Here is a 72,089-nt window from a genome sequence, read left to right as displayed (position 1 = left end):
GTTCAGAATGTCATAAGTAATTGTAAATTGCCAAACACAGTGGCCAGTTGTGTTTAATTATTTACATTACCTTGTATATTCTAAACTTTTACTGATGTTAACTCGATTGTATCTTGAATTCAATTTACTGAATCCTTTTAATTTATCCATCTCGATAACTTTCAAGATATCCATTCTTGAATCATGTAATCCCTTACTTCATGATCTTGACGGATTCCTTCCGTTTATTAATGATACCTTCAAACTTTCGAAGTTCAGATATTCTTATGTCTTAGTTTTTCATCTTTCTATTAGATGTTGATTGAGTAACAAAGTTTCTTGTATTTCGAGAACTTCCAAAATTTAACTACCTCTTTTCCAAGTGTAAAGACAGTACATGTATGCTAATATATTTCCTTATATACATTAGGTATTTAAATACCCATTTTCTATTACAAAACTTCTCGTTTTAATCACGAGTTTACAAACAGTTACAAGAGTTGACTATTTATTCCTTATTCTCTTGTTTGCATTTATACTTGGTTATCAGATGCTCCTTATGTTTCCTCCTTTCTAGTGTTGTTGTTGCAGATCTTTTTATTGCTTATTGTGTTTTTGAACATCCACTTTTAAAATGTCATTTTTCTCCACATTTGAAACATGCAACTGCTTTCTTTCTACAGTCTTCTTCAGAATGACCGTTTTTGTTACAAAAAGTACAGGTGATTATGGTTTTGTTCTTGTTTTGTTTTCGACATTTTCCAAAATGTCGTTTTCCACAGTTTTCACAATCTGGTCTGTTGTATTCAAATGGTTTCTCGTGGTTGATCTTCTTCATTTGTTTGATTGTTGCTTTTTCTTTCTTTCTATTCTTCTCTTTAATCTCCATTTTTCTTTCCATATTGTTGATCAAATACCTGGCCAATTCCATAGCCGAGGAGGTAGTTTGTGGCATATGGGTTCTTACTATATCTCCTATCTCTTTGGGTAATCCTGATATGTATTGAATAACTTTGTCATATTCTGAGTTGCCTAGAAGCGAAGTTGATTGGTAATCTTCAAGGAACTTAGTGTCGTACTCTATGAGATTTGTGATATCCATCTTAGTTTGAATAAGATTGGCTTCTGGTATGGGGCAAAACTGTTGTAATACGAGTTCTTTGAATGTTTCCCATTTCATTTTATACAAGGTTTCTCTGCCCTTTCTTACGATTAGAGTGCTCCACCATTCAAAAGCTTCACCTTTGAATTTCAGAGATGCGTACTGAATCTTTTGAATCTCAGTACATTGACTAATGATGACGATGGACTCTATCTCTTCAAGCCATCATAAAGTTGGTATAACACCTTGGTTTCTATAAAATTATTTTAGTTCAAAGCTTTTTAAATTTTCAAAACTACAACCTTGAGTTACTATAGGTTTCCTGAGCTTATTGTTGAATCGACTATCAGTCTTAAGGTTCTGAATGCTTTTATGATGTGAGGGTTTTTGATAAGGATGTTTTCTAACGGCCTTATTTGAATGCTTAACTTTATGTATCTCTTCTTTCATTGCATCAGTGAGAGGAGTTAATGTGTCCTGAATTATCTCTTGTATTTTGACTAAATATTGTTCATGGGTCTCACGATCAGGTTCTGTCACGTTCTTGTCGTTTCTTTGATTGGAGATTTCATCATTATTTGCTTGGATGTTTAAGTTCGACATTCTTAACTAAATTTTCCTTGAGGTTTATCTGTCTCGTGCTATGCATAATTCATATGTTTTCCTTTTGATTAAGGAAATTGTATATTACTATAGCAAATTTCCGAATATCTTGATGATGATTGATATGGTTCTGTTGAGGTATAATTACTTTGTCCTCTTTTGTATGCTCTTGAAATAACTAGTACATACCTTGTATATAAACAATCCATGAGAATTTCTAATTCTCTTCCTAGGTTTATTTACGTCCCTTTTGTTAAAATATTTCTTTCGCGTTGGCTTGAGGTCACTTATCCTTGGGATTCTATCCACCTGGACTTTTCCTTATGCTAACATTCTCTTCTCCCATACCTTGCTAGGAGAGTTGCTTTAAGAGTTTTATGCTCTTGTTGTATTGCTATACTAATTATATCTATTAAGATTTTTATTGTCTACTTTTTCCAATGAATGATTGGTTTCTTGATCTTGTTTTTCCTTCTTGATGCTTTTACTTGTCTCCTTTTCTTTTATATTTCCTTGTTTTCCATTTCTTTCTTAAGCATTTCTTATGCTAATTTGGTGACATTGATTTCGTAATGATTAGACTTATTTTCAATGTCATACATTCCTTCTAAGGAAATTCTGAATCGTATTCAAACGTTTTTCCTTGAGTGTGTGTGAAGTAAGGATTTTGAAATGCTAAATATATTGTTTGTTCTTGATAATTGTCTCCGTTACTCCTTTTCCCTTTTGACGATATTGGTTTTGATTTACTTGATCCTGCTCCTTGCGTATTCTGATTTGCACTTATCAGAACTAATGTAGTCTTAGTATCGAATGAATCTAAATTTCCTTCCATTGTCATTTGATATGAGTCTTCGTTACTGGACGCATGATTTGGAAGTATAGACATTCCAATTTATTCCTTTCCTTTACTGAATCGATGTCGACTGGTATAACTATTGTGATTGGACATCTGCGTGAGGTTTGATTGAAAGTAGGAATGCGTTCCTATCTTATCCGTAATATTTGAATATTTTATTTAGATATTTTTTTCAGTCAAATATCCACGCCCTACTTGCGGTGCGCACATATAATGTATATATGTGTGAACCCTTGGGTGGGCAAAAGTAAAATTGCACTAATTTTGACGTTATTTTACTAATCACGTGAAAATAACGTTAAAAGTGGCGGAAGGTTAATTAGGCATCATGTGGTGGCGTTGATAGCCGAAAGACAAGGGCACATGCACCAATCAGCCGGTGTCCCGATGATTAAGTGTTATGTGTCTTATGTCCAAGGCTTGATTCAAAACTACTATCGAGCCGGGGGTCTCACCGGAAGCAGCCTCTCTATCCCTATGGGATAGAGGTAAGGCTGTCTACATCTTACCCTCCTCAGACCCTACCATAGCATTGCTATTGGTGGGATATACTGAGTACGATGATGATGATGATATTTCAGTCAAATATCCAATTTATTGTAACTGTGATTGATATTCCTATGAGTACTTATGAATTGCCAGGAAGATACTTCGGTTGACCTTCATATGGCAAATTAAGAATTTATCGATTGTTCTTGACTGATAATGCTTGTGAAATAACTGTTATTACTGTTTGCCATGACTGATGGCTCAGATTCGAGTGCGGTGATTGAATGTCTAACTACTTGACATATATGCCCAAAGTAGTTTATATAAAACATATGCTTTAGTGATATTATCAATCCTTGCTTATCCCTACTCATTTAAATAATTTAAAGCTTAGGTACCAATATATTAATACCTAATTTGTTGAAACCAATGGCTCTATAATTTGATTGATATTTATCTATGATCAAAGCCTAGGTATAATTTATACCTAATTCGCTAAGATCTATGGCTCCGATACCAACTTGCCACACCCCGACTTAGGGCCTAGGCGTGTGACCACAAGTTGGTGCCTGTTTTGTAAATACATCAGCGTTGCGGTTTATTTTAGCGAAAGACTTTGGTTGAATAAAATATTAATTTATTTGAAACCTTCTCGGATAATAAATACCCGATATTTGATTTATAAATCTTGTTTAAATACTGATTTGCAATATTTTAATAATTTAAAACTGAGCCATCATTACCTTGCGAGCATCTAACTCCATGAATGTCTATAATCCCTTGCTACCTGTACTAATCTGTTTCCCTGAAATGTGGGGTAAAATACGTGAGCTATATGCTGGTGAACACGTATGACTCTATAAAACATTTGAATGACATTACAATACAATCATAGTTTTCTATACACTTAGCAGATGCACGGCCACATCTGGGCTTTGTACCACTCCCCTACACACACACAGTTGTTCCCCCGAGCTATATGCGTATAGCCCCTACAAGGAGAACTAGTTATGACCGTTAGCCCGCGGCCACCTGGCCATTGACTGATAGGCTGAACAGTTATGTTTGGATCCAGATACATGTGTACTCGGTCTGAGTTGCTTTTATTGTCTATATTGCATTATAACTTTTTATAGATCATATAATCTCATGTAAACATTGACTGACTCGTTAAGACAAACACACGTTCATCTTATCGAGTATAAATATGTTTTGATTGATTGATTGAAAAGGTTAACGTATTCATGTTATAAAAGGTTTGAACGTATTCACTTGTGATTGTCTGTTCTGAATGATTGGTGATCTCGTTTGAAACCTTGACTGTGAATGATTGATTGATTGATGATTGACCTATTATAAAATAGGTTTATAAAAATATCCAGATCGTTACTTGATCCGGCTACAGACCCTTATTCTAGTTTTGATAGCTTTAAACCTTGATTGATCATTTGTTTGAATAAAATACTGAGACATATAGTCTTTTTATTTATTTACCAAATTATATGATGAGTTTCTTCTTCATGAAAAAACATCTGTAATCTGTTTCTTCTTCTAGAAGAAACATTCATTGACTGCTAGTATTGAATGTAAAATCTTATGTTTCTTAATCATAAAGAAATAATATTTTAATTATATTCCATGAATATAAAATTCAATATTTCTTAATTGTGAAGAAACTATATTCTGACTATATCCTTATGAATGAAAAATCATGTGTTTCTTGACTGTAAAGAAACTATAATCCTTTGTATATTTAAAACTTATAATTATGATCAAGTTTGGGCAATACCCCTGACTATGGTTTAGGCCATATAATAAAATAATGACTTAGGCAGAGCCCCTACCTTACACGGGTATTCGAAGTTCTATTACTAAGGTTGATCGAGCAGCACTTCCACTCTCTATCGCATTCTACGGCTTAAACTGTCAGAACCTTAGAGCTTGGCACGCACTACGATGCTTGGCACGCAAAACGAGGCGACATATGGTGGTCATCGTGTTGTGCACGTACTTCAAGATATATTGTTGGGTTATCTTCGGTGACACGCACTTCGAGGTTTCGTCGGTGTATGGCACGGATTACGAGGTGACGATTGTCGGGTCGGAGCACGGAAACCGAGGTAGTGAGAGAGTAAATCTAGAGAGAGAAAGGATTTAGGTGTGAGAAGTGATGGAGCCGTGACCCCCCCCCCCCCCCTTTTATAGGCTGAGATTGTAACCCGTCGCGATACGCGATGGGTCAAGGTAACCTTGTCGCGTATCGCGGCGCCGCAAAAATTACGCCGCCGTACTAGAAGCTGCCACGTGTCCGCTGACTCATCAAGGTCCATCGCGATACGCGATGACCTGTGTTCTGGGCTCATCGCGTAGCGCGATGAGTCCCTAAACTCAAATTTTCACTTTTAGTCCCTTGTCTTTTGGTAGCTTGTTACTTCTGGGTTTAACTCCCATTGTCCAAAAATACTAAGGCAACTCTCAAGCGGCTCGCGACGATGCGAGCATGCGGAGTGCAAAGTGCGCCATCAAAGCGCTTGCGACCATTGCCCAACACCCGAGCCCGGGCCCGTGCGCGTCGGGTGCTTCGCACCCTCCGCTAGGACTACTGGGTGTATGCTAGGCATAAAAGAATATTACTTTGAAATTTTATCTCTTTATAAAGAGCTTTCAAATCTTTACCACTTTCCATGTGACATGGATTTTAACTTCCTTATTTATACCCATGTGGAATTCTTCCACTTTCTTATATCTTTGAATGTGGGATAGAATTTCCTTATTCCATATCTTTAACATTAGATGACTTTATTTATGAAATATTTTATTTCCTTATTGAATGGTTTTATTTTGTTTATTTAAATTTTCTCATTATTTATTTTAGAGAATAATTTGATCCTTCAACTTTAATAAGTTGTCAAATTTGGACCAAAATTTTGGGGATACTACAGGGGGGTTCGAACCCGCGCCCCAGGCCGGTATACATTTTTGAGAAACATGCGTTGCCATCAGGCCAGCGCTTAGATTTGATAACAACATGAATATGGATATTCATATACACAAGTTCGATTCTTCCCCAATTTCAAACACAAACCCTAGGATTTTAAATTGATTAAATCGTTTAAGGTTTGTTAAAATTTATTTAGGGTTAATGTTTCTGGGCTAAAACCGATCTCAATGCATAGTTTAATTACCTATTATGGTGACGGAATTGACGGGGAACGAAGAACAAGAGGCGCGGCTCTGTTTTGATCTTAAACGGGTATTGACGGCTTTGTTTACTGCAATTAGCTTAGGGGTTTAGGTTGCAATGTAGTGAGGGTGGTGTGTGCAAGTTTAATCGAAATATGTTTACGTATTTATAGTGGTTTAGAGTCGATTTTGGCCGTGGTTCGTTTTTATTGAATTAGCTGTCAATGATTGGTGTTTTCCACAATTAAACTGTCGGTTAAACGTGTTTAAGGTTGTTATATGATTTAGTAAGATAAATTTGCTTTATTTAGCCCGTAAATTATGGTTCAAGAAATGAGGGGGGGGGGGGGTGCTTGACGGTGATGATGGGAAAACAAGAAGATGGATTAAAATAATATTTTAATAATTTTTAGAATGGTCCTTCGGGTTTTGATGGCTAACAAGTTAGGATAGAACATGAAAAAGGGTGATTTTTGCACAAGTTTAATAGTTCTGATATTTTATAAAATAAACGAAACATTTACGAGTGGTGTAATTTAAATAAATGATCAATGACCAACCAAACTAATAAATTATTGATTTTAAATATCAATAATTGTATATGGTATATTTATACTAGTGTAATTACAAGGTTTTTGGTTATATTAGTATAACCACTAATGTGCAATATATATACGTATGTTAAACTTTTACTACTACGGATAACTTGTGTTAAATTAAACTTTAGGAATATGCTCGTATGTATGTCTGAACGTGTTTAAGGAACAATGTGTGCATGTGTTTATGTCTTTGTCTATTGGGCATGTAATATGCATACACACACATATAACTGTGTATATATGTATGTAATATGTATGTTGGCATCTATGTGTATACATTTGTATATGTTGGATTTGAATGTGTATACATGTATGTGTACACCTTGTGTTTCAATTGGTAAAGGTTATGTAAAGTCAAACTTTGACGTAGGAGAGTCAAAATATGTAAATCTTTGATATCATGTCAATTTGGTTAATTTTATACAATAATCGGCTTAGATGTTATGATTACTTTTGTTTAGTAGATTGTAATAAGTAGCGTACATTAACGGTCAACGGGTCAAAGATAGTCAACCCTAAAAAGTCAACATTCGGTTGGTTAAAAGTGTTGGAGAAAATATATGTTAACAGACTGACGGTCCAAATTGTATGTATTTAAAAACACAGGGTTGCAAACTGCAAGGGTAGAATGGTCTTTACGCAAAAAACCAAACTTTGGGATCATGGCGGGGTCTAAATTGCAAAAAACTGCTAACCATAGTGGCCCATACCTACAAAAATAGCACCATATGATTGAAACTTGCGTTTAGGGTTTTATCACAATGACCATATTTACAGTTAACTCTTTTATATTTTATAAGTTATGATAAATTACTTAAAACATATTTAAAAAGAATCATGTAAAATTAAAAACATTACTTTTCATTGGGTTTATACGAATTTTGAGAATAGTTTTAAAAAATAATGGTGTATTTATTATATATAATTTTTTTTAAAGGTGAACTTCATAAAACACACGCAAAAACCACCCAATCTCCAAGACGGAGAAAGGGGGCCGCCAAACTACATCACATCAAATACATATTACACCAAAACTTCCAATCTCTATCTTTGCTTTTGTGACTATTACTAAACTATAAAAAGCTAATCGCCTTCACATCCGCTACAATCTCTACCACCTTGCGTCGTTTATCGTCAAAGATCCTCTCGTTTCTCGCTCTCCAAATCAGCCAACAACAAGTCATAATCACTCCTCTAATAATTTCCTTTCTCAAAGGAGATTATCTTTCCATCCTATGCATCTCCACCACATCTTTTAAGCTAAATGCAAAAAAATTTGGTAAACCACACCACCTTAAAATACCCTCCCAAACCCCCATAGAAAAACCACAACCACTGAACACATGATCCACTGTCTTCTCACTCTCGTCGCAAAAAAAAACACACAAAGTATTACCTATGTCAATATTTCTTCTACTTAACGACGTCCTTGTAGGCAAGCGGTCCAACAAAGCTCTCCACATGAATATATTACATTTATCCGGTAGCTACTTGCACCAATCAAGAACATAATCACCACTTCCCACATTAATTCCGCCAACCAACCTATGTGATTTTTCTCTAACTTAAAAAATTTAATTCTAAATGTTTAAATGACTTAACTTAATGAACAACCACAAGCTTTTGCCCATTAAATGTGCCATAATTAATCTGAATTTAAGTTACTATTAAGTATTAGACTAAATGAACAAATAAACGTGCGTAGTAGTCTATTACTTATAACAATACTAGTGGTCATTGATCCCTAGCTCAACTTATTATGATGAGCTACCTATAGACTTTGTTTCACTTATGACAAAATAAAATAAAATAGAAAGTTTAAGGTTGAGTCATAGGGTTTTTTTTAAATATCGTGGGTTTTCTTTTGAGAATGGTCCCGAATACTTGAAGAATTAAGATGAATGGATGGGCCCGCTCGTTAGTGATCCAAATTAGCCATTATATAAAAAACAAAACTAGCGGACTGCAAAAGACCTAATATAAAGGCAACCTCTATAGGGTCAAGTTATTCTACAAAAGTGAACAAAAATTAGAATGATGAGAAATATATTTAGTAAAAAAAACCCTCCAAAAAAATAAATAAATAAATCATAACTCAAAATTTAATAGAAAAACGAAAAAGTAAAAACACAAAAATGTTTCCACTGTCTTTCTCTTCCTCATAAAAAAACACAATGGTAAGTGAAAAAAGTCGTGTCCTTTTGTTTTATCATTGTGTTTTGTGTTTATTTTATCATTGTGTTTTTCCTTGACAAAAGGTAAGGGAAAAAAAACCGGAGAAGCGAGATTGGTGAAGCTCGAGATACAAGTTAAGGAATTGTCAAGTAGCCTCCTCTCGATTGGTGAAGCTCGACATACAAATATTTGGTTCAAGAGTTTGGCTTTTCTAGCCAAAGACTTTAGCCACCTATCGCCATCCGATCAAGCGATAATGGAGGAAGAAAAGATCGTATTCGGAAGGAATTGGCGAGAAAAAATAAAAACGCTATTTTTATGTAATTTATATTTATGTTTTTAATTTTCTTTTTATTTATGTTTTAATGAAATATTTTAATTTAGTATTTTTGTGTTTAACAAAAAAAAATCAATCAAGCCCCGATCACCTGGACTACTGCATCCTCTGGGGCTTAATCATGTGCCACGTCAGCGTCTACGTGACGTAAATATATTGGATCACTTGGGATGGATCAAGCTCCAATATCCATAGCCCTTTTGGATGATTATGGCCTCAGGCTTCAAACAATAAAGCCCATATGATTTTTTTGTCAGCTGCCACAAGGCCCACAATTCATTTTTAAAGTTTTATTTTTTTATTTTAATTTCTTATTTTTTGTTAAATTTTTTTTAAATGTGTTGATTTTACAATTTTATTATTTGGCTTTAATTTTGGTATCGTAACAAACCTATTCGATACCGACGAATTTATGCCGACTCAGCGTCGTAACGCCTAGGTTTTACCAACTGAATACACGTCGTTTTAAATATGCTATTATTTTGGGTTTTGTGTCAGTACTGTAATCAACCTAACCGGTACCAACCAAATTCGTGTCGCTTTGATAAAAAGTTGTATGTTTGTCAATACTGCTTTGGGTGTTTATTATTATTATTTTTAGTTTTGATATCATTATGAATCTAACCGATGCTAACCGAATTCGTACTGCCGCAACGTGACTAGTTTTGTTACTTAGGTAAATATAATATTTAGGGTATGATTTCGCTGTATTTTCTACGGATGGGAAGTTGGACCAACCAATGATATGCGTCGCTATTCTGATGACGATGTCGATGTGCTAGTCGATGATTTGTTATGTAAAAATTTGGTGGAGTACCAACTTAAGAACCCGAGCAGTTAACGTGAAAAGTATAAGGGTGATTCGATTCTGATCTCATGGGATGATTTGTAAGGGATCAAAAGTAATGATTAAATTAATTATTATCGGTTTATTTGAAAGTTTTTTTTTTTTTTAAAGGTGAGTTTCTTAATCCATGTAGTAGTAACCAAGTTTGAAATGTATTTGAGAGTCAGTACGTTGTTGAATAGATTTAGTTCAAAGGGTGTTAAACCCTACAATGCGTCTAGTTTATTTTTGTAATTCGTTTTCCAGTTGATCAAAGTGTCACATAATGTTTTATACAAGTTATTGTGTTTTTTGGTTCTAGATTCGCTTATCTAGAATTTAACACGTTAATCATTGTCGCTAATGAAGTGAAGTCTTTATTCACACTCCTTCTCACGGACCTTCACCGAGGGTTTGTTGACGGATGTGTCCATTGTTGAGTTCCTCCGCAGGATCAATCATATCTTTATTACCGCAAGACTCCTAAACCGGTCTTTAATTATCTTTTAAGTGTCTTGGATACACACATGATGAATATTTGAATGTAGAGGAGCAAGTTATTATACCACCTATTCATGGTATTATGTAGGTCCGAAAAGAATAGGCATATAAAATATGAAAAGAGACGACAGATATGTTGGCCAAACTTAGGATTTATAAAATATGTTTGTCAAACTTAGAACTAAATATTCGTTCCTTATTTGAAATCAAGCTGGTTTGAGCGAAAATAACCTCTTTTTAGTCAACAAGATTGCAAGTTGAAGGTTGAAGAAACACTAATTGACCCCGGGCAGATTACGGATAATCTGGGAGTTAAGTAATGTTTCCCACGAGGGTTAGGTCTGGCAAAGAAGGATGTTCTTCAGATAACCTGCAAAACAGACACCGTGAGCTCGTCACTGAGAAGGGGGGGGGTTCCTCCTTGTGACCACCCTCCGGCGTGAGAATCAGACTAGATTGCTCTGAATATAAGTGTATATTGAGAGAAACAGCTAGTGAAGGTAAAATACCAGATCCCCCTACCGTTCCAAGGTGTTGGAGTATTTATAGCCGAAGGTATGTTTCCAAGCAGGTACAGCCAGCTGTATAATATTCCTGTTCTACCAACTACGGGCTACGCACGTGCCATGCTGGTTGGTGGGTAGGCAGCGGCTGATAGTGACCAGGCCGGCTGTGTGCTATTCCTTTTCCACCAACTGCAGGCTATGTGCGTGCCACGATAAGGATTGGTGAGTAGGCAGCGGCTAATAGTGACAAACAGTACTAGAGCATGCTCCTCGTACTGTTTGTCGGTGAGCTGTCACCCTGTGGTTAGTTCATGGGCTGCTTTGGTCAGATCTTGTCTATTTTGTCCATACATTGGCAGGTATAGTAGAAAAGATCTTCCAGAAGCATACGGACTAGCTCATTTGGGCGGGAGTATTCCCGCCTTGCTCATTCCTTCAGGTGACACTGAATTATTTAGTGCCTTGTGCGTGTAGCCTTGCTATTAGTGCGGGTAGCCTTCCCTGATGGCTTGTATCCGCAGCTGCGGGGACAGGCGGGGTACTTCACCATTGGAAGGCTTTCCCTGCGTGAACAGCTGGCGTACTGCGCATAAGGTCTTCATCTCTGAGCATGGTGGGTCCTGCGGAACCAGTTGGTCCTTGCGCAAACGTCCCTATTCAAGGTGAGTCTTGCGGGTCCAACTGGGCTCTGCTGTGTTAGGATTAAACGCACACACGAAACCGAACACGACACGAAAGCAATAAACGAACACGAGGATTTAACGTAGTTCGGTCTAAACTGACCTACGTCCACGGGTGGCAACTAGGTATATCTTTATTGAGTGACAAATATTACAAGTACATAATGTTGTTTATATAGAGACTGAACTAGGGTTAGTAAATTATTATGCAAGAAATCTAAACCGGGCCGGGCTTGGGCCCGACCGCCCACACCCGTCTCCTCTTTTGACTTCATATAATAAACCGGGCCAACAAGGCCTACGAACCCAACAATCTCCCACTCGGAGGCCTTGAGTACTCTCGTCTGCACTCCTGATTGTACTTCTGTAATCTGAACATTAAACTTCTTCTAGTTGCCACCGCCTTCTCATCAATTAACATGAAGGCCCGTTGAAGCTCCCTGGAGCTCCAACACGTCAGTCATGGCTGAAACTGCCCCTGACCCGTTCTCTGTCCCTACCGGCTCCCACTGTAACGAACTACCGGATCCTGAGATAACCTGAGAACAAACACTCTCCATATTCAGCAAGTAATTCATTGGAGAGACTTTTACAGCTGGAATACTGGTTTTCTTAATCCACTGTCGACCTGGAACTGTAACTGAAACACGACCTGTGCTCCCACTGTCACGATGTCCCCCAACTGATTTAACCTTCCTAGCTCGTTCATCCTGAATCTTCACTTTGGCTCTGGGTTTGTTACTTGCAAAACGAACCTTCTTCTGCCCACGAGATTCTGTGAACCGGATTTTGTCTTTCACCAAAACTGGATCCACTCCTTTCGGTGACATATCGACCATATACAACGAACCCATTTTCTTGCCACGAGCAACCACGAGATTCCCTTTGACTACTTTCCACTGCCCATTCCCGAACTTAACATCGTGCCCCTGGTCATCCAACTGCCCAACTGAAATCAAACGTTTCTTCAAACTTGGAATAACCCTCACGTCTTTCAAAGTCCAAGAAGTACCGGCTGAAGTTATCAAATCAACGTCTCCCATACCCGTAACCTCTAAAATATCATCATTCGCTAGTCGAACCTTTCCAAAATCCCCAAATTTAAGATTCTTCATCGTTTCACTACAGTGAGTGGCATGAAACGATGCACCAGAATCCATCACCCAAGCATCAACGCTACTCTCAACACTACAAACCAAAGCCTCATCACTACTGACCCGTCATCTGTGTCGTCTTCTGTAACGTTCACCTCTTTCTTACCATTCGGACACTGATTCCTGAAGTGTCCTTTCTCTTTACAACCCCAACATTCAATATCCTTACGAGTCTTAGACTGACTCCTCTTCCTGCTCCCACTGCCTCGCTGTTTTCCCCTACCTCTACCTTCTGTGACTAGCATATTGCCTGATGATTCACCTGAACTTCTGCGTCTTGAATCTTCTCCCAGAATCAGATCTCGAATCCCATCGAAAGTAATATTTGTAGACGAACTACAAACTGCAGTCACTGTTTGCGACCAACTGTCGGGCAAAGAGGATAATAACAAGAGACCTTGAACTTCATCATCAAACTTAATGTCAACTGACACTAAGCGGGACAAGATCGAATTAAGATTATTGATATGAGTTGTAACTGACCCACCCTCTTTCATTCTTGTTGTCACTAGCTCTCGGATAAGATAGACATTATTCGCTGCCGAAGGCTTCTCATACATGTTGGATAGCGCCTCCATCATACCACGTGCTGTGGTTTCTTTCATGATGTTAAACGCCACATCTTCCGACAACGACAATGTAATACAAGCCCTAGCTTTCTTGTCTAACTTCTTCCAATTTGCTTCTGACAACTTTTCTGGTTTTTCATCCTCGAACACTACATCCAAGTCTTTCTGACAAAGTAGTGCCTCAATCTGCATCTTCCACCAACCGAACTTCTGTCCGTCAAACTTCTGTATCGAAACTTTTCCGTCTTCTGCCATAACAATGACTAAAACGAAAAACTGGATAAAAACAGAGACAGACACAACAATGGCACGAGCCTGAACTTAACGACTGTTCTACTGAACTCTGTTAAAAATCAACCTATTTAAACCGCAGCGGAAATACGAACTGTAAATCAGAAACTGAAATTTTAAACTGAGACGATAAAACCTGACAAACGCGGTTGGCAACTGGTTATCCGTTTCTTTAACGCTTCTTCTGACTTGACAACTGTTTTTCAACAAAAATAGAATCTTGATTCAAACTTTCATGTCTCGTACTATGCTTCACCGGAGCTGATCAGAAAAAACGAACCAGCAGCTGCGGAACCCTAATCAGCGGCGGCGGAACTGTAGCGGCGGCGGCGGTACTGTAGCGGCGGCGGCGGTACTGTAGCGGCGGCAGCGGTACTGTAGCAGCGGCGGTGGAACTGTAGCAGCGGAGCAGCGGCGGCGGAACCCTAGCGCAGTAGGGTGGCGGCGGCTGGATGATTTGGCGGTGACTCGGCTGGTTCAACGTGTTCTTCGCGTGATCTGAACCTAAGCTCTAGATACCACTTGTTAGGATTAAACGCACACACGAAACCGAACACGACACGAAAGCAATAAACGAACACGAGGATTTAACGTGGTTCGGTCTAAACTGACCTACGTCCACGGGTGGCAACTAGGTATATCTTTATTGAGTGACAAATATTACAAGTACATAATGTTGTTTATATAGAGACTGAACTAGGGTTAGTAAATTATTATGCAAGAAATCTAAACCAGGCCGGGCTTGGGCCCGACCGCCCACACCCGTCTCCTCTTTTGACTTCATATAATAAACCGGGCCAACAAGGCCTACGAACCCAACATGCTGGGACCTACCTCTTCAGAGGTTTAAAACTTGTTTACAGCAAACAACAAAATCCATACCCTAGCTCGTCTTAACGACCCAAGATAAACAACAAAAACGATAATAATATCTACGGAAGCAGCAAAGCAATGGCTGCAAAAAGGTTCCCATGATTCAAACCGGTATAAAATAACTAACGGAAACTTGTCTCAGGTTCATCGAAAAAAAAACTATTAACTAAAACAAAGAAAACATATAACTAACTGCATTTCTGGCGGTATAGATCACAAAATGGCGCATTGACCTAAATTGATATGGTTATGTACACCACATGCTTAGATGTTTAGTCGGCTCTCAGTTTCAGTATCTCCTTCGCAGTCCTTAACCTGAAATATGGCATATGCTCCTACACGCAACCATAATAATTACAGAAAATTAGTTAATAATGCAATTAATGCAACACGCTTAGTGTTTATAAAGAATATTAAAGAAAAGGAAGATCCGGATTGTCAATCTAACTCACCTGACTGAAGCAGAGACTGAGGCCCCTGCTATAAAAGTCTGCATACTTAATCATGAATACACCACAGTCAAACCTGGCAAAAAAAACATTATTAAAAGAGATCGGTTCAAAGAAAAACAAGTCAAAAGGGATTACACACCCGTTCTCCTGATTAGGAAGGTCTGTAACAAATTCTTGCTGCCAAGCAGAAACATCAATGTCTTCCCCATTCTTATCTTTCGCTTCGTCCACAATGTATTTGGCCTGGATAATATTATTCATAAGTAAACTACATAAAAAAAAAGTAAGCGGTGTGCAATAATAAGTTACTATGATACATACCAATACCCTCATGACTTGCTTATCAATTCCTCCAAGTGAGTCGAGATACTGAAACTTTTTTTCCTTTTTGTTGATAACAGCTAAACACCAATGTATTTCTTTGTGAACAGGGATAAACATCTGGTCATAAGATATGATTAGAATACCGAAGTTGAGCAAAAATAGCATGTTGATTAAGAATGCAGAAATAAGATTTATTTAACATTACTTTGTCACATTCAAGGAGACCGTATCCCAACTTCCTCTGGGTAGTCCATCTTCTTACTGACTTGTAATCATAGCCCGTCCTTCCACCGCCTATCAACTATTTTAGCAACAAAATTTAAAATTAGAATCATAAAGATGACAGATTCATCAATAACGATGGAGCGTAGACTAGGGTATACTTATGTCGGATATTTAGTAGAGAAGATCATTAATTAAGAAGAGAGATGTAAAATAACGGTTTGCTTCGAACACGTGCGTTGAATACCTTACAGAGAGAATATTAAATATTTTGGACCGATTTGTAAACTTTAGAAAGTACATATTGATCTCAATCTTGGTTATCCGTTAATACAATTTTTCTAATAATGGTTCTGAACTGTGCTTGCCTATTTCATTAAGCAACTCCTATTACACAAACACCACAATTGTTTGATACCTCACTTATTGCTTGTGTTTGCAATTATACAAAAATAGTTTCAAAATCAGAATATTAGGTACGCGTGGTCGTGGTTGTCAATAGCGCTTGCTATAGGCGAGCTACGTAGCGTATAGGGCATACATCACTATAGGGTGCTTAGCAGCCAAATAGCAACGAATCTGTCATTTTTTCCTTTTGTTTTCAATTTTTACTTTTTTAGCTATTTGGTGGTGTGAATGTTTATTTATTGATTATAATTGCTACAATCGCTGACCACTTGAATGCAAACATTTGTTAAAATTTCTACTACTTATCGCTAAACATGATATAGCGGGCGCTATCTCATCGCTATTGCTGCGTAGCATATAGATACTTGGGTAGATTTGCTATCAAATTTCCCAAAAAAAGTAAATTATCTTCAAAACGAGAACGATCCAAACTATATGGAATACAAGGATAATATATTGAACAAGGATATGAAAAGGAATGCATTTAACTAACCTTCTTGTAGAAAAACGTATTGAAGAAATGACATTTTAGAAACTTTTTCGGCTCCTTCTTTTCCCTCTCTTTCAGCAGCTCAAGATAAAGATTAATAACCTATAATACAGAAAAAAAATATTAAACAACAAAAGTTCTTGCTTAACAACTTAAGTTGCAGCCAAACATTACACGCAAAATAAACAACTACCTCGTCATTCAACCATGCACCCGGTCTCAAACACCTTAAAACTTCTCCGCTAATTGTAATATTAGATTCCTCATGAGTAACCAAAACCTTCCTTCTACAAATTTCAAGCACAATTTAAACCAAAATTATTACCAAAACACTGAGAATTCACTAACATATATCTAGCGCACGTGTACACATTAAATCATACCGGCTAGAATTAGAGAACGCGTTAGCAACCATTGTCAAATCATCATCGTCAAGTGGTCGAAACGGCTCAATCAACACATCCTGAAAAACAAATCAACTTAATACAACCGCCACACATATAAATAACATAACTTTAAACAATTCAGTATTCACCTCATCTTTCTTGGCAGGAATCAACTGCTCAAACAAAGCCCTCTTCCCCTCGAAGAAACTAATATCAAAACTCAACCTCTTTAACCGCGCATCCGTCTTCTCAACCGAATCACACAACAACCTTTTGTAATAAGGCACACCCGCTTCCGCCCTCTGGCCCACCGATAAACTCTCCAAAGAAGCCGAAACCTGAACCCGACGATTCTCTTCCGCCTTGACATCTAATTCCCGATACTTAGCCCTAATTTCCTGCACCTCCCCTAACTTATTATTAACCTCCTCTTTCTCACTCTCCACCATTTCAACTTCAATTTCCTCAACACCCGAATCCCGAAAACGAAAACCATCAATCTGCATACTATTATCATTATTGTTGTTGTTATCTACATAACCAAGCTCTACAATATCATCATCTTTTTCAAAATTAACAAACTTTACACTACTACTATTATTATTATTATTAATAAGGCGATTGCTACTATTATTGAATCTTTTGCCAGTGAAGCCGCGAACGATTATACATGGGGCTTGGATTTCTCTGGAAACTGGGGCCATCTGGGTTGGATATAAATGGAGGCGTGAAACCCTAGAATTGGAATTGGAATTGGAATTGGAATTGGAATTGGAATTGGGATGAGATGATTTGGGTATGTGGGTGTTGTCGTCATCGTAATCGAAGGTGGATCGGAAGTCTGGGTGGTGGCGTTTGATGGCTAAAGTGCCCATTGCCGATTGAGGAAACAATTGTTTGTTTGTTGGTTCTAGGGTTTCGGCAAAGGCTGCTGCTTGAAATAGAATAGAAGAAAGGTTATGAAGGTGGTTTTAGTATGGTGGGGCTTGACGCAGGTATGTGTTTTTCTTCTTTTGGGTGAGCCTCAGAGGTGAGGTAATCATAATAATATGACTAATTTTAACACTTGTTTTTATATTATAATCATAATACCTTTGTGATTCTCTGCTAATTTGTTATTAATTAAACATCCCTCTTGTAATTTAATCCTTACAAATTGGTTGTGACTCACTTTACTAGTGAGAGGTAGGGGGTTCAAACCTCACTATCGCCAATTTATATGGGAGATATGAGGGATGACCCTGCCTTGCCAAGGTTCGGGTCCTGATCTCACCCGGTTTTACCGGCTCCTCGTTGTCGTGCCATTTGGCGGGCGTGGGGGCGCCGGGTTTTATCCGGTGAATCCCTCAATAGGTGGACCGCTAGGGGCTCTGTCCGTCCGAACTAGTGGCCGGCTCGGGCTACCTTTGACCAATGGGGGCCACGTACGGATTACCCGGCGTTACTTAGTTGGTCGTTCAAAAAAAATTTAAACATTAACAAATAAATAACTTTATATTTATGTCTGTTTTTTTATGGCTAATAAAAAAATTTTATTAAAAAAACCAAACTGAAGGAAAGCAAGAAGCTCGCCTAAGAAACATATTGGAGTACAATTTTTCAATCCAAACAAAACCCCAAAACACTAAAAAAGAGTTACAAAACTTACAATCCAATAACTGGCATAATGGGGTTTAAGCAAAACACGAAATACTAGACTGACGCCGCTGATCCCAACTAATCGAAAGAACCTTCGCTTGATATCTAAAGTCCAACAGTTTGATCTCCTCTACTATTTATATGTGTTTTATACTTTTATATTTGGATCATTACATTAAGTTTTTGAAGTGTTTTTTTAACTGCAATTATTACTTTAATTAAACAAGTTTTGAACTATGACACACTGTAAGATGAATTTTATACACACTTGGTTTATAATGGTCTTTGGTATAATACAATTTCTCTTCTTATTAAGAGTTCATTAAAAAACATATAGTAAATTCTTTCTTTCTTTTTTTTTAATAAACTCTATTTAATCATACATTTTTTATTATGTTTTTGAACGACGAATTTTTTTAAATAATTTCTTATTATTTATGAGACTTGAACTACATACTACTTAAACTCAATGTGTTTTCAAAAGCTTTGTCTTTATTATTTGTTATGTAATATAACTATTTTATTTAGAGCTATAATTTTTTTTGTTGTTGTTTGAAACTAGCTTAAGGGATAATTAAGTTTACTTTAAAATATTCATATAAATCTTAGTAATTCAACTGGATCCGTTGGAGTATTGTTGGATATAGTTTTGAGCATTGCTAGGTTTAAGTTTATTTGACATAATCATCAATGATATGCACCGATAGGTTTGGATCGGTTTTGAAATCGAAACCAAACCAAAAAAACATGGTCCTTCGTTAATGAAGACTATTCAAATTTAGTTTGTTCACAAATTAGTTAAAAAAAATGTGTACATTAATAATGCAGTAATTAATCATAACTTCACTATTGTTAAAAAAATGCGTACATTAATAATGCTTAATTTTTAGTTCATTTATAAAATATGACAAATCCTTTTTACTATACGGGTATCAGTTAGCCTTACTCTTCATCACAAAACCACTTAAAAGTTTAGATAGCCTAAACTAAAAATAGATATGGATTTTAGTGCACTCTTATATTAATATTAAATATTAAAGAAAGTTGAGTACAATTAACAATCTAAGAATCATAGTGAAGAAAAGGTATTCTAATGAAACCAAAATCTATAGCAATACAAGGATGCAATAGTATATCAATATCATGATTCTAGTATCTATTAATTGGTCTGAGAGTTATTACAAAAAACTGCAAGGTTACAATCAACTATCTAAAAATCATCGGTGATGAGATTAGGAATATGATTTCAGTGAAAATCATATGACGATTAAATATAGATAACGCCATTAATTTGTTAAAAAATTGTATGAATATCAAGTAACAGGTAATAAGTGATATTGCTCATGTTTTGAATCACCTAAAATAGAATAGAAGTACACGTGTATTGCTTGGCATAAACATTTAATATTTTAGTTAAAGAGCCATAGTTGAATTTGTACATTGCTATATTCTTGTACTTTGGAGCATCAACCAATAATGTTGGGCCTGCACTAAAAAAGACACAAAATATGGCTAAAGTTGTTATAGGTGAATCTCTAAATCTTGTTTATTAGTCAAGAATTTCAAAACCTAAAAATGAACATAAAAATGTAAAAAATAAAAATGACATATATATGTACGACGCCGTTTAATACCACAAGTCGAGACTGTCAATTGAGAAGTTATAATCTGATCCGTTTTTGCTCCACCCGTGAGCAGACTACTATTCTATTTAACCAAAAGATGCAACATGCTAACAACTAATTTTTAATTGCTTAGAAATATTTACATGCAAAAGTTATGGATACTAAAAACTAACATGCTAAAAATTTTGCTAAACGGGCTGAACAAACAAAACGATAAAGTCAATGTAATTGTAAAAATTTATATTGATTCACATAATAATTTATGGAACAACAATTCAGATCGATGTAGCCTTACATGCTTAGGAAGAGGAAGGAGAAAACCACTACAAGCATCCAAAAAGAAGCTCCAAACTTTGTTTTTGCAGACTGCATGTCTGTCATAAACCAAAGAAGAAATAAATATGTTTGTTTGGGTTTCAGTTTACCTAATAATCAAAACCAAGTAAGCATTAAATCATTTAAAGCACCATTTTTAAAACGGTTTGTTTTGACCCATACCTGTTTGGCCAAAAAATCATTTTTACCCCAATCAAGATGACCATTTTATAAAAACAACCAGTTTTCAGCAGAACCTGTCATGACCCGAACACGGTTTGACCCAAACCATGACCAGTTCGTTGTGGCCCGTTAAATTGCTCGTTTTGCCATGTATAGGATAAGGCATAGCCCAAAAATAATATATAAGCTCGATAAAATCTGCATAATTGAGTTGTAGTATGAACAACTTTTACTTGTTCTTGTTGGATCACAGTTTTGGTAGCATAATATGGCTATTAATTAAGTAACGCCATGCATAATAGAAATAATAATTACACCATTTTTTAGTGTAATTATCTCTAACCAGAATGATACTAATTAAAATGAGGCGGGAACTTTTTTTCATAAAAAATAGTTGTTGGATGGTCTTGAAAAACCAATTTGCATAGATGGAGTTCTTTCTATCACATTAACCTGCAATCACAAGTAACAGTATTTATGAACAACGACCATAATTTAGAACATTGTCTGGTTTCTCCCCATCGACGCCTTAATGATGGAATCCTATGGTAAAACTTAGGGACAGTAAGTTATAGAAACAAACAACATTGCATGTAATTTTGAAATCCAAAATCAAAACCAACAAAAAGTTGCATACCGTCATCGTGTGTGTTGCTTTCCCGATTCCCCCGTTAACTAATATCCATATGCATATACGAATTGCAGTAAAATATGTTGAACTCAAATCTGTAACAAAATAAAACCTGCCAGCGTCAATTTCCACGAATTGGAACACACAAAAGCTATACTTTTCAATTTTCACTGATATTGATCAATTGAAAACGATAAAACAGAAGAGTAGAAGACGACAGTTATTATGGTGGTGGAGTTATTGTCTAATCGTGTTTGGGTAAAAACAGTTCATTTTAGGTGCTAATTCTCTTCTTTCCAACTTATGTATAGTGTCAGCTCTACCAAAAAAAAAAAGTAGCATTGACTAAAGCTAATGAAACTCAATGGGTTGCCTTTTGTAATCACTTTGACATCAGGGATGACCTAGAATCGTTTGGATCAGTGGGACTATTTTGCAAATTTCCAAATCCAAAATAATTAAAGCAATCAAGAAAACAATAATATTTTAATGAAAGTCATAGGTAAGTAAAAGCAGGAAACCACCCTTTGATGTTGAAAATGTTTTTACCTCAAAATTATCATTAATGATCTTATAATATCTCATGTTTGTTTACCTCTATAGCGCTTCCTAACCTAATACCCCAAATCATCTTGAGCAAGTCTAAGTGTCAAAAACTGATTCATGAAAATCATTGAGAATAAACGATTAATTAAAAAATAGGTTTAATCGAATTTGTAGATTAAATATGTATAGTTGAAAGGAATATTTCTAATACCTTTAAAGTTGAGGGCGATGAACGATTCTGTGGATTAAAAACGTCTACAGATGAGTGCAATGAGACCTTTAACCTTGAAGACATTAGACGATTATGTTGATTTGATTGATAAAGAAGTTGTTAACAAAAATTAGGGTTAGTTAAATGATTCAAATTGTGCGAGGGTGATTGCAATTTATGATGATTCATAAAAATCAAGAAGAAAGAGAACATGGAAAGACAGCGGTGTTAGGGTTGTTGTGAAAAAGCCATCAAGTCTAATTGCTGGGTCGGATTATAAAAAAACGGGTATGACCCACGAGCTTTTTATTAACAAAATTTGCCATGTGGACAAAGTTGGCTCTTTAAATGCCATGTGGCAGAATAGAGCATTTTGGTGAAGGTATTGTTGAAAATCCACCTGTTTATTAGATAGTTAGATATGTTTGATCAATGGAGACATCAATGAAGCTTGGTTAGTTGGCTCATGAGTAATTATTAAACTTTGTATCTATGAAATGTCTCAAGTTCGAATCTCGACATTCACGTTTCATTTTGAATTTAATTAAAAAAAATGTTTTTACCGGGTCAACCGGTCGGACCGGTCCGGGCCGACCATTCACCCACAAAATCGGCCGGGTTTTCCAAAACGTCCCAAATACACTGACCCGACCCGGTATAGGGACCGGGTCAAACCAGTCAGACCGGCAGGGCCGGGTTTCAAAGCACTACTCTTTTTACTAAAACTGTTGACCAAACATAATGTGAAAAATCAAGGTTCCAGCTCAAAAGGTTATAAGAATATGTTATTAACTTATTACACTTACCCAACCCAACCGAACCCAACCCAACCCAACCCAACAAACAACCCCAAACACAACCATACTTTCCACAATGCTAGTCGCTACCACTATACTTTTTTTCATAAGGCCACATGTAGCGAGCGATAATTTTCGGCTATAAGGGGTGAAAAGGGGCGGGAACACCGCCCCCCTAAGCGACAAAAGGGGCGACGAGGTAGGGGTGTTCTTCGGGTTATTTGTTTGGGTTTCGGGTTGATCAGGTCGGATTGTTCGGGTTTGGGCTCAAAACAAATTGACCCAAGAACTAACCCATATTGTAAGGCCCCGTTACCGGTAGCCCTACTTTCGTGTTGGATTTACTCATAAACACAGTTTTAAATATCAGAGTTAATTAAAACATTTACGCGGAATATAAAACTTTCATAAAACTTTACATAATTCATAACTTGTCTCAAAACATCATTTGTCTTTCAACATTAAAGCATTAAATTAAAACATCCTAAGTCTTCAGATGCCAGATTCTTGTTCAGTGCCATGTGTCTCCTCAAGCGAGCTGTCTCATCCTACTCACCTGCGTGCATACTAAAAGTCAGCTACGCTGAGTGAGTTCTAGTTAATCACATAATCATACAATACATTCTTACATTCCATACTTAATCTCTTAACTTTCTTTCATATACACCTAAGTGCTTTTACTTTCATTTTTACTTTCACACTTTCTTTACATACATAATCATACGTTCATTCTTACCTTCATACTTTCCTTACATACATAATCATACTTCTTAAAGAGCCTTTCGCCCTATAACCTCACAGATATTATAAGGATCTGGTCCCTAGTTTTCGAATATTAGAAGGGTTCGATTCCCTAACATCACAGATATTATAAGGGTCTGGTCCCTATCATCACAGATATTATAAGGGTCTGGTCCCTAGTTTTTGAATATTAAAAGGGTTCGATTCCCTAACATCACAGATATTATAAGGGTCTGGTCCCTATCATCACAGATATTATAAGGGTCTGGTCCCTAGTTTTCGAATATTAGAAGGGTTCGATTCCCTAATCATCACAGATATTATAAGGGTCTGGTCCCTATCATCACAGATATTATAAGGGTCAGGTCCCTAGTTTTCGAATATTATAAGGGTTCGATTCCCTCTTCGTTACCATACAACCATACATCATACCTCGAGTATTAGTAGGGCTCGGTACCCTTTTCGTAACCATACATTATCATTTCTTTCTTCTATTATCCCTATCATGTTCATACACATAAACATACATAACATACTTACCTTATACATAGCGTTACAACCTGACAGTACGTGCAATATCCGAAGATCGTTCACGTACTATCAAGCAATCATTCATACATTTCACGTTATCCACATAAGGCATACACTTATCTCTTAGGATAAGTGTATTAACAAACATATTGAGTATGCACACAGCCCCGAAAACGTAACACATAAATGGGGCTAGAAACTCACCTGAACACGGTTACGTTCTCCGTTGATCGTAATCCCTTTCTTCAGTTGTGCACGGCTGACTGTATAACAAGTATACATATCAATTTAACTATCACTACTTATAACATCTTTCTAGTCTTAATTACTACCACAACGAACGGGGGTCCGGGGGCAGCGCCCCTGGCAGCGGGGTCTAGGGGCGGCAGCCCCTAGCAGGGTCCAAGGGGCAGAGCCCCTGGCTGGGGTCGAGCTGCCAGGTCAGCTTGGAAAAATTTTATTTCCATTAACTGTCTTAACACATTTTTCATTAGTTTTTTAATTTATTTTCTAATCGAACTTGACTTTAGGCGAAGTTAACCTTAGGCGAACTTAGCTTTAGGCGAAGTTACCAGCTAGGCGAACTTAGCTTTACAGCGAAGTTGCCATCAGGCGAACTTGGCTTCAGGTGTGACATCTGCCCCGATCCGACCCGACCCAGGTACCCGTTTCTCTGACCCGATCTCTTTCTTTTATGATTTAATATTTATTTATACTTATATTTTACTTTCAATAATAATAATATACTTTTCCCTCCCGCCTCTTTCTCTCTCTTTCTTTCCGCCGTTCCGTCCCTCTCCTCTCTTTCCGCCTTCTTTTCCCTCTTGTCGCCGTCCCGCCCTTAAGCCTTGAACCCTTTCCTTAACTCTTTGCTTGTCCTTTGGTTCTTCCCGCCTAAGGATGTCTGCAGCTCCACGCGCCAGACTCCTTACATGGAAGCCTGCGTGAAGACATCTTGTTCCTGCGATGCGTGAAGAGAACTCTTCTCGCAGCGCGCTAAGAATGCATGTTCTTCCCGCAATGCGCTAAGAATGTATGTTCTTCCCGCGATGCGCTTAGAATTCTAGTTCTTCACGCAGCACGCTAAGGATTTGTGATTCTTCCCGCAGTGCGCTAAGGATTGTTGTGCCAGCCTTCGCGCTCGCGCACTCAGCCTTCCCGCGCTTAACCCTTGTATCTTCTGTTTATTCTAGCCGTTTGCTTTTGTAATGTCTTTTCTTCTGAGCTGTTGACCTAACCTATCTAATGTCTGAATAGTTACTTTCGGCGCAGCATGCGTACCAACCCCATTGGTTGGTAGAAAAAGTGACTGACATTATCTTTTGAGATCTGCTTTTTCATGCTTTATCCAGTACCTTTTTCTGAACTGCCCATGCCTTTTTACTGTTCCCTGTCAGCTTTTCTCTTGTCCCCTGCAGCTGCCATATCTTTTGATATCTTGCTTTTGGAATCTTTTTACTGTTGATATCTTTTCTTTTACTTTTGGAGATCTTTTCTAGGGTTTGTGTCCCCTAGGGTTTGCCTATATATAGTACTATTTTCTTAACACTTCACACACTACACTTATTATCTCTTCCTCCCTTTTTGCTCTCTGACGTTGTCCTCCTGCCGCCCCCCTCTCTGCCTCCGTCTTCCTCCTTGTTCTTCCTGCTTTTCCGGTAATATATATTAAATATAATAGTTTACTTATTAAGTATGCTAACTTATAATCAAGACTTAAAACAAATCATTAAAACAATAATCTTGTTTATAGGTTAACTTGTGCTTGTTTAAAGTTGGTTCTTGCTTTATCTATCATCGCATCTCTATCAAGTGAGTTATCTCGTATCTAATCCCTTTTTATTTTAAATGCTTTGGGATGTTCATGTGTTCATACAAAACTTGAGTCTTAAACTGTTTATGAACTTTAGTCGCGCAGTATCCCATGTGTTGAGGACGTTTACTTGGCTGTTTATTTGTATGTGTGTATCATTAACCGCTTTGTTCGGCCTATTCCGAAGTTTTCATGGTACCATTAGATGAACACGGGAGACCTATCGTTTACGGTTTTCTTTGTTTACACTTGCACAGATGTTTTCTCGTTTTTGTGCTCAATTGGGAGCACGGATTGAACTATGAACTATGAGCTATGATCTATCTAGGCTTGATCACAATCTGATTGCACCCTTGTTAAACACCAGACATAAACGTGTTGCGCGCAGATTTATGGCTATTTATGTATTGTATTAAACTTGATTTCTCACCAACACGCAAGTGTTTGACGTTTATTTTAACACATGTTCAGGTTTGCAGTAGCTGTTTTGGAGCTTGTGGACACGTAGGACGTTTTTACTTTTAGACCTAGAATTAAAATGTATCAAGACAAGTTAATGTTGTTTGAATGTTATAATTTATAATATATTGATTTATGTTTGATTTATGTTCTTTATTTTCCCCGCTGCGCGTGCGCGATAAAATGTGTATTAATAAATATTGACACCAATAGTGTCGCGAGTAATGAAGCAATATGTGGCGCCCCGATGTATAATCCGCCTTTGGTCGGGGTGTTACAGATTGGTATCAGAGCTCGTTGACTTTAGGATAGGTGGTTAGACGTAACGGCCTAGAATACCTAAGAGTCCCTTCTCGCGCATGAGAGAAATCTCATGTTTGCGCGCTTATTGTTAATTACTCGTTATTTATGAATATGCTCGCGCTTGCGCAGTATACGATTTTATTCCGCGATATTTCGATTTTTGTGAATTTCGATTTTTATTGATTTTACTTACATATTCGTTTGTTGGGATTGAAAATCCGAAAAGTCATGGTGATACATGAATAGTTGATTTTCAATTTCCATTTACGATTATGTTCTGAGGTTGGAGACTTGAAAAGTCATGGTGATACATGAATTGTCAACCTCCAATACTCATTTTCTTGTATATTTTATATTGAGGATTGAAAAGTCATGGTGATACATGAATCGTCAATCTCCAATGCTCGTTTGCTCGTATATTTTAAATTGGGAATTCGGAAAGTCATGGTGATACATGAATTGCCGATTCTTGATTCGAATTTGTTACCTTTATTAAGTCTGCATTTAGGGTCATTTATTTTACTCTAACTTTTGACTGTAACTGACTCCGTGAAACCAAGCTTTATAAGATTAAAACTTTGCGCTAAAACCAAGATATTAACTAAAATTAAAATTTTTATAGAATGCCTCCGCTATCTCGCCGATTTCAGAGAAGAGAAGCCTCGCGCATGCGTAGACAGCAACGTTCCCAGGAAATGGCCGCCGCGATAGCCCAAGCCTTGAGCCAAAACAATACCTCGAGTTATAACATTAAGTCCTTTAACGCGGGTAACCCTCCAAAGTTCACAGGTCTTGAAGGAGCCACCGTGATGCTCCAGTGGCTTGAGAAAATAGAAAACACTTTCCTTCACACCCAATGCCCCTCAGACAGACGAACCCTATATGCTTCCAGTGTCCTGGAATCCAGAGCGCTTACGTGGTGGAATGGAGTAGCTCATGCGCGTGGCGCAGAAGCTGCTTCCAGCATGCTCTGGGAGGAATTTAAGGAAATTCTTACGCGAGAATTCTGCCCTCCCAACGAAGTTAAGCGCCTGGAGGAGGAATTTTGGAATCTTAAGCAATACAGCGGTGAAGCGCGCGAGTACGCGACGCGCTTCCACGAGCTAAGCTTGCTGGTCCCTCACCTTGTTACCCCTTCCCGCCGAGCCATAGAGAAATTCCTTGGGGGTCTTCCCATGGAAATTCAAGATTCTGTATGGGCCAGAAACCCAGTAACCCTCTCTGACGCCATCGAGTTGGCCGCTGTGCTCAGCGACAACCATGTCAGAGCAGGAACCCTGTTCCTGCGGGGAACAGAAAAGACCAAACCCACCAAGACTGTCCCTGAACCAACAGAAACCAAACCAGAACCCTCAAACCGTAACAACCTCAAGCGCAGGCGCAAAGCCTATGCGCTTACCAACCCGCCCATTACCCAACAACCCATTTATCAACCTCCAGTTTACACGCCTAACCCACTGTCAGCCTACCCAACTCCCCCTGTAGTTCACAACTATGCCCTAACCAATCCAGCACTCCCTGCCCCACCAACTAAGAAACCTTACACAGGAAACCAACCCCTTTGCCCAACCTGTAGACTTCACCACCCAACTCAGACCCCGTGTCGACAATGTAACCGATGTGGCCGCATTGGTCACTCAACCGAATACTGTAGAGTCCCTCCCGCCAACCCAATTGCGCCAACACCACCAGTCTACCCGCAGAACCCACAATCAATCTACCAAAACCCACGACCCAGGTCGTGCTATAACTGCGGTGATCCCAGTCATTTCCGGAACGCGTGCCCGAGACTACAAGTGCAAATCACACAAGCGAATCCGGTGAACCAGATTTCAAACCAAGTGACGCGTGGACGAGCTTTTAACATAACCGCGCACCAAGCGCAAGCGAATAATGACGTAGTTAATGGTACATTTTTGCTTAACGGATTTTATGCTTCTATACTTTTTGATACTGGCGCCGATCGAAGTTTTATTTCTCGCGCCTTCGAACAGAAGCTTGCGCGACCGCGCGATGACTTAAAAGAAGATTTTTCAGTTGAATTGGCTAATGGCGAAACTGTTTTAATTAACTCTGTGATTAAAGATTGCACGCTTAACCTTAACGAAAACGATTTTCTGATTGACCTCATCCCCATGCCTCTTGGAAGCTTTGATGTTATCATTGGTATGGACTGGCTCTCGAAGAATCGCGCCGAAGTTATTTGCGCCAAGAAATTTATTCGCATACCTCGAGAAAATGGTGATCTTCATATCTACGGCGAGAAACCCTCCCGCGGTCTTAAGCTTATGTCTTGCGCCGAAGCCCGAAGACTCATGCGGAAGAAGTGTGTTGCATTCTTAGCCCATGTGGTTAAACCTGCTGAAGAAAAGAAGCTTCGCGATATCCCTGTTGTGCGTGATTTCCCTGAAGTTTTTCCTGATGATCTTCCTGGTATCCCTCCCGCTCGTGAAGTCGAGTTCCGTATTGATCTTGTCCCTGGTGCTTCCCCCGTAGCTAAATCTCCTTACCGTCTTGCGCCCGCTGAGATGCAAGAATTGGCAAGCCAACTTCAAGAGTTGACTGCTAAAGGATTCATTCGCCCTAGCTCTTCGCCCTGGGGTGCTCCGGTGTTGTTCGTTAAAAAGAAAGATGGATCGTTTCGCATGTGTATTGATTACCGCGAGTTGAACAAACTCACCATTAAAAACCGGTATCCCTTACCGCGTATTGACGACCTCTTTGATCAACTCCAAGGTGCCTCTTGTTTCTCGAAGATTGATCTCCGCTCTGGTTATCACCAGTTGCGCATCCGCGATGAAGATGTTCCGAAGACTGCTTTTCGAACTCGTTTTGGCCATTTTGAATTCTTGGTCATGTCCTTCGGTTTAACCAACGCACCCGCCGTTTTCATGGATCTAATGAATCGGGTGTGTAGGCCTTTCTTGGATAAATTCGTGATTATCGATGATGTTCTGGTGTATTCTAAGACCAAGGCCGAGCATGAGCAACATCTCCGATTGGTGTTGCAGAAGCTTAGAGCTGAGCAACTCTATGCTAAGCTTTCCAAGTGTGAATTCTGGTCTGATGAAGTACAGTTTCTTGGTCATGTTGTAAACAAGATGGGTATTCATGTCGACCCATCCAAAATTGAAGCAATCAAGAACTGGGTTACGCCATCCTCTCCTTCTGAGATCCGTTCCTATCTGGGCTTAGCTGGTTATTACCGGCGCTTCATTTCGAACTTCTCAAAGATCGCTTTGCCTTTAACAGCTCTAACGCACAAAGGTAAACCATATATTTGGGGCTCGAAGCAAGAAGAAGCCTTTCTAACGCTCAAGCGTTTGTTGTGTGAAGCTCCTGTTCTTGCGCTACCTGAGGGTAATGATGATTTTGTCGTGTATTGCGATGCATCCAACCAAGGTCTCGGTTGTGTTCTTATGCAACGAGGCAAGGTTATCGCTTACGCATCAAGGCAACTCAAGGTTCATGAAAAGAATTATACAACTCACGACCTCGAGCTTGGTGCAGTTGTTTTTGCCTTGAAGATCTGGAGACACTACCTTTATGGTACTAAGTGTATCCTTTACACCGACCATAAAAGCCTTCAGCATATCTTTGATCAGAAGGAACTTAACATGAGGCAACGCCGATGGAACGAACTCATCAGCGATTACGATTGTGAGATCCGGTATCATCCTGGTAAGGCTAATGTGGTAGCCGATGCGCTCAGCCGAAAACCCTGCCAGCTTAACTGTATCTTGCCGCGCACCCAGCTTCACTTCGCGCCGATTCAAAGCAACCTTGAATCGCGTATTCGTGACGCGCAGCGCGCATCCATCAGTAACGGTAACCTTCGCGCCGAGTTAGCGTGTGGCGCGGAAGCACTCTTTGTCCCTAATCTGGGTGGAATTCTCTGCTATCTCAATCGCATCTGGATTCCCTTTGATGAGAATCTTCGCGCTGATATCCTGAGTGAAGCGCACAGATCTCGGTATTCTATTCATCCTGGCGCTGATAAGATGTACAAGGATTTGCGCATAACTTATTGGTGGCCCGGTATGAAAAAGGATATTGCTGTGTTCGTAGCTAAATGCCTGACTTGTTCTAAAGTAAAAGCTGAACACCAACGCCCATCTGGTTTGCTCGAACAACCTGAAATTCCTACGTGGAAATGGGAATGTGTAGCGATGGACTTTATTACCAAGTTACCTTTGACAGCAAGCAAACATGATAGCATTTGGGTAATAGTGGATCGATTGACTAAGTCTGCTCACTTTCTGCCCATTCGTGAAAACTACCGTGTTGAGCAACTCGCGCAGCTTTATGTCAAGGAAATTGTCTGCCGCCATGGTACTCCTTTGAGCATCATATCCGATCGCGATGGCCGTTTTATATCTCGCTTTTGGAAATCTCTCCAATTTGCGCTAGGAACTCGCTTGGACATGAGTACGGCATATCATCCTCAGACTGACGGTCAGTCTGAGCGAACTATTCAAACTCTTGAGGATATGCTCCGATCTTGTGTTCTTGATTTTGGAGGTAATTGGGATTCGCACCTGCCTTTGATTGAGTTTTCTTATAATAACAGCTATCATTCCAGTATTGGTATGGCCCCATTTGAAGCACTTTACGGTCGTAAGTGCCGCTCCCCGATCTGTTGGAGCGAAGTGGGTGAAACTCAAATCACAGGACCCGAACTTGTTCAAGAGACAACCGATAAAATCGCCAAGATCCGTGATCATCTGCTGACTGCCAGAAGCCGACAGAAGAGTTACGCAGATCGTAGGCGGAAGCCTCTCGAATTTCAAGTTGGTGATCTTGTTCTCCTCAAAGTGTCGCCCTGGAAAGGTGTTGTCCGCTTTGGGAAGAAAGGTAAGCTTGCTCCTCGTTATGTTGGTCCATTCAAGATTCTCGCGCGTGTGGGAAAAGTTGCCTACAGACTTGACCTGCCGCCCGCGCTCAGTAATGTGCATCCAACGTTCCATGTATCCAATCTCAAGAAGTGTTTAGCTGACGAGAACCTTCACATTCTACTTGATGAAGTTCAAGTTGATGAAACTATGCATTTCGTTGAGAAGCCTGTTGAGATTATGGATCGCGAGGTAAAGCAAACCAAGCGCAGTCGTATCCCTATCGTGAAAGTTCGCTGGGAGTCCAAGCGCGGAGCCGAGTTTACATGGGAAAGGGAAGATCAAATGAAGATCAAGTACCCGCACCTGTTCTCTGCGCAACCTACTTCGAGATAAATTTCGGGACGAAATTTCTTAAAGTAGGGGAGACTGTGACATCTGCCCCGATCCGACCCGACCCAGGTACCCGTTTCTCTGACCCGATCTCTTTCTTTTATGATTTAATATTTATTTATACTTATATTTTACTTTCAATAATAATAATATACTTTTCCCTCCCGCCTCTTTCTCTCTCTTTCTTTCCGCCGTTCCGTCCCTCTCCTCTCTTTCCGCCTTCTTTTCCCTCTTGTCGCCGTCCCGCCCTTAAGCCTTGAACCCTTTCCTTAACTCTTTGCTTGTACTTTGGTTCTTCCCGCCTAAGGATGTCTGCAGCTCCACGCGCCAGACTCCTTACATGGAAGCCTGCGTGAAGACATCTTGTTCCTGCGATGCGTGAAGAGAACTCTTCTCGCAGCGCGCTAAGAATGCATGTTCTTCCCGCAATGCGCTAAGAATGTATGTTCTTCCCGCGATGCGCTTAGAATTCTAGTTCTTCACGCAGCACGCTAAGGATTTGTGATTCTTCCCGCAGTGCGCTAAGGATTGTTGTGCCAGCCTTCGCGCTCGCGCACTCAGCCTTCCCGCGCTTAACCCTTGTATCTTCTGTTTATTCTAGCCGTTTGCTTTTGTAATGTCTTTTCTTCTGAGCTGTTGACCTAACCTATCTAATGTCTGAATAGTTACTTTCGGCGCAGCATGCGTACCAACCCCATTGGTTGGTAGAAAAAGTGACTGACATTATCTTTTGAGATCTGCTTTTTCATGCTTTATCCAGTACCTTTTTCTGAACTGCCCATGCCTTTTTACTGTTCCCTGTCAGCTTTTCTCTTGTCCCCTGCAGCTGCCATATCTTTTGATATCTTGCTTTTGGAATCTTTTTACTGTTGATATCTTTTCTTTTACTTTTGGAGATCTTTTCTAGGGTTTGTGTCCCCTAGGGTTTGCCTATATATAGTACTATTTTCTTAACACTTCACACACTACACTTATTATCTCTTCCTCCCTTTTTGCTCTCTGCCGTTGTCCTCCTGCCGCCCCCCTCTCTGCCTCCGTCTTCCTCCTTGTTCTTCCTGCTTTTCCGGTAATATATATTAAATATAATAGTTTACTTATTAAGTATGCTAACTTATAATCAAGACTTAAAACAAATCATTAAAACAATAATCTTGTTTATAGGTTAACTTGTGCTTGTTTAAAGTTGGTTCTTGCTTTATCTATCATCGCATCTCTATCAAGTGAGTTATCTCGTATCTAATCCCTTTTTATTTTAAATGCTTTGGGATGTTCATGTGTTCATACAAAACTTGAGTCTTAAACTGTTTATGAACTTTAGTCGCGCAGTATCCCATGTGTTGAGGACGTTTACTTGGCTGTTTATTTGTATGTGTGTATCATTAACCGCTTTGTTCGGCCTATTCCGAAGTTTTCATGGTACCATTAGATGAACACGGGAGACCTATCGTTTACGGTTTTCTTTGTTTACACTTGCACAGATGTTTTCTCGTTTTTGTGCTCAATTGGGAGCACGGATTGAACTATGAACTATGAGCTATGATCTATCTAGGCTTGATCACAATCTGATTGCACCCTTGTTAAACACCAGACATACACGTGTTGCGCGCAGATTTATGGCTATTTATGTATTGTATTAAACTTGATTTCTCACCAACACGCAAGTGTTTGACGTTTATTTTAACACATGTTCAGGTTTGCAGTAGCTGTTTTGGAGCTTGTGGACACGTAGGACGTTTTTACTTTTAGACCTAGAATTAAAATGTATCAAGACAAGTTAATGTTGTTTGAATGTTATAATTTATAATATATTGATTTATGTTTGATTTATGTTCTTTATTTTCCCCGCTGCGCGTGCGCGATAAAATGTGTATTAATAAATATTGACACCAATAGTGTCGCGAGTAATGAAGCAATATGTGGCGCCCCGATGTATAATCCGCCTTTGGTCGGGGTGTTACATCAGGCGAAGTTGTCATCAGGCGAACTTGGCCTCAGGCGAAGTTACCAGTTAGGCGAACTTAACTTTACAGCGAAGTTGCCATCAGGCGAACTTGGCTTCAGGCGAAGTTGTCATCAGGCGAACTTGGCCTCAGGCGAAGTTACCAGTTAGGCGAACTTAACTTTACAGCGAAGTTGCCATCAGGCGAACTTAGCTTGCAGGCGAAGTTCATCAGGCGAACTTAGCTCGCAGGCGAAGTTCGTCACTTTGAAGGCGAAGTTGCCCAGATGAAGGCGAAGTTGCCCAGGCAGCCGCTGTTTTAGTTTCTGATCGGCATTTCGAGTGATTTTAACACCCTTGCTATGGTTCAATATCACCCACTACGCTACCCGACCATTTTTGGTCGTTTATACACTAAAAAGCTTGGATCTTTAAACTTCAAAGATCAAGAATCATACCTTTTTGGGCTTGTTTGGATCTCGTTTACTTGCTTATCACCACTAATCGCTCTCTCTCTCACTCGGGTCTGCCGGATCTGCCCGGATCTGCCTTCGGTCCGGCGGCGAAGTTAGTGTGGTATGTGTGTGTTTTTGGAGTGTTAGGGAGTTTGGTGAAAAATGAAGATATTTTGGGATTTTGGGGGTATTTATATCCCTGAAATCCCATTCTCATTTAACCCCTCTCAATTAATCCAAGTCCAAGACCCGCTCCTTACCCGATATTAATTAATTACGCGAAATCACTAAACATAACTTCCTTTATTCATCATTAAAATTTTAGGATGTTACACATATAAGTTTAGTTTGTTCGGGTTTCGGGTTAAACGGTTCGGGTAAATTCGGGTCGGGTTTAACATAATTTAAAAATTTATCCACCTTTAACAATATCATAAATTAAAAAAAAACATATTTCAAGCCGTTATAAAGCCATAATATACAATCATATTCAACAATAACATATATTATTTAGCAAAACATGGAATTTATCATATAAGCATACATTAGACGTGATAGAGTGTTGTAGCATTTGGATCTATACTTGTGCAGATTGAAGAAATATGTTCAATACATATTGGTTTAAATCTTTAAATACTATTAAAACAATACAATGTGGACACATGACCTTCTTCTAGGTTGTCCACATGTGCAATCCAGTCAGCATGTTTCCATTCTCATGTGCTCTAATATTCTGCCACGTGTAATCTCACACACTATTTAACCTTAGAATTTTCCACCATAATCATTTTAATCATTTTAATATCTCTCTCTCTCTCTCTCTCTCGGCTTACTAACTCCGCTATCCACCATCTTCTATATTCCGGTAATGTAGATCGAGATTAATCGTTTTCCGGTAAGGTTATATGTTATACTTTAATGGTCAACAATGTTATATGATTTTCCGGCAAGGTTATATATTTTTCCGGCAACATCATATTTTCTTCCGGTTATTGTAGATCTAAACTTTTTATATTTATTTTCATTGTTAACTGAATTTTTTAAAATCTGTTTAGGTTCTAAATCAAAAACGGCGATGAAGCTAATATTTCTACGTATTTACGTTATTCCGGTAAGTTTTCCGTTTATGTGTTATACCTATAACAATGGGTGTTTTATATTTATTTGAAGCTTGATATTTTTCCTATTTTTTTGTTATACATGTTTTACTTCTAGGTTCTAAATATAAATCAGCTTCATCCATATTCAGTATCATTATTTCATTTTTCCGGTAAGACACATTTAAATTATCTGGTTATAAATTATAATTCAAATATTTCATAATATCAATGTTATAACAAAACTTTATTATTTCAGGTAATTTACCCGATTGATTTACGGAAAATTTGATTTTAGTTTCTTAATAAAAAACGGAGATACCATGGTTATTATCATTATTTGTTATTTTCCGGTAAGACATTTAAATTATTCGGTTATAAATTAAATATCAAATTTTCCATAACATAAACATTAATATTCTACTTTATAATTTCATGTGAATGTCACGAGTCATATAACCTAATTTCAATTTAAATTCTACAAAAAAATCCGAGATACAATGGTCATTCTCACAATTTCGTTTTTCCGGTAACATCAATAAAATTTTCTGGTTATTAATTATTATTAAAATAATCCATAATATCAATATTAATATTTGATTTTATTATTCAGGTTATTGTTCCACTCATATTATTTAATTTCACGGATTGAGTATGACTTTATAAGATGTGATTTTTTATATTGATGTATATTTATTTTTTGAATAATCATGTATATTCATGTACATATTTAATTATCCCATTAATACAATTTATTTAGTTTGACTTTTCTTATTTGTTTAAATAACCGAATTAACATGAATATGGTAATTTAAATACTTTAATTATCCCAATCACACTTTAATTAACATCAATATTGAATATTGACTTTCCTTATAAATAATGGTCCATAATAATAATAATGATTTGACTACAATTATTATTTTATATAGATTTAAATTTTGACTATATTTTAAAACATAACTTATATTACCGTATTTTTATAATTTATAAAACTATTTGATTTCTATTTATATTCTAAATTAAAAAACTTATTATCGTGATAAAATTGATCACCATATATAACTATATATAATTTATAGTTATAAAATTGATCACGCACTCAAATTTGACTTTACATATTTAAGGTCAATGTAGGTCAATGCTTTGAATATGGTAATTCTAAACAAATTTGGTATATGATTAACCATTAATTTATAATTAATGGTCCATAATAATAATAATGATTTGACTAAAATATATTTTTTATGTACATTTAAATTTTGACTATATTATTACATTTAAACAACTTAATTTTATAATTAATGATCAATAATTTAAATTATAAGTTGACTAAAATTTTCAAAGATAAGTTATATTACCTTATTTTGATAATTTACAAAACTATATGATTACTATTTATATTCTAATTTCAAAATTTTATTATCGTTTCTATTTATATTATATCTTACATAAATAAGTATATGTAATGGATAGTTATAAAATTGATTACACACTCAAATTTCACCTTACATATTTAAGGTCAGTGGAGGTTAATGCTTTGAATATGGTAATTCTAAACATTTTTGGTATATAATTAACCATTAATTTATAATTAATGGTCCATATTAATAATAATGATTTGACTAAAATATATTATTTTATATACATTTAAATTTTAACTATATTGTTACATCTAAACAACTTAATCTAATTGTATTTATAAAGGTTAATAACTTAAGGACCATATACAATATATACAACATACAATATTGTATATATAAAAAAATATCTTTGGTAATTGTATACAATATACAATATTGTATATATATATAAATTACAAATTCAAATTAACATTCCGGTAATTGTATATATCTTTGGTATTTGATTTTGACTTTATTTTATAATAATGATAATGAATAATGATTTGACTATAATTTTCAACCTTTATATGAACTTTACAAAAATAAGTTAGAGACTTTAGGGGGTGTTTGTTTAGCTCTGAATGGTTCCATTTAGAGCTACATGTCTGATTCGCTCAGATGCGAAGCTGTTTGGTTTGCTAAAATCATACATCTGAATGGTTCCATTTACCTCTATTTGGGTCAGATTGAAATTGAAGCTGAATGATTCAGAGGACCATATTACCCTTTGCCTGCTTCTTACTCCACTCTTCCAATCAGCCTCCCATGCTTCGTTTATGTAAGGCCCCGTTACCGGTAACCCTACTTTCGTGTTGGATTTACTCATAAACACAGTTCTAAATATCAGAGTTAATTAAAACATTTACGCGGAATATAAAACTTTCATAAAACATTACAATATTTCATAACTTGTCTCAAAACGTCCTTTGTCTTTCACATTAAAACATTAAAATTAAAACATCGTAAGTCTTCAGATGCCAGGCTCTTATTCTTCTGCCATATGTCCCCGCTCAAGCCAGCTGTCTCATCCTACTCACCTGCGTGCATACTAAAAGTCAGCTACGCTGAGTGAGTTCTAGTTAATCACATAATCATACAATACATTCTTTACACTTCATACTTAACCTCTAAACTTTCTATCATACACACTTAAGTGCTTTTACTTTCATTTTTACCTTCATACTTTCTTTACATACATAATCATACGTTTTAAAGGGCCTTCCGCCCTATAACCTCACAGATATTATAAGGGTCTGGTCCCTAGTTTTCGAATATTAGAAGGGTTCGATTCCCTAACATCACAGATATTATAAGGGTCTGGTCCCTACCATCACAGATATTATAAGGGTCTGGTCCCTAGTTTCGAATATTATAAGGGTTCGATTCCCTAACATCACAGATATTATAAGGGTCTGGTCCCTAACATCACAGATATTATAAGGGTCTGGTCCCTAGTTTTCGAATATTAGTAGGGTTCGATTCCCTCTTCGTTCCATACATTATACCCCGAGTATTTTTAGGGCTCGGTACCCTTTTCGTAACCATACAACCATACATCATACCTCGAGTATTATTAGGGCTCGGTACCCTTTTCGTAACCATACAACCATACATCATTATTTCCTTCTTTTATTATCTCTATCACGTTCATACGCATAAGCATTCATATTATACTTACCTTATACATAGCATTACAACCTGACAGTACGGGCAATATCCGAAGATCGTTCACGTACCATCAAGCAATCATTCTTACATAACACATATATCACATAGGGCATACACTTATCACTTAGGATAAATGTATTAACAACACATCAAGTATGCACACAGCCCCGAAAACATAACAAGGAATGGGGCTAGAAACTCACCTGAACACGGTTACGTTCAAAGTTAATCGTAATTCCTTTCTTCAGTTGTGCACGGCTGACTGTATAACAAGTATACGTATCAATTAACTATCACTTCTCATAATGTATGTCTATCTTTATATGACCCACAACGAACGGGGGTCCGGGGGCAGCGCCCCTAGCAGCGGGGTCTAGGGGCGGCAGCCCCTAGCAGGGTCCAAGGGGCATAGGCCCTGGCTGGGGTCTAGCTGCCAGGTCAGCTTGGAAAAATTTTATTTCCATTAACTGTCTTAACACATTTTTCATTAGATTTTTAGTTTACTTCCTAATCGAACTTGGCTTTAGGCGAAGTTAAACCTTAGGCGAACTTAGCTTTAGGCGAAGTTAAACCTTAGGCGAACTTAGCTTTAGGCGAAGTTGTCATCAGGCGAACTTGGCTTTAGGCGAAGTTGTCATCAGGCGAACTTGGCTTTAGGCGAAGTTGTCATCAGGCGAACTTGGCCTCAGGCGAAGTTGTCATCAGGCGAACTTAGCTTGCAGGCGAAGTTCATCAGGCGAACTTAGCTTGCAGGCGAAGTTCATCGCTTTGAAGGCGAAGTTGCCCAGATGCAGGCGAAGTTGCCCAGACAGCCGCTGTTCGGTTTCTTTCCAGCATTTTGAGCGATTTTAACACCCTTGCTATGGTTCAATATCACCCACTACGCTTCCCGACCATTTTCGGTCGCTTATACACTAAAAAAGCTTGGATCTTTAAACTTCAAAGATCAAGAATCATACCTTTTTGGGCTTGTTTGGATCTCGTTTACTTGCTAGTACACTAATCGCTCTCTCTCGGACCTGCCAGACTCTTCCCTTGGCTCGGCCGGCCGGCGGCGGTATGCGTGTGGTGTGTGTGTGTGTTTTGGGGTGTTAGGAAGTTTGGTGAAAATGAAGATATTTTGGGATTTTGGGGGTAATTATATCCCTGAAATCCCATTCTCATTTAACCCATCTCAATTAATCCACGTCCAAGACCCGCTCCCTACCCGAAATTAATTAATTACGCGAAATCACTAAACATAACTTCCTTTATTCATCATCAAAATTTTTAGGATGTTACAGTTTACGTCCATCTCGAGCCGGCTAAGTTGCCGCTGCCGGAAAAAAACCCTCTGCCGCCGGAAAAAGAACCATTCACCGCCGCCGTTGTCCTACGTCGAGACCCAACGAACTCAGGGGGGAAATATGCTACAGTCGACCAAGATATTGGATTCCATAGTCGGTTTTCTTGGGCCACCGGTGTTAGATCGAAACAAGGAGGTTTGGATAGTCTTGGTTTAGACAACCGACCAAGAATAAGGTTTATAATTGACCACTTTTGGATGTAATTGACTTTTGTGTTTGTATTCCAATTCATTTTGTGTTTGTATTCCAATTCAAGAATCAAGAAGAATAATAAATATGTTTCAAGTGTTGGTTTGCTATTTTACTATATGTTGGTTTGCTATTTTACTGTATGTATTTTGTTGTTTGTAGTTTTGTTCAATCTGGTTTAAAATATTCGGTAGATTGGTTTTTTAACAGACGGTTTGCTAATAGTTTAGAGGGGTAAAATAGTCATTCTGCACAATCATTCATATATCCAAACAAACAACACTTTATTAGTTCAGCACTTAATGGTTCAGATTCTCTTAACCATTCATACCTCTTTCTGATTCAGCACTTAATGGTTCAGCAATTGCCAAACAGCCCCTTAATATTAACAAATCGAAATTCAAAATTATCTTCCAATCTATTTCAATTTTAAATCCAATATTATAATCTCTAGAATATTACGAATTATTTCGTAGTTTCGTTTTAAATATTACCCGGGTTTGAAATATAAAGTTAGTTTTAAGATTCTAATTTCAAAATTTTATTATCCTTTCTATTTATATTAGAGAAAATTCCAATTTGACTCCCCGAAATATATCGGCGGGATATGGATTAGCCACTGAAAACTAATTTGCGCATTATGGACGTTGTCATATTTGGGCAGGGCAATCTGTGCCATTCCGTCAAATATTTTTGTTAATGACCGTTTAGAAGGAGGGTGTTTTAGACTTTTTACATAGAGAAAATTGGCCGCTCAGTCTGTGCCCTTCTGATTATTATATTTTTTAAAAGCTTGAAAAAACCAGGTTGCTGTGAAAAATGACAGTCCGACCACCGGGTATTTTTTTCTTCCTCCTTCTTCCGGTTTCCTACCCCCATTCTCCACCAAATTTCCCCCCCCCCCCCAACCTTCCTTTTACTTAATCCTATCATCTTCCTTTCTCCATACTCAATATATATATATATATATATATATATATATACATATATACATACCTTCATCATCATACAAGAAACCCACTCATAGCCGGCCACTTTCTCCCCGTTGACATCATCAATCGTAGCCACCATCTTCCCGTCGTCGTCGCCTCCCCGTCTTCCCGTCGCCGTCGCTTCCTCTTCCCCGTCGTTACAATGGCCGTCACCATCAACATTAGCTTCAATCGGGCCGTGTTTGGAGTGCCAATTGAAGTGACTCTCCGATTCCGAGTCCGGAATCGGGAAATATCGGCTCGTGTTTTGGCCAAATTTGCGGGTCAAAACACGATTAATTTCAACCGGATTTGGAACTTTGGGCCGGTTCTCCGTCGCCTACCTTATAATTCGGGTGAAAATTAATTAGTATGTTATGTATGTGAAATCCCGAAGTTTATAATTCGGGTATTTTGATATATGTATTTTGTGTTTGTGTTATATATAAAAAAATTGTTTGTCTTCATTGTGTTGCGGTTCGTGTTCGGGTTTGTTGTTGTTTCGGGTTATATTGTATCGAAAAAACGGGCCGTTTTGGTTGTTTCGGGTTTAAAGTTTGTTAAAAAACGACCCGTTTGGGTTGTTTCGGGTTGTTTTTTTAGCTAAAAAAGGCCCGCTTGGGTTGTTTCGGGTTTAAAGTTTGTTAAAAAACGGCCCGTTTTGGTTGTTCCGAGTTATATTTTAGCTAAAAAACGGCCCGTTTGGGTTGTTTCGGGTTTAAAGTTTGTTAAAAAACGGCCCGTTTGGGTTGTTTCGGGTTGTTTTTTAGCTAAAAAACGGTTCGTTTAGGTTGTTTCAGGTTTAAAGTTTGTTAAAAAACGGCCAAACCGTTTAGGTTGTTTCGGGTTTAAAGTTTGTTAAAAAACGGCCCAACGGGCCGTTTTTTTAACAAACTTTAAACCCGAAACAACCTAAACGAACCGTTTTTAGCTAAAAAACAACCCGAAACAACCCAAACGGGCCGTTTTTTTAACAAACTTTAAACCCGAAACAATCTAAACGAACCGTTTTTTAGCTAAAAATACAACCCGAAACGACCCTTTTTTAGTTAAAAAACAACCCGAAACAACCCAAACGAGCCGTTTTTTAACAAACTTTAAACCCGAAACAACCTAAACGAACCGTTTTTAGCTAAAAAACAACCCGAAACAACCTAAACGGGCCTTTTTTAACAAACTTTAAACCCGAAACAGCCTAAACGAACCGTTTTTTAGCTAAAAATACAACCCAAAACGACCCATTTTTAGCTCAAAAACAACCCGAAACAACCAAAAAACGGTTCGTTTAGGTGGTTTCGGGTTTAAATTTTGATAAAAAACGGTTCGTTTTTTAGTTTTGGGTTCGTTTGGATGATATATATGATGATGATATATATGATTATGATGATAAACAAACATCACACATTAATGTTAAGAATGTATATATATTTCATATTGTATATGTATAACAAATGTTGGCTTACTACAAATGGTTAGTTTTGTTGGTTGTTAAAGAGCAGGTCGGGGGTTCGAACCCCACTCCAAACGATATATAGAATTATTAGTTTTAAATTAATTATATGTACAGGGGTAAAAAGGTAATTTCACGCACTCAAATTTCACCTTACATATTTAAGGTCAGTGGAGGTTAATGCTTTGAATATGGTAATTCTAAACATTTTTGGTATATGATTAACCATTAATTTATAATTAATGGTCCACATTAATAATAATGATTAACTAAAATATATTATTTTATATATATTTAAATTTTGACTATATTGTTACGTTTAAACAACTTAATTTAATTGTGTTTATAAAGGTTAATAACTTAAGGACCATATACAATATATACAATATACAATATTTTATATATATATATATATAAAATATCTTTGGTAATTGTATACAATATACAATATTGTATATATATAAATTACAAATTCAAATTAACTTTCCGGTAATTGTATGCATCTTTGGTATATGATTTAGACTTTATTTTATAATAATGATAATGAATAATGATTTGACTATAATTTTCAACCTTTATATGAACTTTACAAAAATAAGTTATTGACTTTAATATTAACAAATTGAAATTCAAAATTATCTTTCAATCTATTTCAATTATAAATCCAATATTATAATCTCTACAACTATTACGAATTATTTTGTACTTTCGTTTTAAATATTACCCGGGTTTGAAATGTATTGTTAGTTCATATACTATCATTTGGAACAATATTGAAATATATCATTTATTTATAAGTACAACATTTGCATTTAATTAAATTTATATGATGTTATATATATTATGTTTTAAATAGGTTCCACCGCGTGTAACACGGACACTATCCTAAATCAATATTAGAATCTATGTTTCTTTTAGGAGATTTGAATCACTTGAATCTTGCTAATGTTAGAAAAGAAAGGGCACATTTGGATTTAGAAAATGAAGTTAGCTAGAAGGTAAAATGGTTGTTAGAGGGTGAGAACTATGAGTCAAATTTTGATAATCTTCTAAACTCTTTGGAATCTGAAGATTAAATTTAAGGTAACACTTATTAAATAACTTAGTTATGCATGAATTTGTTGTTCAAATTTATTATGTTTGTTGACATGTTTTTCCACCCGTGTGTAACACAGGCTATACCCTAGTACTATATTATTTAAGTTTTTCAATTGAAGATATATTCTTAATGTTATTAATATATAATATTGTGGTTATCAATACCTAATATAGATTAACTTTCTCCCCAAGTTTTCCTACTCTCTATATATATATCTCATGTACCTCTTTGTAATATATATCTTATTAATGAAATCTCTCACTTTCTCCTTACATGTCCATCTCTTATTGTTTAGCTATTAGGCTTGTTTCACAACATGTTATCAGCATAAATTGCTTTTGGAATTGAATCACACATCATAAGGTAAGTCGACATTGTTTAGTTTACATATTGTTGTTCTTTAATCTATAAGCATGATCCATATTGTAAGTAATACAATTTTGGATTGTGTTAAAGATATTTTTATTCCTCTATTGTATACCTCAAAGTGATTCATATAATTTTGGTTGTGACGGACACTTGTTTTATTATACGTAAATCTTTAAAAAGTAATTCACATGGTTTTAGGTTTATATATATTTTTAAATTTCTTATTCTACAAATCAAAGTTGTGGTAGTAAATCTTATGATTTTATTCCATCGTAAGTGGATTGAAGTTTTTGACAATCTATTTTGATCTACAAAGCTACTGTGATTTTTTCTTGATTTATTTATTAGCTTATTTTAGAAAATAAATTAGATTTTCTATTTATTTTGATGGTTTGATCAAACAAAGGAAGAGGATCCAGCTTATTTGGTTATCAAGTTTTTAACCGCAACAATTAGGGATTTAGTTTTTGTGATGTTAAATTATGTTTAATAATAGAATCCAAATTTTTATTTTATTATTTCGGTAAACGAATGACAGTCATTTTATTATTTGTAAAAAACATTTGAAGAAACTATTTTCTACAAGTTTTATAAATAATAATAATAATAATAATAACAATAATTTGTTAATTATAGCAATAATTATGTGTTTATCGACTCAATATGCATGTTGATTTATTGATTTATTGATAAATAATACAGGGATAAATTTTATAAGAATAAGATTTTTAAGGTTTGATTTTATATTTTATTTATCAATTAATTCTTAGCAATATATTTATTAAAGAGAAATCAAATCATAGAATACAATTTAAGTATTAATCAATATTATAGCGTAAATTTCTAGAGTCGATTTGAACACAATATCTATATGAATATTTATGTCGTTATACACATACTTTAAGGGGTGTATAAGTAAGTTGTTTTTGATAATTTTGTGTAGCAATTAAAACAAAACATCCTTGAGTGAAAGCTGTAGCAACTTTAATTGTGGTTTAAATATTTATTTACAGTTCAAGTTAAAATGTCAAATATATATAAGATATAGTTGACTACTTGTGATTGATGATACTTTATGTTATATATTGTTGTTTATAAGTGATAAAAAATGTTATTTCATAAAGGTTTATTATAACTTCTTTTATATTGTGACATGCATGTTATAACGTTATGTCTTTATGTACAACTTGTATTGTGCATATTTTTTTTATTTTTATACATATAGATATAGATAGTATTTGGTAGAACAACTAAATCAAAGTTGTGGATCATATTCTCATGAAATACCTGATGTGCTAAAAGTAGTCTAATAATTATTAATTAAAAATAAGCTAATCTAGACACTAAGTAATAATTCTAAACTCTTAACTTAACTAAAACTACTAACCGGCAAGTGAACCGGTCGACTCTAGTACAGCTAAGTAAGTCCGGATAACGAACCCACGAGACTCTTTAAATTACGTAAATTAACTAATTAGACTCGACTAACTGACACGGCTATTTAATTATTATTATAAGGGGGTTTTAAACTAATTATTAATTAACTAAACCTAACCCTAATTAAATAAAATATAATAAACTATTAAAACACTTAGATTAACTAAGATGATGAAAATAACTACCTAGGCTAGAATCCCCAATGTCACGACAATCAATCAAATGGGAAACTTAAGTTATGGAACGGGGATCGTAAAATGGACTCTTGACAAAAAACCCGAACAGGACCCTTGACCTTCAAGAAGACGCCTATGGATTTCTAACAAGTTTTAAGACTCACCAGTTTTATGAATTAAACTTCCTTACAGTTATTTAATAATTTATGTCTAAGTATCTTTATGACGAAATCCTACCTTACAGCGCGGAAATAAAAGATAGTTAAGAAGACTCAATTGACTTAATAGACTAAGCTGACAATCAAACCTAGACGGACTCCTTACGAGGAACTAAATCTAGCAATCCTGACCAACAAAGATCTATCAATAACCTATCACCTTACAGCTTTCTAGGCTAGCAACTCACTTTTATCTATTTAATTGATTTTATTGTTTTTATGATTTTAATGCATATCAATCATAAACTAATCAAGAACACACAGTAAATGACCTAAGAAAACCCTATCCTATGAAACAATCACCAAGGGTAATGTGAAACAGTAAATCCAAGTAAATAAAACTAAGCAATCATACGCATCAATTAATTCAAACTCAACACTTTACTTAGAACATAAAATCCATAACGAAAAGAAATCCCAAACAAAATCAAACCGAACAAAGGTTCATCACGACCTAGGTAGTTTATGAAGTTTAGCCTAGCATCATATAGTCTAAATCAAACAAAGAAAATAAAACTGAAAACATGGTGAAATAATGAGAAACGAAAGATTAAAGGCGATAAAACCCGTAGTCTTCGATCTTGAACATAAAGCTCTTCACCGGCTGTTCTCGTGCCTTCAAAATCACCACAAGACTCAAATATATGCTCCAAGAAACTCTAAAATCGTCTGGTGGCTTCAAGTTATGTCAGGTTTAAGTTAAAGGTGTTTAAATACCCAAAACAAGGCCCGACAAGAAGCAAAAACGAAATAAATCTAGCCTAGTGTTGCCTAGGCGCCGCGCGGCCGGGTTTGACATTCCCCCTTCGCGCGGCGCGGCGTGCTTTTCCATGGGGGCCGGTCATACCGGTCCGGTCTGACCGGTTCTCTGTTCTGACCATTCCTGACGCGTTCCAGATCTCCGTTTCGGCTCGTTTCAGCTCGTTTTTCGCCCTTTTTAATCAAGATCAAATCCCGGAACCTACGACACACAAAAACGTTAGTAGTATACAAATCTTGACTAAAAATGAACAAAAACAATTAAAATATTAAATAAAATAAACAAGGGAAACATATATATTTAGCATTATATCAATACCATAAACACGTTTAACTAATTACAATAAATATATAGAATAATATGACATCTGAAGAGTCATTCTTCCTAAATCTCATTATTAAATATTGTAAATTTTACATGACTCAATCATGTAATTAGTTCTCTACTGATATCATGTGAGAGAAAATTAATTATGAGGAAACACAAAATTAAGACCATTTTTCATATTTCAAACCTCATGTGAAGAGAAAATTAATTATGAGGAAACACAAAATTAGGACCATTTTTCATTTGTCAAACCTCAAATATGTTCCTGAAGTAGCATATCATTAAAACGTATGAAGGGTTTGAAGTGATTTTGTATCTATGTTCGAGAAAATTTTGAATAAACCATGAAAAGTGTTTGGTTTGATATCATTCCCAGAAGTGAATGTGAATACGCGCTGATTGTTGCGATCATGGACATAATAGAAAATTTGTAACAATGAATATATTAATAATGAGATCGACTATCGGAATTATAATGTTGGTAATGCTAATAATTAGTAGTAATGAGATCGACCACCACATGTGGCCAAAAGATTGATCATATATGAGACAATATGTGGAAATACAAAAGTGAAATCACATGATCGTTTGAAATGATAATACAATGTTCTTTCATATTTATAGTCTTGCATTAAAAAAGCATACTACATATACGATCATAAACCTAAAGTTTATGGATCATGATTATCTAATGGCACGACTGGTTAGACCACACCGAGTCCATGATGTGAAATATATTGAGAAACCAAATTATTCTTCATAATAATTATACATGTATATTGCTCTCAAGGGAAATCATTTATTTACCAACTGAAGGTGGGCGTGAATCCCTAGATGTTATGGAATTGAGAAAATGATACGCGTATCCTAACATGATACCATTTAGTGTTTTGAAATCGATGCATCGTCTAAATGGTTATCAAGATCGCAACTTCATGGTTGCATGATCTATGTCTTAGCTAATAAGATAGCAAACATATTATTCCAGATTGGTATATTATATTCGGTTTAATAATGAATTTGATTACCAAGTTAATAATGATCATTGCAATAAGTGTAGAACTTCATAACATAGTATGTTATTTCATAAATTGTTTTGTTAAAGACGCTTACTCAATGTCTATAATTAGTTGCAAAGGTGATTATCACAAGAACAAAGGTTCATGTTTGTATTTGAGTACATATGATTTTACATGTCTTAAAAACTAATTCACATCAAGCCAAGAAGTTATGATACTTCCTCCCCATTGTAATTGGTTTTGGTCAGTAACCAAGTATTTCTCATTTAATATTTCGTGTGTGTTATATACTGAAACTAATCCACAACAAGGCACAAAGATGAGGCCACAAAGGAAGTTGGGAATTTATGTCGGTATTAAATATTATCTATGATTATATACTTAGAGCCATTAATGAGATATTTGTTTATGACTCATTATAGTGAATCAACATTTCTAACATTAGGGTGAGATATAAAGTAGTTGGAAAACGAATTAGTTGGAATGAATTATCATTGATCTTCAAACTAAATTATATGAACTAAAAGTTCAAAAGATAATTCATGTATAAATATTAACGAAATTACCAGATGATTCACTGACCAAAAGAGAGTGTCTAACTAAGACACCTATACGAACTGCTAATGCTCCAATAAATGTCCTAGAAGGACAAACGCATATTGATAATAAGTCTAATGCACGCGTCTAGCGTGGTAGACTGGTCGGTTCAAATGGTGAAATTTTCTCGAAAATTGGAGCAAGTAATGAAGATGGTCAAGTTGAGGTGCAACAAAAGTTCTCTTGAAAAATATTAGACATGATGGTTCTTGAAGAACCTTAGGTACCTGAAAACAAAGAGCTCTTAATAAATTATATTGTATCATGTCTACAAAGATATATGGAATCGAAATAAAGTCGACGTCGCTATACTTTTATATATATGTATAACCAGCGCTTGAAATGATGATGATAAGGATCAATATTCTAAATTTGCCTGTGAAAATGATTGGCTAAAGTGGAAAGACGCAACAGGGCAGAGTTGAATTCTCTAAATAAAGGAAAGTTTTTTGGGTCAACTGTCGTACAACTAAAGTTGTAAAATGTGTTAGATACAAACGGGTATTGTATATGAGTTATGAAAATTCATCAAGTTATATAAGGAAAAATTTATGGCAAAAGAATTTTTTGCATAGACCCATGATTACTTATGAGGAGACACATTCTCCAATAGTGGAAGCAATGACTTTCTGATATCTAAATAGTCTGGTAATAAAAAGAGAGAATTGATATCCGTCTAATAAATATTGTGATTCAGTTGATACTGAAAGTTTACAAGAAAGTGTTCGAAGGATTTGAATTATCAAATCATGTAAATTAAATTCTCGAGAACACTATGACTCATGTTGTATACAGATTCATATTTGAATATGTTACGATTATTGTATGTTGAACATAAATGTAACTCCTAAAGGATTTCCTAAGGTAGTTGAATACCTCAAAGGTTAACTAATACATCTTAATGATGGAATTCTTGTGCATCAATAAGCATAGACATAGAAGATAATCTATATGATGAGTACAAGATCTCAATAAACAAAGAAATGGTACAATATGGACTTTTGATATGTGATACAAAATTGATGTGTTAAATGAGCAAGTTTATGCAGCAAAAATCCTAGAAAAGTGAATACACATGCATAATTTGTCAAGTTGGAAAGAAGTTCATGATAGATTGGAAAATGCATAGAGTTATGCTTATTGCGTATGGACTAATATAGTCGGATTGAGCATGGTACAATCAATAATTATTTTGATAAGGAGGGAGATAAGTTGGATGTCATTAGTCATACTTTTATCAAAATTTTACTCTTAAAGGTTCATATAATCACAGTTTACAGTGATGATGTACACATCATCGAGAGAAACTGCAGAACTTTTAGAAGGAGAATTTTTGAAATACCTTGACACGATGTGATTATTGCTTGACCTGCGGTTTGAGTATATGTTTAATTATATGTTTATCAATCTATCAAAGTACATATGAAAATGTTGAGACAATTTACCAAGACAAGATTCATTCTTTAAGTACGTTAAAGGATGTCCAACAATGCACTCTATATCATTTCCTATCACAATATGAAATATTATGGGTTCAAAAGTATCACAATTAAATGCATATGCACATTATTATTTATTGCTAACTATACAGGATTTCTATATCTTTTATTTATATTTATCAACATGTGTATAGCTAAGAGACATCAGAATGGGTTAAAATATATATTTCAGGTATGAAAGATATGTACTTATATTTTACTAACTCATCAAAATATGTTTGGCTAGTATTGTCGTTGCAGAAAAACACAACAGGGTTATCAATACAGTGGTATATGTTTATGAGATGATGCAATAAAAGTTTTCAAATGAAGATCATGAAACGTTATTCAACCTAAGGATTCGCAAGTAAATGGCTGAAGATGCAAATGATTGACTACAAAAGTTTTGGACAACTTTTACAGAAGATCAATATTTATCATTTTAACGGATATCTAAATCAGGGGGAGATGATACGGGTTGCACTCTTTTTCCCTTAGCTATGGTTTTGTCCCACTGGATTTTCCTAGCAAGGTTTTTAATGAGGCAACACCTTCAAGCGTATTGTGTTGATAACCAAGGGGAGTGTTATAAATATATAATATTGTGGTTATCAATACCTAATACAGATTAACTTTCTCCCCAAGTTTTCCTACTCTCTCTCTCTCTCTATATATATATATACATATATATATATATATATATATATATATATATCTCATGTACCTCTTTGTAATATATATCTTACATGTCCATCTCTTATTGTTTAGCTATTAGGCTTGTTTCACAACACTTAACATGTTTTATGGTAATTAATATATTGAGATCCAATGTGATAGACCTAGTATTAATTGGAGTCTTGAGAAAAGCCGAACAAGAATACATAAGGTCACTTTTTTACTTCCACCGCTAAACTACCCGATAAAAATTAGATACATGCATCAATGTATTACAATTCGGGTTATTTGGGTCAACCCGAATTTGGGTTTTTCAACCTTAATACCGACCCGAATATTTTGTCTTGGGTTCGGGTTAGGAGTTTAATCGGTTCGGGTGAATTCGATTCGGGTTATTCGGGTCCAGGGTCGCTTCGGTTCGGGTTCATTTTTTGGGTAAGGTTAAAAAAACACACCCCTAAGACGAGGGCAGGGGCAAGGGGTATTTATCGCTGGTGTGGGTTTGTTATTTAATAAAATTATATTAGTATGTGTGTGTGATATATATACATATATTGGGCTACAACACCATTACATTTACACCCCTAAAACAAAAACCCTTTATTTGCTTACTGAGTGCCACATAACACAAAACATTCCATTTTGTAGCCCCACCACTACACATAGCCTAATTTGCAGAACACACTTATTCTCTGACAACCAATTCACATAAAGTAGCCAAACATTTAACAATCTCAACTTCCGGGGTTGTGGAAGACGAACAAGAGGAGAAGGGATTGAGGTTTTTTCGTGGCCGCAAGATCACTATATCGAGATATTGTTGAATGCGGTGCTGTCACGAAAACGTTAAATAACTAAACATTATAGATTAGATTTTGATGGTTATTGTTTTTAATGAAACGTTGATATTATATTTTCATGATACATTGCGAGGATCCTCATAATGATTCTGTTTGTCATGATACTTAGAATTTTACCCGTAACATTTGTTTAGACATGAAAATTAACAGGCAGATTCGTGTCTGCCTGTTTAATGCACAAACTTGTTAAATCCTTACATGATACATGTTAAAGTCGTGTAAGTTCATGTGTATATTCTTGTATCGTGTCTAAACTGGTATCCCTAATAATTAGTACCTTGCCGATGAGGATTTCATTGGTGTGAGGGTCGTACACGTTAGAGGTGTCAAGGAAAGTGATGCCGAAATGAATGACTATGGCCGGTGGAGATGTGAGGGGTATGATGTTATAAGAGGTAAAAAGAGATAAACCCATATATATACCATAACGAAAATTCTACAATAAAACAGAAACTCTACAAAAAGAGAATATTTAATAATAATAATAATAAAGATTATTATTATTATTATTAAGGGCTAACACCATAAAAAACCAACATATTTTCTATTTTTTCTCATAAAAGTCCATCAACAATTTTTTGCACGTTAAAGTCCTCCACATGTTAAATTTGAACAAAAAAGTGACGTAAGTTATAAAACTGTATGGAACCTATAGAAACCACGTGTTGTTGGGCAATCCACCAACCAAAGCCTTGTAGGGTTTATATCACGCTAGTCGGCTTGTTCTGTGCAATTTTCGGATTTTGATGATAAATGGGTTTGGTTAGGCGATGACTCCAAGATCTTCTCGGTTAAGTCGGTCAAATGTTTGCTTGCTAAACCGCCTAATCTGGGTGGGGATTTCGTTTTCCAATGGTGTAAGTGGATTCCTAACAAGTGTAATATTTTCGGGTGGAGGATGGAGATGGCCCGTATCCCCACGTTATCAGCCATTAGCATGCGGGACATTATATTGGATTCTATTTTGTGCCCTCTGTGCGGGGACTCTACTGAAACGGTAGACCATCTCTTCACCTCATTGCATCAGTTGTTTGGCAAGGGGTTAGCCAATGGTGCAATGTGGACCCAATTTTTGCCTTCACAATCAGGGACATCCTCAAGCTTCACTTGATAGTTCGGAAATGAGATCAATTTAAAGAAATCTTTTATGGTATTTTGATTATCACTTGTTGGTGTATAAGGAGGGCCCGTAATGACCTTCATTTCTCTAACAAGGACGCTATTCCTAGAAAGATTTTGGATGAAGTCAAGTCTCTTGGTTATCTTTGGCTCAAAAATAGGTTTAGAGATAGATTGGCATCTTGGGCCGATTGGTATAATTTTGCTTGTGTAATATGTTGTAATTGGTTTGTTGTTGGGGCCTTTGCTTTTGAGGCGTTTGTTTATAAAAGTTAACTTTCAAAAAAAAAAAGTCGGCTTGTTCTGTTTTGTATATCATTGCTTAAATGTTACTAAATCAATAAGATAAATAATAGAAATGATTTACGATCGGTTATTTGAACACTTAAAAATACCAATATAATGAAATTATGAAATACTATAACTTTGAACACTTCACTGATATAGTTTGTATTAGTTTTTGGCTTCTGCTATGGTTATCAACTAAAAAAAGAAGAGTACAGTGAGAATTAATTAAGCATGTGCAGATAAAAGAAAATAAGCAAAAACAACATTAAAACACTTGGAAACTAGGAACAAATAAATTAAACGGGTTTTTATCATCACTTCCTTTCACATCAATCGGATGACCGACTTTAATAAGCAAAAAGAACATAAGTTTCATATAGTTTAAATTTTTTATAACTTACGTCATTTATTTGTTCAAATTTAACATGTGAGGACTTTAACATGCAAAAAATTGTTGAGTGACTTTTGTGAGAAAAAACAGAAAATATGTTAGTTTTTATAGCGTTAGTTCTATTATTATTATTATTATTATTATTATTATTATTTTTATTAATAATATTTTATTAAACGTGTTACGTGTCGCACAAGTAATAATCCAACACTTCAATAAAACCCACAATAAAATCTCAGCCGTGTAATACATAAATCATCGGTTACCCTCACACCAAACACCTCCCACCGATGGACCCGGTAACCTCCGACGCTGTCACCGTCACCGAACTCCCACCGGAGATCATCACCGTCATCCTCCACCGCCTTCCGGCCAAATCCCTCTGCCGTTTCAGATGCGTTTCGAAACACTGGCTTACCCAAATCACAAACCCCCAATTCATCAAAACCCATCAATTAACCCTCAACCGCCATCACATCCTATGCAACCACCACAACACCTCACTCTATTCACTCACATTTAACCCACACAATATTAATAACAAAAACAAAAACAAACCCATGTTACCTCACGTGGGTATGCTTATTTTTCACGGTTCATGTAACGGCCTTGTGTTGGCCTGTAAAGATGACGTCATCGACACTCATTCGCTCGTTGTCCTAAACCCGACAACGAGCGAGTTTGTTGAGATACCCGAACCCGGTTGGGAGATGTTAAGTAACATGTTGGATATTGATATTGTGTATGGGTTTGGTTTGGTTATGATGCAGCCAGTGATTATTATAAAGTTGTTACGGTGTCGTATTTTCATTATAGCTATTTGATTCCGCCTAATGATATGTTTGTGCATGTTTATAGCGTTAGGAATAATACGTGGACGCGGACGGTTGATTCGCCTTTTGATCATTCTGATGGGAATGTTCAGAATATGCATGTGCCTGGTGTGTTTGTTAGTGGTTGTCTTCATTGGATTGCGTGTAAAGGCTAGTCTCGTGTGCCGGTTATTGCTGTGTTTGGTTTAGCGGATGAGGTGTTTAGTGAAGTGGCGTTGCCTGGTTCGGTTGATGTTGAGTCTATGCGGGGTTGCAAAGTTGTTGCTGTTGGTGAGAAGCTTGGAATGTTTTTGAAAGATGAGGTGTGGTTGATGAATGAGTATGGCGTAAGGGAGTCGTGGTTGAAGATTCGAATTCATGGTTTTGATGAGACTCCGATGATGGTTGATCCGACGATTATTTATGAAGATGGAAAGATTGTGTTGGTTAGTGGCGGTCGAATGCGTATGTATGATGTTGAAAAGGAATGTTTTTGTAAAAGTATTGATATTTCTAGGAATGTTGAGGGGTTTAAGGTCAAAGGTATTTATGTAGAAAGCCTCGTGTCGCCAAAATTCAGATGAATCAGTTAGAAATCAACAAGTATTAGCGCAGGTTCGTGTAGGAAGTTTAAGGTTTTATTTATATTTTCAAGCATTTTTGTTATAACTAAAAGTTAAATTTGTTCGAGTTGCATATCTTGATAATGAGATGATTGTCAAGCTTTTTTAGTTTTGCTTAGAATAGTTTATATTGCTAGTAACAATAGTTTTGATTTTGTTTCTTGATTCTTGAATATTAATCTTAATTTATGATGTTGTGTTGCGCACTTAGTTGTGTGGTCATTGATCACATCTTGTGCATTGTGTTGACAAGATAGGGTGTCTTTTGGGACTTACGGAGAGTGTTTTATGTCGTGTGTGTGTGGTTACTCTCAAGCCTATTCGAAACTACTAGAAACAAAATGACTGGCAGACTTATGCTGAATGTTTATGATTAACTGGCCTACAAAATTTATGCTTTATGTGTATTCTTGTTGAAGTTTGAAACTTGTATGCAGAAGCAACAAGATTTGTGCTAACTGGTTATAGATGATATGATTACGTATGTATCGTATTTGCATTGTATCTAGTGAGGGGCAAAAGTTCCAGCCTATAAATGTTTGTATTTAAGTTATGGTTCTAATTGGCTTTTTTGTGCAACCAGTTGCAAATGATGGCGGCATTGCTTAAAAAGAAGAATAATGGAGGTGGAAAAGTGGGTGGTTTGGATCAAATATGGAACTCGGTGGGCGGGATATCTAGATAGGGTATTTGGCTTAAGAGTTAAAATGAACATATTGAATTTGGTTAGCTTTTTCAAACGGGTAACAGCTCAGAGTGTTGAGCGATTGACCCGTTGAGAGTACTCCTTTTGTTTTATCTTTTGATCACATTTCTAAAGTAGACATTTTGAACTCTGGCTCACAGGCATGTGATTAAAAGGTTCATAACTTCATACTCTCTCCTTTATGTTTGTGTTCTCTATTTTTGTGTTTAAAACTGATTTTATTTATTACTTTTTTTTTGGGTGTGTGTGTGTGTGTGTGTGTGTGTGTGTTAGGTTTGGAGTTGATTATTAGATTTAGGTATTAGAGGTGTTTCAGGCATCCATGGAAACAAAAGAGTTAATAGTTGAGCAACTTCCAAATAGATACAGGAATTTCAGTACCTAGTAATATGTTCTGTTTCTCATGTTTGAGAAATTACATGTTTTACCATGTTGGTCCTTAAGTATGTGAAAGTGAAACTGATGCAGAAACATCTAGTCCATTAAGTCGGCCCAGCCCAATGTTTATTTTTAATTATAAATAAGATTGTTAGGTCTTTTGTTTTGTTAGTTGATTGATTTTAATAAAGAATTTGTAAGCTTTTAAGCTTGTTCACCGAATCATTCGGTTTTCATCGTTTGAATGAAATCATTGTGTTCTTGAGCCATTTGATTGCTAGTCGCGCTGCATCAAAAACTATTAGGGGTGAGCAGAAAATACCGAACCGAAACCGAAATAACCGAAAAAACCGAACCGGAGCATTAACCGACGGTTTTTTTTTTATTTTTTGGAAAACCGAAATTTCGGTTTCGGTTCGGTTACCCATTTCAAAAATACCGAAAAAAACCGAACCGAACCGATTAACTTGGTATATTAAAATAATTAAATTAAATGATTGTTAAATAATTTATACTATGCCATATGCGACAACAACCGAAACAAATTAGGAGTTTGTTGGTTCAATAGATTTGTAAGAGAAATTAGAGTTTGTGAAAGGAATAGTAAATGTTAATATTTATTTTTGTACATAGGAACTAGTTGCATAAAACAATTAATAGAACAAAAAAAACAAAACAAGAAAAAAAAAAAAAAACGAATATAACCGAACCGAAACCGAAAAACCGAAACCGATTGGTTTTTATATATGAAAAAACCGAATTTTTGGATTCGGTTTTACCTAAAAACCGAACCGAACCGAGCTCAGCCCTATAAACTATAGTATTTGAATCCATCAATTCATCATGAAAAACTTAAACTAGAAGAAATTTAATGGCTTTAACACATTCTTTTCTCACATTCTTTTCTCTATGAAGGCTATGAGAAACAAATTCCACCTTTTATGATGAAATTAAGGAAATGTTTAGCACACTTTGGTTTCTTTGGGAAAGCAAGTGTCTACCCGCTGGTCCCTGTGAACACAATGAAAAGCACCAGCACGATTAAAATGTAGTTCAATGATATGTAGGCTTTATATGCCCCTTTCTCACTATAACAAGCATACAAGTCAAGTTATATTTACAATGGGGGAAAAATGCTTCAGTCGATCATATTTGATCAGATATATCAAAACTTTTGTTAGTTAAAAACCGATCATATTTGATCAGATATATCAAAACTTGTGTTAGTTAAAAAAGCATAAAAGTCACCAAATAAAACCTAATTAGACTTTACAACTAATAAACCTGACCAAGCAAAACTGTTATATGAAATGCTTAAATAAGTGGGTAGCTTTATGGCGTTTCCATTAGCGATCGTCATCAGACTCTTTATAATGGGCTAACGGTCATGGCCACCTCAGCCCAAATGGGTGTTGGAACACTGCCCGGGTGGGCATTTTGGGCTAGTGGGTGGGGCGGAGATGATCATTTAATTAATTCCCGTGGGGCGTTGGAACACTGCCCGGGTGGGCATTTTGGGCTACTGGGTGGGGCAAAGATGATCATTTATTTAATTCCCGTGGTCAATGTAATCATTACACCTCAACATACTTTCTTTTAAGTCATTTTTCTCCTTTATTTAATTTTCATGTGAAACCTTTACACACTTTAGTAAATGTGATTAGCAAACCGCTATTGCTTGCGTGCCTACGTGACAGTCATGTGAAAAGACGTTTTTCATTTTTTTTAATGAAACATCACATGCCCTTAGAGAACCAAGTTAAAAGCATTTTCCCAACCAGCCAATTAGTTTAGTCATGGCAATTTATGAAATTACCAAAAAATAAAAAATGACCTAAACATAACTCGAAGTTAATCATGTTTTAGGTTGGCATATCTAACATGTTTAGAAACGTGTCATGTTCGGGCTGATCTGTTTAGTCCATATAGTTCAACATGTTGACTTAGAGTTGGGCATAAAACTCTGTTTCGAACCCGACCTGACCATACCCGAAATCGATTCCAACTCAGTTCTAATTTTTGAAAAGATCCGATTTGCCCACCTCTAGGTTGACCCACAAACCTGGTAAATATGTTGATCAAACCCAATTAACTCATTTTTTTACTCAAGTTGATAAAAACGTTTACGATCGACTTGTTTTGTTAGATAATTAGATAAATGAGTTAAACTGTCGTGTTTGGTTTACATGATTTTAAATGTATGCATAGGACCGCGCCTTTGAAAATACGAGGGATCTGTAGGACCTTGTGCAAGTACAAAAAAGGGGGCCCTAATCAGTCTATTTAGGCTAATAAAAAGGTACATTTAGTTCTTTAACTAGTCCGAAACTATACAGGTTTTTATTTAGCAATTTTTAGTTAGTTTTAAATTTAGTTAGTTTTAAAAAGTCTTAATATAAACAAAAAAAATTAAATTTACATTGAATATACGTATTATATCCCCTGTATTAAGGGGGCTGTTTTCATTTTTTCGTTTTTAATATTTATATATTTTTTGAATTTTTAATTTTATTTATTGTAAAAAAATTATTAGTATGCGTAGGGTTTGATAATGTGAAGCCCTTGTATGGTGACACGGGCCGAACATGCTTTGAGTCGGCCCTGGGTATGCGGGGGATAACATTCTATACAAATAGAAACACAGGTCATATTCGTGTTATACAATTTAACCCGTAACTGTCAGCCTACACGATTAGAAACCCTCGTGTTGTATAACCCTCTGAATATTTCCATCGTAAAATCTTTCCGATGGAACTCGCGGCGTAGACATTATCACCAAACTCCATCAAATTACCCTCAGCCGCCATTCCGACGTAACCAATTCATTCTTTTCACTCCTACTCAATCACCAAACAATCTTAACCTTCAATTGCCTCCTCATGCATCATTCTTTTTCCATGCTTCTTGCAACGGCCTTGTCTTGGCTTCGCCCATTCGCTCGTTGTCTTCAACCCGACGACCAAAGAACTCGTACTATTACCCGAATGCGGCTTTGACAAAACAATTAATATGTTAGAATGTGACGTCATGTATGCATTCGGTTATGATTCACGTACTGATGATTACAAGGTTGTTATCTTCTGTTACATTCATAATAACATAGATGTGTACATCTATAGCCTTAGAAGTAAACGCTGGAGGAGGCCGGCTGTTAATTGTCCTCGTGATCATTCGCATCCTCATTCTAACGGGAAGACTTCGCCAGTTGTTTTCGTTAATGGGGTTATTCATTGGATTGCTTATAAAGGCCCTTATTGTGTACCGGTAATTGTTGGTTTTTAGTTTATCTGACGAGACGTTTACTCAAGTGCCGTCTCCTACTGGGGTGGATATCGCGTGCACGAGTGATTGTAAGCTTGTTGTTGTTGGTGAAAAGCTTGGCGTGTTTTTGAATGATGAGGTGTGGTTGATGAGTGAGTATGTGGTAAGGGAGTCTTGGTTCAAGATTTCGATTCATGGTTTAGATGAGATTCCAATGGTTGATCTGATGATTTTAGATGAGGATGGCAAGATTGTGTTGGTTAGTGGCGATCTAGTGCGGATATATGATGTTGAGGAAAAATGTTTCTGTAAAAGTATTGATGTTTCTGGGAATGTTAAAGGCTTGAAGGTCAAAGGTGCTTATGTGGAAAGCCTTGTGTCGCCAAAATTCATATAGAAATCAACAAGTTATAGTTTAGGTTTGTGCATTTTACAAGCTGTCCGAGTTGCATATCTTGATCATGAGATGATTGTCAGTATTTTTTGCTATTGCTCTTAATATGTTGCCTTAGAATAGTTTAGATTGCTAGTAGCAACAGTTTCGGTTATGTTTCTTGATTCTTGAATATGAATCCTTTATGATGTTATGTTGACTATGTTATATGGTCCTTGAGCACAGTTATTGTGTTGACAAGATTGTGTATGTTTTGATTTTTTCAAGCTTATATGAAACCAGTTGGTAGGCTTGCTTATGTTGAATGTTTATAATTAACTAGCCTACCAATTTACGCTTTCTGTTACGACCCATAATCAGGAACCAGGCTCATCAACAGTCAAACCGGTTTTGGGAAATACGAGAGCCCGTTCCACATGGATAATCCAACCTCCGGCCCGTTATGAAGATTAAAAAGTTTTAAAAGATTTGGATGGATCTTTTTCAATACTTATCAAGAATCCAATTTCTTGATCTACAAGTTATTTTTATTTTAGCTAATGAATTTGTTTTCTACTTCAATTATGTTTCCTACTTTTTCTTTAATTTTTATTACCTTTAAATACCGTTAAAAACTTTTCAATAATAATAATTAATAAGTGAATTTTATTTGGTCTCTCTTCTTCTCTCTCGTGTTCTTGGAGATTAACGGTTGTCTCGAATAAATCGTATCACTTTCTGTGTGTTCTTGATGAAGTTTAAAACTTGTATGCAGCAGTGATAAGGCCTGTTTAACTGTATTACATTTATCTAGTGAGGGGCAAAAGTTCCACCATAAAAATGTTTGTATTTCAGCTATGGTTCTAATGGGCTTTTTTGTGCAGTCAGTTAAAAAAAAGACTGATAGAGGTGGCAAAGTGGGTGGTTTGGATCAAGTATGGTACTCGATGGGTTGGATAGATTGGGTTAGAGTTGAAGTGGACATGTTGAATTCAGTTAGCTTTTTCAAACGGGTCAATCAAGTCCCAAGCTAATCGAATAAACGAACAAAGAAATATACTGAACTTCACTTATTATTATATCAAGGAAACTGACTTAAAACCTTAATACAATAAACTTTGAAAGATGATAGCGGTGGGTGATATCTAACCCTTAATGCCAACTACTTTCATTTGTGTCTAACTACCTGACACAAATGTCCAACCACCAAACTTATGGCCAACTACATTAGTTATGGCCAACTGCATAAGTTAATGCCAACTACCATATAGTCTTTTAATCCCATACACCATAATGAGATACTTAGGCCCGAACTCGACATGTCTGACTCAGTTAATTACCAATAGTCAGAGTGTTGAGCGGTTGGCCCGTTTAGGGTATCCTTTTTTTTTTATCGCCGGTCACTTTAAAATAGATATTTTGAACTATGTGCGAAATTGTTGCTTATGTCTGAACTTTGTTCATACTTTCTCATTTTTGCTCGTGTTCTTGGGTTTGAATTTTGAAATTGGTTTTTCTTAGATTTAAGTTTTCATTTCCGACTCGTAAATTTGTGTTCGAGTTGTTTTAGGTGTTAGAAGTTTTTCAGGCATCCATGGAAACAAAAGAGTAGCACTTGAGCAACTTACAGATAGAATAGAAGTTAAAAGGCTGTATTATACCATTTTGTCCCTAAGTTAACAAACTACATACGGTCTGTTAATACTTCGATTTTTTGTTAATAATTTTAGTTTGTTTCACACGACTCTCTTTTTAATTGAAAGATCTTTAATAAAGTTTGATGATTTTTTAAAACTAGTGGCTCATCCGCGCTACGCGACGTGAATCTCATTAGTATTGGTTCGTTTCAATACAATACCGACCTTTGCTGTAGCAACTAAAAGAAATAACAATAAATAAAGTCGTGATGCTAAAAATAAAATATCAACACATATGTTTTTATCAATTGAAAATCATGAAAACATATATTAGTAGTGGTTCTGAAATACCGATACTAGTACCGATGTTAAGTCGGAATCAGGTTGATTCGTCACGTTACCAGTATGGTACTGACACATGTATAGTTTAGGATACAAAAATACTCTATTTTATATACATATCTATATCGCATTGCAGGACAAAAAAAGTTAAAACACAATTACATATTCGAAGTTTTTAAAAAGTTAATGAACACAAGTTATTGTAAAATGTGAACAAAAAAAATAAATATAAATCTATATTAAACGCGTTAAAGCGTACATAACGAAATTTGGTATCAGTTCCAATGATATTGATATCGGTATCAATATTGTTCGATCGTTATCGGCTCACATATCGACGCTTGTATAGATTACGATACAAAGAAATTATTTATTTTGAATATTACTCTATTTTCAACAAAATTTATGTCCGAATGTCGAGAAATAATTAAGAATGACTGCGCATTAAGTTTTTTATATGTCAAAACATCTTATTAGATATAAAGTTGATTGATATGACAAGAGAGGGAAGCAAAAAAATTAATGAAGTGAGATACAAAATTAAAAAATTAAGTTGAAGTGATTGATGTAACAAGAAAGAGGGGTAACTTTAGCTATCACTTATTAGATTCATACACTAAACATCTAAACTTAAAAACATATTAATAGGATACGGAACCAAACAAAACAAATAAATGAAGTATGTAGCATCTCACTAAAAAGGAAGGCTCGTAATGACCTAGCCCTAGCTTTCAATAGGCAAGCGATTACGTTAAAGGGATTGATTGAAGATGTTAAGCCTTAAGGCGCTCTATTTTGTATAGATCCGTAACTAGTCGAGGCTTAAATCTATTTCTTGTGAGGAATGGTATAGGTTTGAGCTTGACATGTAGTTGGGTTGTTTGCTTGTTTTGTGGTGTGTTTTGGGTGTTGCTTGATTAGTTATTTGGTTTGGGCGTTGCCCGGTTAGTTATTTGGTAATCTTTTTTATAAAATACATATTTTTAGTTGGTCTTTAAAACTAACAAAAATTCTAGCAAATTAGAGTAACAACTAACAAGTAATAAGATTAGATTCAAAAAGGTGAAACAAAACCAAAACAATATTATAAAACCAAATACATCAAAACATGTTCAAACTAACATTACAAAAGATGCTAGAAACACTATACTATATCAAGTTTCAATTCTTGCACTTGGAACTCTTGTTGAACTTTGGCGACACAAGGCTTTCAACACATATACCTCTAACACTAAACTTGCTAGTATTCACACGATCACACAAACACAAACGTCCTTCTTCAATGTCACATACCAACATTGAACCACCGGCTACAAACAAAACTTTCCCATTCTCATAAAAAACCTCGAGTCGAACCATCAGACTCGCATCGATTCCACAAAGTACAACCTTCGTCCAAGATTCCACCACCCCATACTCCATCATCAGCCACACATCACCTTCCACGAAAACCGCAAGCTTTTCCCCAAAACAAAGTTTAAGCCCATTCTTAACCCCAACATCCGCGTCATTACAAGACTTTGGCAATGCCACTTCACTAAGCCTCTCATCCGCTAAACTAAACGCAACAATCACTCGCAAATCCTCGTCCGAATCCTTAATAGCAATCCAATGAAGAAACCCGCTAACAAACACACCCGAATAACTCTTGCCATAACTATGATCATAACCAAAACGACACACACGCCTCCATGTATAGACTATAAACATGCACAAAGATATTCTCAACATCATTAACCTCCTCCTCATTATTATAAAACGAGACAGTAACAACCTTGTAATCATCACTAACCGAATCATAACCAAACCCATACACAATATCAATTTCCCTCAACTCATCTACAATATCGAAACACGATTCGGGTACTTCCAAAAACACATTCGTAGTAGGGTTTACAACAACAAGTCTATGTCCACCGTCCACGTCATGACCCGACACCAAAACCAACCCATTGCAAGAACCATGGAATGTAAACATATCCACATGAGGCTTGAATGTAAAACAAAGTTCTTTTGGTGTCAATACAACTTCTTGATGATAATCAAATGGCAGAGTATAAAGTGACTCATTATGACCATACTCTAAAATGAAGTGTTTGCGGTTAACAGTATTTTGATGTGTTTTGATGAACCCGGGTTCCGAAATTAGAGAATTGAAACCCTTGGAAACGCACCTGAACCGGCAGAGTGATTTGGCGGGAAGACGGTATAGAACCTCAGGGATGATCTCTGTTGGAATGTTTCTGCTTCCTGGTGCCATTGTTGGACTTGAAATGAATTTGGGAGTGTGGAAGTTGAAGAGATGGTGAGTGTTTATATATATAACTTAATTGTTGGGTTGTAACTAGATCGTTATATGTTGTAATGATATTATATGTTAATGTTTTAAATGGTATTAATTAGTTTATTAAACATATATGATATATTTATGACAAATAAGATGGAGTAACTTTTTGTTGCATTCACATTACGACCTTTAAAAATTTTGTTAAAGAAATATCTAAAATTTTTTAGATAATAGTAAATAGTAAAGAGAGAAAAGTTAGAGCCGGGTAAATTTTGAGTTAATTTAGAGAACCGCTGTTCATTCTTTATTTATTTTTTAATATATTTGAAAGTGGTTGTGAGTGGAGGAGAGAGAAAAGATAATGATAAAGATGTAAAAAAAATATTATTTGATTGTATATGAGAGAGAAAATGTAGTGTTTTTTAGTATAATTATAGAGATTTAGATAGAGTTGATAATGTGAATGCTACCGTTTAGCCAGTAAATTGATTTTATAAAATTAATATTAAAATACATATGATATTATTACTTTTTAGTTAATGAGTTTGTGATGGAGCGATAAAGAAGAGACTTAGTGTTTTATGTAACTCGGGCCAGGTTCAATTTCTGCCACCAAACATTTTAGTTTTAGCGGGCACCAGATGATGATGGGAGACCAGACAAGTAGATAATGTTCACTTGTTGGATTCTTGAAATGAACGGGTTTTTATGATCTCACCATGCTGTCGTCCATTCGAGTGAGTGTTCACAGGCGTTCACCTTAGGTGAGGTTTTCCCGAATCTAAAGACGAGTGTATCCCGATGTGATGAATTTAGCTAATAGCTCATTTGGGTAGTAACTAAATCGTTTTAAGTTCCCGACAAAGTTAAGTTGTACTGATCTTTATGTTAAATGCTTTAAATTGTATTAATTAGTTTAATAAATATATATGTAACAAATAAGATGCAATAACCTTTTTCTTGTAATAAGTTACGAGACCGTTTAGCATTCATGTCATATATAACTTTTATTGATTTGTTTGTCGAAAACTTTTTTAGTAATTCGATTCTATAAAATTAATATTTAAATACATATATTATTACAATTATATTAAAAAGATTATAGAATTCTCTAAAGAGGCCTACATATTGGATCGTTGATTTTTTTAGAGATGCCAACTCTTAAATCTACGCTAATATTTATCATATAATAGTATCTTTAATCTGTTTGTTAGTGACATCTTTATTATACCTTAGTAGGACTACAAGCTACTTAGTATTGGGTCATTTAATATTTTTAGTTAACCTCATTTTTTGTATCTCTAATATTTTATACATGTATGGACTCAATTTCATGTTCACTAGTTTAGATTAACCAATCAAAAATTTGTCAAGAAGAAAGCTAAAAATGAACTAATTAAATTTTTACTTAATGATACAAAAACATCTAATGACAATAAAAATAACGGAAATCTGATTAATGGTGAAAATTTATGACAAACTTTTCAGAATTTTATTTGTTTTTTAATAGAAAAAAGTATACACTCTTATAATTTGTTAAAAAAGCCATAAAAAGTAAGATGAGAAAAATACATATATATATATATATATATTAATATATTTTTTATAATTTATAATTTTCTGCTCCGGTCATTTACACCCACGATTAATAATTAATCCACTACTGAGTCAAGTTCTCTTAAGTTAAATGAATCACTAACAAGCTTGTCGACTTAGATATGCTCGTTCACACCTAATAAATGATTAATTACTTGGCTATAAAACATTATACATCCGTAAAAGAAATAAGTTAATTAATTAAACACTTTAAAAAGTATTATAATTAAAAGTGATAAGAAAGGCAAAAGAAAAAAAATTAAAATAATCATGAAAATCAAAATTACATAGTTTTTCCTCTATTTGTAAGGACAAAATAATCGTTTAGAAAAATACTAGTATAAAAAATTAACATTAGTAAGTAGAAATGACAAAAAGTATGATAGCTTTCAAATAAAAGACGTTGATGTAATTACCTTAGTTAAATGAAAAGAGATTACGTTTTAGGTAAACCTAAGTGACGAAAAGTGTAATCTACTTCAAATTCTACATAACCATTTTGCGTAAGTTTATTTAGAGTTTAAAAATTATGAAAAAGGCAGAGTTGGGAGAACTCCAAATGGCTAAACCATGGTTGCTAAATGCGAGCAAAGAAGCAACAACTAGAGTATCTTGAAGAAATACAAAAAACTACCAATGACGCAAATCTACGTGAAGTCCACATGGTGGTCAATCCAAGCAAATCCCTCGCATGCCTTAGTCTAAAGTGTACCCTTCAACTAGAAGTATTCAATGAATCCAATTTCGGGTCACTAGAATCGAGTTATCTGAGTTTTACCGTTAAACAATCAGTTATAACCGATAAACATTTATCTTTATCACCAAAACACAAGTAGCCACATAGTATCATCATGAGCCATTAATTATCAAATTCTCGTTAACCTTCTACTTTACATTCAAATGACAAAAAAAAAATAAAAAAAGTAAAAAGTGAATTGGTTAAAATGGTAAAATGTAAAATCTGAACCATGGCTTATTATGCCCCACGTGTTTGTATGATTTGGTTACTTCCAACACCGGCCACGTTGTCGAAGACGAGACACAATATTCATCCACACTCCGTTACTTTCAACCCCAAATCCAAATCCAAATCCAAATCCAAATCGTACCACTACTGATATGGCGGCCTTCAACCTCCATATTATTATTATTATTATTTCCATCCTAATTATCACTCCGATTCAAGCTGATGAAGAAGAAGAAGTTGCAGTTGGATCCCAGGCTTTCCAACTCCAGTTCGATCAACTCACTTCCAAGATCCATTCACTCGGTTTTCTTTCTATTATTCTTTTTATTAATTACCACTACATACAACCAATTTCTTATAAATCCTCTTAGCTTAGCTTGTAACTTGTGGCGTACGTTACTTTCTTAACCCTAGGTTCCGTATTCAGATTTCAACACAATTGGTCATTATTGTCTATTTATAATGTTAACTCTAACTTAGCTAACGCGAAACCTAATGACCCTAGCTTATTATTATTATTATTATTATTATTATTATTATTATTATTATTATTATTATTATTATTATTATTATTATAGTGTTTGTGTTACTTAAATTGTTGAAATGTGATTCGATCTGTTTTAAAGTAATCTGATAACGCGTTTGATTTCGTAGAATCGCTTGTTGACGAGAAGAATCACGAGTTGAAAAGCAAGGACGAGGTGATTGCTCAGAAAGAGAAGGCGATTGCAGAGAAAGAGAAGGCGATTGTAGAGAAATCGGATAGTATTGCTTCGTTGAAACACGAGGTAGCTTCGCTAGAGGTAATTATTTTAATGATTTGCTATAGAAGGAAATGAATATGAATTATTTTGGTATGTTAACGGTTAAGCGAGAACTAATTTTTGTTTTTGTTTTTGTTTTTGTTTAACAGGCTAAATCGTCCTTAGATGCTAATGAACACGTTAAAAAGGCGCATGCGCACGTTCATGAATTGGAGAAGCAGGTTTGTATGATGTATCAATCTAATTAAACATCTTAAGATGATATTTTTATTAAGACAGCATGAAATTTTTGCAGGTGGAGAAACTCCAAACGGAGATACAAGTGAAGAATGATGTAAGGGAGGCTTTGGAAACTCGTACAAAAGATTTGGAGAAGAAATTGGTTGATCTGAACTCAAAGCTTAACGATGTAAGTTGTTTAGTGATTCAAGTTTTAATGAGATCTGAACTAGTGTTCTTCACTTATGTGGATATTATCCGATAACCAATGTATAATCTTGTTACACTTGAGTTTTTACTCAACTTTATGAAGAATATAAAGACAAGAATGTTTGGACGATTTGTGGTTTTAATATAAACAAAATTTTGTTAATTTGTGCGGATAAGAAGGTTGAACTCATATTCTGCTACAATTATAAAGCATACGAGCTAAAGGGCAATATTATGCTGCCCTACGGGCTAGTTTATAGCATTTAATGCGAATTCAGTATCAAGAATCTATGCCTTTTGTTAGTTATTGCTAATTTCTAAATTGAATTTTTAATATTGTTTCCTGAAATGTCTTGTGATGATCTTCTTGCCAAACCATCTTTTCTGTTTATGTTCTTTTTTAGTCCTGAATTTTTACCTTTTTTTTTTGTTTGTGACCAAGACATACATCTTTGTTTTGTTAATTGTTATTCTATCTTTTGTTTCAGCTTCAACAAGTTGTTGATGAACAGAAGACAAAACTTCACAAAACAGAGCGTGCTTTTAAAATTGCGGAGGTTTGTCCACAACAGTGATGTTTGATATATTGATGAGAATATGAAAACGTACAATGTTGTCAACCTGAAACTTAGCTAATCATATGCAGGAGGAACTTAAAAAGGCTAAATTTGAAGCAACATCGAAAATTAAAGAACTGACTGAGGTATAACCTGAAACTTAGCTATTTCTCAATGCCATTAGCTCTTTCAAATGTTCATTTTTCTTTACTCTGTTTTGTAAACAGATTTGAGTAATCATACTTGCATTTTTGAAACCTTATTCTGTGTTCTGTAAACTGTATTTAGGTTTATGGTGCATGGTTGCCACCTTGGCTCGCAGCTCATTTGGTTGGTTTTCAGGTAGTTATTTTAGTATGCCACTTGTGCTCAAAAGAATCGGGTTGACTGTATTGTTGTCTTGCAGTCTCATGTGAACAGCCACTGGAAAGAACATGGAAAACCTGCTTTTGAGTCACTTAAGCAAAAGGTAATATTTGTATATGCAGCAAGCATTATTGCATGTACCATTTGTTAAAACCTGTTACACTCATTTTGGTTAAATTGTTCATTTTTTTTTGTCTTTATGAGAAGACATGTAAACGTCTAATATTTTTTGTGCAGACTTTTGAAAAAAGGGCACAAGTTGAAAAATGGGCGGAACCTCATGTGCAGACAATCAAAACTGTAAGTGACTTTCTGACTTTTGATTATTTTTTATATAGTGTTTGTGTATATGATCACTTTATATTAGCTTTTATTTTGTATTTCTAAATTTACACAGAAATGGATCCCAGCTGCTAAAGAACAATGGGTGTTGGTAGTAACTACCATTGAACCGCAACTACAATCACTAACAGAAAAGACAAAAGAAGTTTATATTCAAACCAAGGATACCGTAACTCCACACGTGATAAAAATCAAGGAAATTGTCGACCCTCACTTTCAGGTATGTCTTAATCAACACGATTATTTTTACGTTGCTTAATTGTGTAGATATAATATATGTTTACTTAATGTGTTTTTATTAGAAAATTTCTTGATGACAGACTGTGAAGAAGGTATCCGGGCCATACATTGACCAGATTGCTACTGCAACAAAACCTCATCTTGATAAAGCTCGGGAAACAGTGGCACCTTACACAAAGGAGGCAGTTATAGCTTATGGGAAGTTTCTTGAATCAGCTACTAAATACCATCATCAGGTATAGAATACAACCTCAAAGGGTGTGGTATTTGGTTTGTCCACATGCCTTTTACAAGTTTATCTACATATATTGCATACTATGCATTGTGTATAACTGAATTTTAAGGCATACCTTTTGTCTTCATTAAGTGCTACATAAGCTTCTTGTTATTGTTTTAATCCTGTCCAATACCTGTACTACTCAAGGTTCAAGGAGTCATTGAAGATTCACTGAAAAAACATGAAATTAGCAGTGCTATTGCAACTAAGGAGTTAGTTTGGTTTACTGTATGTCCCTCTCTCTCCTCTCTATGTACATATGTGTTTGTGTGTGTGGATTTGAAAACAGTAAAAATTGGAATGACTGTATATTTGTTTCAGGCTTCTGCCTTGTTGGTGCTGCCTGTTTTAATCCTGTTCAAAATTTTGTCAGCAATCCTTTTGTAAGTCCATCTGCTACTTTAATCTGCTGATGGAGTGAAGAACTTACATTTAATATCTTTGAATCAAGAATATAAATCGATTTTAAATTTTCTTGAAATGCAGTAAAAAGGCTAAAAGGCCAACTCGCCAGCCTAACCAACCACGCCGCAAAGCCAAACGTGCACATCCAGACAAGTGATAATACAAGGAAGATCAATGCTTTTCGTTTGAACCTGAATTTAAGGTATGAGCTCCTAACTTGAAAGCAATTCCACATTGTGGAATATAGCAAATTTGTTTTACGGGTTGATTACTTACATCTGTTTGACAAATTTGCAGATAGAAGTGATAGTTTCTACACGTGGAGATTATGGGTCTGTAAAGGCTGGTATTGTATGTTTTGTACTTTGTAATGCATATAAAAGACCAGAAAGGAAGAATAGCGTGTATAATAGGGGTGTGTATCATAGTCATTGTGGATGGTTTATTATTTTGCTTTAAATTTGGTTTTAGGTGATTTATTGAAACGTACTGCTATGACCTTCTAAAGCTACATGGTTTTTCCGATTATCTTAGAGGGCATCCCTCCTACTCGGACCCTCAATTCAAGTTCAAGTTAAGAAGCACTCTATAAAGAGGTCGAAATAAACTGCGAACAAAAACTCATTTCAATCTGAAATTCCCCAGATCACATGGTTCACTTAAATCCAATTGTTATTCTTGTAATATGCAATCCCACCTTTTGGCTGTCAACACCTTCATAGAGCTGTTCAAACAGTCTGGACCCTGTTGGATAAGAAAAGATTGCTTGAAAGTGAGTTGTTAATAAAGAATAGTTTGAGTGTGTAAGGTAAGCTTGCTTAACCTTACTCGGTAGTTCTGGCTCATTTAAGTTCATTTTGTATTTTAATGTTCATAATTTGCAACCGAATTTCATTTATAAATAAGCACATAAAACATAGTTCATTAGTCTTTTGAGGACCACCTTGGTGGGTTACTGGTCTTTGGTGTGCTTATCGACCCCTGCATATCAATAGTTGTCATGCTTCTCTTGGTAGTTCTTGAACTAAAGTTTAACCATCATCAATAGTTGTCATGCTTCTATTGGTTGTTTAACTGAAGTTTTGGAAAAATTAACACACCAATTGAGAGTAAGAGAACGAATGAAAGGCAAAGAACCAAATATTTATAATTTACTAGTAGTATACCCGCGTGATGCCGCGATGATGACAATATGTTTGAACAAGTTTTTAGTAGTAACAACCTTTTAAATATATGGAAGGATACGGTTTTTTATTTAAAAAAAAGGAATTTTTTTATAATGACCCAAACCTATTTGGCATACATCCCGTTATAACTTGAATGCGTGTTGACTTGATCGTTGACCCAAAACAATAAAAATACTTGAAAAAAATGATAGAAACTCATTTTGCTGGACATTTTAACTTGAACCAAAATTGATACTCTTTTTTTAAGTTACATGAAATCATTTTGTTGATAACATGCACATCGATATTCAGTAAATTTTACATCGAAACATTGACAAACATAAACACACTGTGATTGTATGTTTGGAATTATTAAAACGTATTATCTATCTAGGGTAAAGTTAAAATACAACAAAAATGAGAAGGGTGAGAAGGAATATAATCCATTGATATTAAATTTGGACGGTGGAGATTAATTTAAGAATAAAAATTGATGAGAAGGACATGAAGGTAATAATCCATTTATGATGATTTTCTCTCTCCACATGCAAGACACATGTTAATTCCTCCATCATTTTAAAATGTCTATAATTTTTTCATACAACATTTTTTTTAGAATTTTTTTTACCATAATAATAAGCGTTTTTTATCATTAATATAAATATCATATTGCTATACAAAAAAAGTTAATGGGTTTTTTTATATTGTGTTATTTGGTTGTCCATTGTGTTTTTTAATTGAGTTTTTCTATGTATCGTGTTATAGATTTTGGTAATTGTGTTTTTCAGTTGGTATTCATATTAAAGATAAAAATTAAAATAAAGAATACATCATTGTGTCTTTTTGTTTGTCATGGTGCCTTTATGCTCAACATTTGTTTTTCTACTTATCATTGTGTTTTAGTCATTGTACTTAACATTCACTTAAGTTGAGAATATGTTCATTATGTATTACGTTCAAGTCATTGTGTAATATGTAAATTCCATTGTGTTTTACGTTTCAGGTCATTGTGTTATACGTATTTACCATTGTGTCTTACATTTCAGGCCATTGTGTTATATGTATTAATTATTATGTTTTACGCTTCAGATTATTGTGTAATATGTATTCATCATTGTGTTTATGTATTAGATAATTTGTCGTTATTTTTCATTAATATTAACATATTATTATACAATGGTGTTATTAGTATTTAAAAAAAACA

General features: G+C 35.7%; 3 protein-coding genes and 2 pseudogenes across 5 annotated transcripts; 3 read left to right on the top strand and 2 right to left on the bottom strand.

Moving 5' to 3' along the window:
- Positions 1-14,954: 14,954 nt before the first annotated feature.
- Positions 14,955-17,969, bottom strand: LOC143617362 (ubiquitin-like-specific protease ESD4). Of its 2 annotated transcripts, none has more exons than XM_077089947.1 (9): positions 17,158-17,969; positions 17,006-17,085; positions 16,816-16,909; positions 16,622-16,724; positions 15,708-15,796; positions 15,500-15,619; positions 15,318-15,421; positions 15,179-15,251; positions 14,955-15,061 (listed from the first exon to the last, which is right to left on the bottom strand). In XM_077089947.1, the coding sequence occupies exons 1-9, from the start codon at positions 17,881-17,883 to the stop codon at positions 14,999-15,001; spliced, it is 1,452 nt and encodes a 483-aa protein (XP_076946062.1). In that variant the 5' UTR covers positions 17,884-17,969; the 3' UTR covers positions 14,955-14,998. The 2 variants fall into 2 exon arrangements, with proteins under 2 accessions (XP_076946062.1, XP_076946061.1); XM_077089946.1 differs by having other exon boundaries at positions 15,708-15,803; positions 16,626-16,724.
- Positions 17,970-53,561: 35,592 nt separating this feature from the next.
- LOC143617365 (F-box/kelch-repeat protein At3g06240-like) lies at positions 53,562-54,810 on the top strand (annotated as a pseudogene).
- A 4,003-nt stretch (positions 54,811-58,813) lies between these two features.
- Positions 58,814-59,534, top strand: LOC143617361 (F-box/kelch-repeat protein At3g06240-like; annotated as a pseudogene).
- Positions 59,535-62,650: 3,116 nt separating this feature from the next.
- On the bottom strand, positions 62,651-63,749 carry LOC143617363 (F-box/kelch-repeat protein At3g06240-like). Its single transcript, XM_077089948.1, has 2 exons — positions 63,160-63,749; positions 62,651-63,113 (listed from the first exon to the last, which is right to left on the bottom strand). Exons 1-2 carry the CDS (start codon positions 63,747-63,749, stop codon positions 62,651-62,653), a joined length of 1,053 nt encoding a protein of 350 aa, XP_076946063.1.
- A 2,739-nt stretch (positions 63,750-66,488) lies between these two features.
- Positions 66,489-70,161, top strand: LOC143617364 (uncharacterized). 2 transcript variants are annotated; one of them, XM_077089949.1, is made up of 15 exons: positions 66,489-66,642; positions 66,994-67,142; positions 67,253-67,324; positions 67,399-67,512; positions 68,021-68,089; positions 68,179-68,235; positions 68,378-68,431; positions 68,496-68,558; positions 68,693-68,755; positions 68,853-69,017; positions 69,118-69,273; positions 69,462-69,542; positions 69,636-69,697; positions 69,801-69,921; positions 70,017-70,161. In XM_077089949.1, the coding sequence occupies exons 1-14, from the start codon at positions 66,492-66,494 to the stop codon at positions 69,874-69,876; spliced, it is 1,332 nt and encodes a 443-aa protein (XP_076946064.1). In that variant the 5' UTR covers positions 66,489-66,491; the 3' UTR covers positions 69,877-69,921; positions 70,017-70,161. The 2 variants fall into 2 exon arrangements, with proteins under 2 accessions (XP_076946064.1, XP_076946065.1); XM_077089950.1 differs by having other exon boundaries at positions 69,801-69,910; positions 70,007-70,072.
- The last annotated feature ends 1,928 nt before the right edge of the window (positions 70,162-72,089 follow it).

The sequence above is a fragment of the Bidens hawaiensis genome, unplaced genomic scaffold (assembly GCF_021521415.1).
Source record: "Bidens hawaiensis isolate Kalapana, Puna unplaced genomic scaffold, B.hawaiensis_p1.1 tig00054100_1, whole genome shotgun sequence".
Lineage (NCBI taxonomy): Eukaryota > Viridiplantae > Streptophyta > Magnoliopsida > Asterales > Asteraceae > Bidens > Bidens hawaiensis.
Note: the sequence above shows the minus strand (reverse complement) of the source record. Positions and strands in the feature narration are given on the sequence as shown.

What these genes read in the sequence shown, in the direction of transcription:
- LOC143617362 (XM_077089946.1), bottom strand. Translation starts at nt 17,883, where the DNA reads ATGGGCACTTTAGCCATCAAACGCCACCACCCAGACTTCCGATCCACC. An exon ending in TTCCTGCCAAGAAAGATGAG is followed by an intron (nt 17,086 to 17,157) that starts GTGAATACTGAA and finishes TTTGTTTTTCAG; the next exon opens with GATGTGTTGATTGAGCCGTT. An exon ending in GTGCATGGTTGAATGACGAG is followed by an intron (nt 16,725 to 16,815) that starts GTAGTTGTTTAT and finishes TCTGTATTATAG; the next exon opens with GTTATTAATCTTTATCTTGA.
- LOC143617363 (XM_077089948.1), bottom strand. Translation starts at nt 63,749, where the DNA reads ATGGCACCAGGAAGCAGAAACATTCCAACAGAGATCATCCCTGAGGTT. An exon ending in GAGGCGTGTGTGTCGTTTTG is followed by an intron (nt 63,114 to 63,159) that starts GTTATGATCATA and finishes TGTGTTTGTTAG; the next exon opens with CGGGTTTCTTCATTGGATTG.
- LOC143617364 (XM_077089949.1), top strand. Translation starts at nt 66,492, where the DNA reads ATGGCGGCCTTCAACCTCCATATTATTATTATTATTATTTCCATCCTA. An exon ending in AAATTAAAGAACTGACTGAG is followed by an intron (nt 68,236 to 68,377) that starts GTATAACCTGAA and finishes AACTGTATTTAG; the next exon opens with GTTTATGGTGCATGGTTGCC. An exon ending in ATTTTGTCAGCAATCCTTTT is followed by an intron (nt 69,698 to 69,800) that starts GTAAGTCCATCT and finishes CTTGAAATGCAG; the next exon opens with TAAAAAGGCTAAAAGGCCAA.